Here is a 70,855-nt window from a genome sequence, read left to right as displayed (position 1 = left end):
GAAACGTTTAGAATGTGTGTCTAAAGGTTAAAGCAGTTGTCATGGCAGCGGCACTTAGTAACCAGAAGAGGGGCGGGGCCATCGTTGCTATGACGAAGATCATATAAATCGAACAGTGGTTCCGGGTAAGGGCAGACTACAATCTGACTAGGACTGAGATCACACAGAAGAGACTCTCTCCTCTCATCACGGAGAAGGGGGGGGGGGGAGGAAGGATGCCACATCATCATTAGCTTCGGCTAACACGAGGATGGTCTTGGCTAACGACCAGGCCTGACCACGATTGGACTGAATAGCAGAAGGACGATAGACTGAACGCACCGAAAGATCTTTAGAATAGATCTTACAAGGACAATACGAATTGGTTCCCATCTGATTATGAGGTCTCTGTTTATCAAATAAACAACGCTTCTCCTTGTAAGGTATTACGCTGTGTCAAAGTGTCGAATTCTTTACGAAGGTGGAGAATTATTATGGTGGCGGATCGCACTAACGGGGAGAGATAAGGATTGTACAGCCAGTATATGAGACGTCAGGATCATTAAAAGTACACAACGCAGAGGGATTGGATGGAGAGAGGATAACACAAGAAGACGTGATACTAGCCGATTGATCAGAATCGTTAGAAACAGTTAGAATAGATGCCCTCCGTTGAAACTTCACTGAGCGAGATTGATCATGGAGGACTCGCTCTCAGTGAAGTTTCAAGTCCGCTTAGTCCATTATTCTACATTCACTGGGGGTGTACTTTAAATCGTGCACGAGCACGGAGCATAGAACAAGTGGCATTTATCAACACGGAGTACTTGCAGGTGTGCATAGGACCTGTGTACGCACGTTTGATAAATCCCGATTTTTTTGTGCGTAGAGACATTCTAAATTCTGTGCTTAGGGAAAAAAATAGAACACTTTCTTTTTTTTTGATCAAATTTTTTTATTATTACTTACATGAAACAAGACAACACATTAATCACAATCACAATACACAGAACTTCACAGGAAAATAACAAAAACAATAGTTCAACCTTTTTAAATTTTATTCAAAATTCCAGGGGTACTATCTAATAGATGACCAAATAGCGAAGAACTAGCTAAATAGCTGCCCCCCAATAAAATCCCTAGTTAAATTCAAGACATCACAAAAGACAAGACAGACAAGACATTTCCTCCTCCCCCTCCCACGAGACCGCCGGTCTCCCCCGAACAAACACCCCAACCCCGCTCAGCCGCACACGGCGGTCCTGACCTTCTCAGCTGCTGCGAACCATAGGTCAATCCCAGCCTGCCCCACCCCAATCACCCGCGCCGTGGATATCTCAAGATAAATCACATCCAACAGTGTTAGGGACCAGTTAATCACTGGGAGCTTCTCAGGCTCCTTCCATCTCATTGCTATTAGCTTCTTCGCTGCTGTGACGCCCGCTAGGACAACCCTTTTCAGTTGTACGGACGCGGGTAGTGTTGTTATATCGTTCAGGAGTAGCGTAACAGCTGTGAATGGGATAGTTAAGCCACACATATCTGAAAGTTTGTCCGCTATTGACCTCCAGAAGCGGGCCACTGGTGGGCAATCCCAATACATATGCATATAAGTGCCAGTGGCCTTTTGAGAGCACAAAGTGCACCGAGAGTCGGTTATCAGTCCCATAGCAAATAGCTTCCTAGGTGTAAGATAGGTCCTATGAATATAATTAAAATAAATTTGCTGGTGATTGGGGTTGCGGGAAGACAATGCCACATTTGCCCAAACATCATCCCAGTCAAACTCGGGGTCCAACTCCGGATATCCACACGCCAGATTGTATCCAATGATACATTTTTATACGTGGACTGAATTAAGAGCGTATAAAAGTCTGAGACAAACCCTCTGGAGGTCGTCCTGTCCACTATGAGCCTGAGGAAGGGGTGTGGTTGCAAAGCTTGAGCCCACGGCACGCCATGCGCCCTCAGCGCTGACCTTAGTTGAAGGTAAAGAAAGAAGGACTCGCCGGGAAGATCATAAAATTCTCTTAAGTCCTGAAACGCACAGAGGCCGTTCTTATCATAAATATCCTCCAGAGTATGAACCCCCCTCCTTTGCCATTGAGGAATATTAACCGGCTTGTGCCCAACAAGTAATTGCTGGTTATTAAAAATTGGAGAGTCCAGGTGCCATGGGCATTTAACCCCACACGACTTCTGTACATTACGCCACGTCTGGATCACGTGAGTTATGATCGGTCCATACCTCAGTCGGCATTTCGAAATAGGGACAGTGGAGTACACCACATCCTGCAATCTTAGCGGTGAGACCGCCGCCGCTTCTAAGGAGCGCCAAGATACAGCATCTACAGGGTCTAGCCAGCACATCAGAGGTCTCAGTGAAAAGGACCAGAAATAAAGCTTAAAATCAGGGATTGCGAGGCCCCCATCTTGTTTCCTACGTTGAGTAGTAGCTCTTTTGATTCTCGGGCGTTTGTTATTCCAGATAAACTTAGATACCATCGATTGTACCTTGCGCCAGTGGTCTATTGGAGGGGGCAGGGGGAGCATTGAGCTAACAAAATGTATCCTAGGCAGGACGTTCATTTTGATTATGGAAGCTCAGGCTTGTAAGGAGTTAGGAAGGGACGACCATCTGTCTAGATCCTGGCGTATTTTATCATAAGTACCCGTGAAGTTGTACTTAGTAGTTTGACTCAGCGTGGGGAATATCTCTATACCTAAGTATTTAAAATGTTCCACAATGGGGATATCAGCTGGTAGTCGCACCGCCTTGGCCAGCTCATTAAGAGGTAGGCAGGCTGATTTGTTCCAGTTAATCTTAAAGCCTGACAATTTACCAAAGTCGTCGATTATTCCCAATAATTTTGTGGCCGACCGGGAAGGGTCATCCATAAAAATCAGTAGGTCATCCGCATAGAGAGCAATCTTGTGTGGTGTATTATTGATCATTATGGGGACGATGTCCTCCGATTGCCTAATAAATTGGGCCAATGGTTCGAGGGAAAGCGCGAATAGTTCTGGGCTCAGAGGACAACCCTGTCTAGAAGATCTGGAGACTGGGAAAAGTGTGGAACAGTTTTTGCCTGTCAGTATCATTGCCGATGGCGAGGCATACAGGACTTTAATCATATGAATAAAATTCTTTCCAAGACCCATGACCTCAAGTACCTTCCATAGGTATGACCATTCTAGTCTGTCAAACGCCTTCATGGCATCCAAAGACAGAACTGTGAACAGAGCTGTATTGTCTTTACTGTTATCGACTACATGCAACAGCCTCCTAAGATTATCTGCAGCCAGGCGCCCCGGGACAAAACCAGTTTGATCGCAGTGTACCAATACAGTCATAAAAATCTGCAGGCGGCGGGCCAGCACCTTGGCAAACACTTTTAAATCGTCCCCGAGAAGACTCAAGGGCCTATAGCTACCACAATCATTGGGATCTTTGTCCTTCTTGAAAAGTAAAGAAATCAACGCCATGTTGACATCTCTTGATAACTCCCCTTGTTCGATAGCGTAATTGATCATATCGAGCATCAATGGACCCAGTTGGTCCCAGAAAGCTAAATACACCTCGGGTCGAATACCATCCCAGCCTGGTGCCTTACCCCTCTGCATTTCAGCAATCGTCTCCCTTAGTTCCATAAGAGTGATCGGTTTCCCCAGTTCCTTGGCCTCTTCCTCAGAAATGTGGGGTATCTCAAGCCCGCCAATGAACGATTCAAATTTAGAGTCGTCGAGATTAACCTCTGAGCTATATAACTGTGAGTAAACTCTTTAAAAGTGTTGTTGATCTTTTTCGAATCAGTAGTGACTGTACCCTGTCGCGTCTTGATCGAGGGGATATCCGAGAAATGATCATTCGAGCGTATTTTCATTGCCAATAGATGGCTAGGCCTGGAGCCATGAAAGTAGTAATTTTGCCTTGTCCTATGTATCAAGAACTCAGACTGTTGTTCAAGTATGGAGTTTATTTATTTCTTGACTATCTTACGTTGTGTGTTTAGTCATTCACTATAGTTAGTTTGCAAAGATGCGTATAGGTCCGCATATAATGTTTCCAGTCCTTCTAGTTTTTTTGACCGGGATTTACGCAAATTGGAGGCGAAAAGTGTGACATGACCCCTGATAAATCCTTTCAATGCGTTCCATAGGACCCTGGGGTCATCGACCGTGCCAACATTGATCTGCAAGAATTCAGCTAGTTTACTCCTGAACTCAGAACAGAAATCATCGTTCTTTAATAAGGTTGAGTTAAAACGCCACCTGGGAGCTCTTGTGGAGAGCCTGCCAAAGGTTGCCACAAGGAAAATCCCCTTGTGGTCCGAGATAGCCAGGGGAACCAATGAGACGTCGAAACTATCAAACATATTAGGGGACGCGAATGCATAGTCTATTCGAGAGAAGGTTGTGTGTCTGGCTGACAGGTGAGAGTAATCCTTGAGGGTGGGATTGGATAAGCGCCATAGGTCTGCGAGCCCCGTGTCCTGGGCCCACATCCTGAGGGCCTTAGAGGACCGTTTTTGGTCGCTTGTTTCAGAGGACCCGGACCTATCCATCTCCGCATCCCAGCACGCATTAAAATCGCCACCCACAATGAGAGCGTATCCAGTAAGTTCCAACATATTCTTCGTGATTGTATTATAGAACGCTGAATCAAATGTGTTAGGGGCATACAATGCTATTATTGCCATCTTCCTATGAGAGAACTCAACTTTTGCTATAGTAATCCTTCCCTCCGTGTCCGACCACACATCCAGGACTTTGATATCAAGGTTACGTCTTGTAACTATGACGACTCCTTTCGTCTTATCATCGGCTGAGGATGAGGAGATAACGTGATATTGTCGATTTGCTAGCCTTGACACATCACCCACCAATAAATGCGTCTCACTAAGGAGAGCAATGTCAATATTTCTTCTCTTCAATAACCAAAGGACACTGGCACGCTTGTGTGGGGTGTTAAGACCCCCTGCGTTCCAAATTAAAATATTCAATTTAGCCATGGTCGAATTTGTCTAAATGCGTAGAGAACATACCAGTGCAGCCAGGCTGAGTACAGAGGCGCTGATCCAGGCGGGCCCACACGGTCAATCCCAGGAGTTCAGAGGAGGAACAATTACACAAATATAAGACAGTACATAAAACACAGAAAAATACCACCCCAGTTACAACCCCCCCTCCTTCTACTCTAAACCCTAATCCACCCGTCCTATTATTAACCCACCTATACCCACTCTCTAATCCCCTCCCTATGCCCCATCCACTAAGGATGGTCATCTTCCTATCATTTCCCACTGGAGTCATGGATCCAATAAGACGCTCTCCACTCGGACCCCCCCTCTAGATAAACCCCTGATTAAACCCCCACTAGTCCAATAAACAAATTAAAATTAAAATTAAATTCAATAAAGATATCGGTCGAAAACCACCGTGAGCCTTGGCCCTAACATGAGACAACTATAATGGAAAAAATAGCCATTATTATATAATAACTCAACATCAACCCTGTAACCATCTACTTCCGAGTCTGCGTATTAATGTTGCAACGTTATAGCATAAATGGATAAAGGAAAATTCAAAACAAAATTAAATTAAAGCATACCAGCAGATAGTCTAAGGCAGGATCGGATCACAGTTAAATTGCGCAAACAGATGTCATTTAAACAGCGACAATAAGAAGAAAAGGAAAAAAGGGTTATGGTCAAAGTGCAAGCATGTAACATCCCCTCTGGTCAGGCACAACGGCTGGAATGACATAACCTATGTAAGAATAGAATTAAACACCTTCATTAACCCGGGGATAGTAATAAGCTATACCTGACACAACCTGTTATCATATATTGTATATATTCAACAGACCTTCTACTACTGGAGCCCAAAGCTCAAAACAGCCTAGATATAAAAATAAAAGCATACAAGAAGTTAGTTAAGGACCCGATCACCGTTGAATTGTGCAAACCGATGTCACTTAAACAGCAACAACAACCAAAATACGTAAACATTAACGGATCTCAAATGTCTCTGCGCGGGCGATAGACACAGCCTGCTAGCTAGCCCGAGGCTAGCGCGTAAGCTAGTGATGAATCCGGCTAGCACGATAGAATCTGTTATGTACATTGTTCAGCTAGCTCGCTAGTTTTCATAGAGGCGACACACACGTACGACCATGAGGTCAGCATTAGCAAGTAACAGAAGTCATTGGGATGCCCCGCTAGTTTGGATGGGCAGTGGACAGTTAGCATGTCTGGGCATGACAACAAGCATTTGTGAGTAGTCTGCCCTATCAATGTATTCAGGCCCACATCGCCAAGTCACTCACCCGACATAAATATCAAGCCACAGTCTCGGCTATCCCCCCGAGATATTCCTTCGCTTTAGCCAATGACCAAAATTAACGCCGATCATCGTCCTTACCCAGCACAGACAATTTCACGGGAGCGAATAGCGTAGGCCTCAGGCCTAGTTTCCATAGCCTGGACATGACCACTTTGTATTCGCCTCTCTGTGCTTGAACCTCCGGCGTAAAGTCTTCGAAAATGGCCACTTTGTGATCGCCAAGGCTTAGTTTACCCCTTCTGGCACGGGCCGACCGCATGATGAGCTCCCTCTGCTGAAGCCTGTTCAGCTTGACAATGATGGGCCTCGGCTCTTTGTTCACTCCAGGACTGGTCTTGCCCGCTCTGTAGGCCGACTTACATACGGGAGGGCTGGGGAGGACATCTTTCCCCAGTATTTCCTGCAGCAATTCCGGCATGGTCTCCGAGAGACGGCCTCCCTCGTTGCCCTCCGGTACACCAACAATCCTGATGTTGTAGCGTCTCTCCCGGGACTGCATTTCCACAATTACCGACTGTAGTTTGGCAACTTCAGCCTGCCTAGCCAGCAGGGAGGTCTCCAGACCCGCCATCCTCTCGCCTTGTAGTGAGGCCTCTGTCGTTAGCGTGGCTAGTTCGTTAGCATTAGCAGAGGAGACAGCGTGCAGCGACTCCATCTTGTCTCTCAACGGGTCGACCGCCAACCTAATTTCCTCTGACATCTCTCGATGAAGGTTATCAAAAAATTCCACCTGCACTTTTCTTTGTGTTTCAGCTAAGCGTATCTCAAAGTCTGCATGGAGTTTGGTCATGACCGAGAGAACAGCTTCGCTTATCTCACTGATACCGGGCGACGGCGAGGTTAGACCCGGTGGCAGTTTGCCGGCTGGGGTGCTCATGGAACTGGTCTCCACCACCGACATCGCAGAAAGTTGAAAAAAGTCGACGACAGTAGTTGAAACTCGACGACTCAACAAGCAGACAAATAACAAATAAAAATAAAATAAAGACTAATTGGGAGAAAAGTATATTTCGCACGATAGAAGGGAGCTCACGTGAAACACGTCTCACTCCATGATCGCCTAGCTCCGCCCTCAAAAATAGAACACTTTCTACGCATTATTGATAAATGAGGGCCCACACGTTCCACACTGGGAGACCAAGCTTTCTCCGTAGCTGCCCCCAGGCTGTGGAACTCCCTCTCACCCTCCATCCGAGGCTCTGACACCATCAACCTCTTCAAAACCCACCTAAAAACACACTTGTTCACACTTGCCCACCCCCTCACCCCCTCTGACTCTTTTAAGCTACTGATCCCGTTGTTTTTGTTTGTTTACCCTTTCTTTGATCTCTCTCTCTTTGTAAAGTGTCCTTGAGTCTGATAAAGGTGCTTCTCTCTCTAAATCCAATTTATTATTATTATTATTATTATTATTATTATTATTATTATTATGTAATAACTAACAATACAAACATTTTAAAAACCATGTCTAATTCTTCCTATTGTCCATGCTTGTGTTGTGAGGTACTTGAGTTTGGCACTATGTTAGACCAACAATACCACTTAATGACTGCCAGGAGTGTATCCTTTGCTGGCTTTGTTGAAGACAATTGTAAGTCGCTCTGGAAAAAAGATTTCAGCTAAATGAGGGAAGGTAAATGTCATACAAGACTAAATGTCATACAAGACTATGTGCCTGGATAAACACTAAAATATAGTTTGCAAAACAAAATTTCCGAATAGATAATACAAAGGCCCTGCCCTTCATGATGACAGAGGCAGCCTATTTCATTTACTATTCGGTTTTCACTGTCAATATAACAGTGCCTTTACAAAACAAGACTGGTTTTGAGGGACCCCCAACCACGACACTCACGTTACATGTTTCAACACTGAGTCAGTCAGTTGGTCAGTCAGTCAGAGTTATTGTAGGCCCTCCAGATCCGTCAAACGCATGTCAGCAAGCTGTACAATCTCCAGATATGAATAATACAAAGTTCCTAACCTCCACAATTTTGATAATAAGATGATAGAGCGGTGTGCATTTTTTCAACAGTCCATCTCTGCCACTGTATCATACCTATAATGTTGCGCTGCATTAGAGTTAAACATAATTCAATAGGCTATAGGTCACATATCAAGGCTTCAGCACCCAGTGTTTTGTGTGTGTGGTTACATTAGACTAGCCTGTTATAATAGAATGTAATAATGTAGGATGACTACAACTCCACCCAGCTCAGTCTTTGTTAAGGGGCTGGAAGCATCAATGAAAAGATTTCCGCACACTTAAATCTGTGCAATAGTTAAGAGCTTTCAGTCTATTAGAGCATACACGATCCAACAACCCATCATAAATTAGATCAAGATCTATAAGAAAACACAAACATCTCAAAACAAAACTGGAAGAAAGAGCTATTGAGGGGCATCAGCGGAGAGCAGTCATAAACCATAGACTCCAGATTCTACACTAGAAAAGAAACATCCTGTATTACAGCACAACACTCGCATAAAGATCCTCCTTAAGGCCTGTAGGCTGAAGTGTGGATCCAATAGAGCTCCCTTTGGTAAATCTTTCTTTCCATTTCTCTCCCCTCTTTCATCCTTTCTACCACTACATGTGAACTGAATCCACTTCAAGGTCCTCGTGCAGCGAAGGGAACGGCTCCCTCCTACCTCCAGTCAATGGTGTCTAACTACTACACACACTCAAGACCCCTACCCTCTGGCCACCTCAGACACACTCCCATCTACCTCCAGTCAATGGTGTCTAACTACACACCTTGAAGATTTTTAACCCTAATAACTAACCTTACTGTCATGCACTAACCTACACTGTAGCACTCAACACTTTGTTGAACATTGTTACTCAGCTGATAAGAGTTGTGCCCTTCCTGATGACTTGTCGTACAGAACTTGTAAGTCGCTTTGGATAAAAGCGTCAGCTAAATGACTAAATGTAAAATGTAAATGTAAGACCCCTACCCTCTGGCCACCTCAGACCACTACCCTCTGCACCCTCTGTCCGCCTCAGACCCACTCCTATCCCAACTCCAGGGGCTCGTTGTCGGCTAAAAACATACTTCACTCAATATCCGAAATGAAATAAATAAAAGAAAACTACTAACCTTTGTACTATCTTTTACTATTGTGCACTTTGCTACTAAGGAATCTACCATGCCTATAGGAAGGATCCCCCTTCTACCATAATCCTCGGAGGGGAGGAGGTAGAGATGGTGGAGTCCTACAAGTTCCTTGGAGTTCACCTGAACAAAAAACTGGACTGGTCGGACAACACTGAGGCCCTCTACAGGAAGGGACAGAGTAGGCTGTTCTTCCTGAGGAGACTCAGGTCGTTCGATGTGTGCAACCGACTGCCGCTATCGTTCTACCAGTCGGTTGTAGCCAGTGTCCTCTTTTTTGCTGTGGTGTGCTCGGGGGGCAACATCAACTCGGGGGACTCCAGCAAGCTGAACAAGCTGGTGAAGAAGGCTAGCTCAGTAGTGGGTGGTGAGCTGGATAACCTAGAGGTGGTGGCTGAGAGGAGGATGAGGAAAAAGCTAGAAGCCATCCTGGAGAACCCCTCTCACCCGCTCTACGAGGAGATAGCCAGATTGAAGAGCACGTTCAGCCTAAGACTCATCCCTCCCCCGACACAACACAAACCGCCTGGGCAGGTCCTTTATACCGGCAGCCATCCGGCTCTACAACAAAGGGCTCGGGCGGCTGCAGCGGCCGGTTCTGCTGCCAGAGCTATGACTGTCACAACTCGGGACTTGTGAACTAGAGAGAGACTCACATCACAGTACCGACTATCTTGATTCTTTGCACTCGAGACTCATATCACTGGACTCTCACCACTGGACTATCTTGTGTTTGTACTTTTATATTACTATATTGTATTTGTACTGTGAAGCTATGCACCCTGTATCCCCCCCCCCCCCATGCTGCTTTGACACCCGAATTTCCCCCAATAAAGGATTACCTTATCTTATCCGTCACTCGTGCCTTATTTTTCTACTTTATTTCTCTTTTTTACGATTCTTTATTTTAGCATTAAACATTTTCTTAATATTTTTGGACTAGCAAAGCAAGATTATCATTGTACGGTATAACTGTGCATATGACAAATAAATATCTTGAATCTTGAATTTTGAATCCTCTTGGCAAGTTTCAAGTTCAAGTTTCTTTATTAGTTGACATGCAAAAATACAGAATACCTTCACATGGAATGCTTTTTTCTGTTATGCTCCTATGAGGATCATAGGACGCTTGGATCATACACATACAGCTCATTACAGTAATATTCCTCAATTATTACATTTTAGATAGTAATAATGGTACAGAGCCTTGAGACAAACATATGCATATTCACCACCGCAAACAATTCAATTCAGTGTGTTCAATGCCCTGGAATCATAAGAGAGGAGACGGGGTGTGAAATTTCATTAGAGATACGGCATACAGGAGAGAAAGGACAGCCCAAAGCCGTTTTGGATGGAGAATAGTCGTAGATGGCCATGCTCCATTGGGAGTGATGGGCCTAAGTACAGTAAGTAATACAGGATAGTCAACATCATTGCATCTCATGAAGCTCTTGTGCTCACTAATCCTTTGTTTCAGCATACGTGTAGATTTACTCATATCATTCTTATTGCATGGGCATTTTAATACATAAATAACATTTTCTGTGCTACATGTGATAAAACCCTTAACAGGAAAACTTTGCCCAGATCTTGGAGGTCTAAAAACAGAGTACAATTACCACATGGATAATAACCATCTTTAAAGGAGCTGAAAGAGTCACCTGCATCACCACATACACTCCTTAGGCCTACTGTATATCCTCAACACCACTGGCCTATAGACCACTGCACTTCAGCATTACATTGAGCTCATGGAGGAGAGAGTGGGGGGAGAAAATGAATGAATGTGGATGAGAGCCTTGACATTAAGTGGTTGTAGCTACGGCTGTGGGGGTGCTGGAGACATGATCCAATAGACTTGTATACGCACGAGTCTCCTGAACATGGAGAGACCAATCCCCAGTCGATCTGCACTTTCTCTGCCGAGCTAGTAACTTTTTCGCACCTACACATGCGCAGATTGGTGAACCTAGGTGTGGAAAAGTCTCTCACGCGTGAGCGCACACACACACACACACACACACACACACACACACACACCTCTATCAAAGTGGGTATCAAACAAGAGGGAAGACTGTCAGGTTTTAAACTGTGGATACCAAACAGAAGGTAAAGACGACATAATCCAGAACTACCGTAATTCCTCTAATAGTAACCGGGTCTCAAATACAAGCCGGGTCTCTATTAATGGCCGGGTGCGCTCTTGAGCTAAGCAATTATAAGCCGGCCTCCTAATACAAGCCGGGTTACTATATACTGAGCTGCATACTGAGCTAGTTACTTGATTTCACTTTGAAAACGTTGAAATGACCAGTGACCACCTGTAATTGCACTGTTTACTATTTCATACAGTACTTGGTTTCAATAAATGAACCCAGTACATTTTACTGGGTTCAAACTGACACAAAATGTTGATTTATTCATTATGATCCGTTTGAAAATTTGAAATATAGGCCTCCCTCTTATACAGGCCTCCTCCTAATACAAGCCTGGTACCCGCTACAGTTGAAACAAATACAAGCCGGGGTTACTATTAGAGGAATTACGGTATTTTATTGCACTGTAAAAAATAAACTGATTTTTATAGTATGTCTGCACTTTGTGCTCATTTCATCATTCATGTCTTTTCTATTCTACTAAAACTCAATCAAACCATAAACAAGGTGGACTGTTGAGATGTTAGATCCTAATGTGAAAAACTGTGATTTTATATGTCTGCTCATTTTACCCTTGATATTATTTTACTTATTTTGACTTTTATCTCAAGCCCCACTATCCGCTGGGTGCATACTATGACTTTTATCATGTTTTGTAACAGATTACAGAAATGCAAGAAGCCTATTGGAACGTGAGGTTCTGATATGATTTGATCCAACTTTATGCTTTGCTCTTGCCGCTTGTTTTACACTGATTTTATGTCTTATTTCTTACTGATGTAAAGCACTGAAATGCAATCCCCTGTATGAAAGGTGCTATACAAATAAAGTTATTATTATTATTATCACACACACACCCTTACATCCACATAGCTAGCCTTCGCTCATATCTCTCTCCCCCTCTGTCTCTTTTTCTATCACACACACAATTACATCCACATAGCCTTCACTCATATCTCTCTCCCCCTCTGTCTCTCTTTCTACCACACACACAATTACATCCACATAGCCTTCACTCATATCTCTCTCCCCCTCTGTCTCTCTTTCTATCACACACACAATTACATCCACATAGCCTTCACATATCACCAGTGGTGGAAAGTAACTTTTACTCAAGTACTGTAATTAAGTACAATTTCAAGCTACTTTACGTGAGTATTTTCATTTTAGGGAACTTTATACTTTTACTCCACTACATTTCAAAGGAAATATTGTACTTTTTACTCCACTACATTTATCTGAACGCATCAGTTACTAGTCACTTTTAAGAAACAAGATTTTGCATAGAACATATGGCAAAAATGTATGAAGATTATATACTTTCACATTTGAAGCCTGTCATAATCAGAGCAGCATGGACCACATACCACTTTAACATAACCTTTAATCAGAGCCACATAACTGGACCACATACCACGTTAACAGAACCTTTAATCAGAGCAGCATAACTGGACCACATATAGAACATATGGCAAAAATGTATGAAGATTATATACTTTCACATTTGAAGCCGGTCATAATCAGAGCAACATAACTGGACCACATACCACTTTAACATAACCTTTAATCAGAGCAACATAACTGGACCACATACCACTTTAACATAACCTTTAATCAGAGCAGCATAACTGGACCACATATCACTTTAACATAACATTTAATCAGAGCAACATAACTGGACCACATACCACTTTAACATAACCTTTAATCAGAGCAGCATAACTGGACCACATACCACTTTAACATAACATTTAGAGGTCAATGGTTAGAGGATTGAATGCTCCCAAGCACTGGAATACACAAACATCATGTAGAATGCATACTTTTACTTTAGATACTTAAGTACATTCAATAGCAAATACTTCTCTACTTTTACTTAAGTAGAATTTGAATGGAGGACTTTTACTTTTATCAGAGTACTCATTTATCTGGGTATTTCTACTTTTACTTAAGTAAAGGAACTGTGTACTTCTTCCACCACTGCATAACACACACTCCATCATACCATATTCACACACACACACACACTTTCTCTCTCACTCTCGTCCACACACACACACACACACACACTTCTCATAGTCTGCATATCATATCTATAACTCATGTCAAGGTACGACCTAGTTGTGTCTACTCCCCTGTATAAATACATTGTTAGCTCATTATTCTTCTAGGCTAGGGCATTGCTGCACCTAGGTCTCTCCATGTTGCAACATGTCTTGTAAATTCCGTCCTTAATCAAAGACTCTGTTGTCCACCTCTGTGAATAATCTGGTCAAATTATTCCACATCAGATGGTTTTGGGAAACTTTTTTTTTTTTTTATACTACCTTTCCCTTGTCATAAATGTTTGAATCAGTCATTATTACAAGCTATTATCTGCTGGCATCACTAGAACACCGTTAACGTTTTCATTAGTTCAAAGTAGGGATGTCCGATATTATCGGCCGACCGATATTATCGGCCGATATCGGCAGTAAAATGTGATATCGGAAAATATCGGTATCGGTAAAAAAAAAAAAAAAAATTTTTTTTTTTTTTTTTACATTTATTTAACCTTTATTTACCCAGGCAAGCAAGTAAGAACCAATTCTTATTTTATTTATTGTCAAAAGTATGCATGTTGGTTTAATTCAACAACAAGAGATATGTAATGTTAATTTTTACTTTTTTAATTATCATATTTTGCACAGATAATGCTTACATTTAGAAAGCCTTTTGAATGCATCCAGTGAAATTATTAATTACCTGAAATTATTCAGTTTTTTTGGGGGGAAACCCTGCATATATCGGTATCGGTTGATATCGGTATCGGTATCGGTATCGAAATTAAGAGTTGGACAATATCGGAATATCGGTATCGGTAAAAAAGCCAATATCGAGCATCCCTAGTTCAAAGTCTTGAACTATAAAAGTCAAGGACCAAAACACAGGATGAACTACTGTAGACCTATCAACCTTATCAACAAATATATGATTAATTTAATAGTAACCAAATTATAAGAACACCTTCACCTAGTTCAGATAAATCATTAACCAAACATCTCTAAAAGTCAACACAACATGTTCTTAGTCAAAATCACTGAATCATGCATTTGTGTACAGAATTTATTTTCAGCCCAATGCAACCATGGTGTGTTGGTATGAAGCCAAATAGTTTGGGTGCTGGACTAAAACCAACAAACCAACGATTCACAGCCAGAGCTGTTATGGTATGTTGATGTTATGCTATAGACATTATCATAGCTAACCTACCAATGCCTAAAAAGCGTTCCAGAGATCAAGTTGACTGGCATTTTCTGTTAATAGCCGTCACTGATGCTATAATCCACAAGTATGGGTGTTCTACAGAATTAGGGTGGGTGACGTCTTTGATTTTGAATTTAAATGTAATTTCCAGTAGGTCAAAGGTCAAAATGACAAAAGTGACTCTTGGTTGATGGGTGGGGGATATAGCAAAATTCAAACGGAAAATTATACTGATTCCAGTAATTACCTAATCCATTCAGCGTTGATTTATGAGGGTTGTTTTACAGAACATTTAACCACAAGGAACATACCGTATATATAGCTGGAAAATGAAGGCTCTTCTCACCTCCATGCAGGGAAAGATGCACCAAGACGTGGAAGCTTGTCCTTGGGGCAGGAAGCTCGTCCTTGGGGCAGGAAGCTTGTCCTTGGGGAAGGCAGAGGTGCAACCAAGGCAGACCGTGATACGAGGACACTCAAGTATTCATAGTATTTGATCGCTGACATCTTAGACGGCAAACACATGTGGTTGTAATCAAATAACAGGTGATTATCATTAAAGGACAACTACAGCATCGTGTCATGCTTCCTCATTTGCCGCAGGAAGAAGAACACCCTTTGATGGGCGTGCAAACAAATCCCCCTCCTCCGAAACTGCATAGTGCACCTTTAAGTAGAAAATAGGGCTAGGATTCCAAAATTCCTTTCCTTTAATATACCCTCACTCATTCCCTATGTAAAGCGACCTTGGGTCTCTTGAAAGGCGCTATGTAAAATGAAGCTATTATTATTATTATTCATGTAAATCATGTTTTTGTTTTTTATTCATTGGAAGAATAAACATAGAACTCTCAATGTCAATTTCCATGATTTCTAATCAACTATATCAAGGGAAACAAAGAAATTAACAAAAGATTTCACAACTTTAATGAAGAAAAAAATATCCATGAATGTTAAGACCACAAGGGAGTAAGATTTAGTTTTCAGAAATTCAGATGTTGTTTTTTCTCCCTCGATCATCTTTGCTGGTTTATAAATCAGAAGTCATGGTGCTATTAGATCGGACACAGCAAAATTCAGCAACAACATCACACAGTTCACCATCAAAGGGGAACATTGTCTCTTGGTTCTCGAACAGTAGTTCTAACACTCAAGTAGACATTTTGAAAAACAATGCAGTCCCAGTGATTTGACTCTAACTCAGTGAACTAGTGGAATATTCAGGCTTTTGGACAGAGGTCTGACCGGCATTCATAGTATTTTAAGGAACGCACAGATATGCTAAATAAACTATATAATAGTATTGAGAAATGTAATATTTAAAGTGGAATGCCACCCTTTCTTTTGAACAATTCACCCATATTGTTTATGTTAACCGTTATACCCAAGTGTCCATGGAGCAACCCCTGATTTTAAATCCAGGTGTTTTGATGTTTACCGTTAGGAGGGAGTGATGCATGTTCACAAACATTGAATGAATTGTATCCTGGGGCAAAGGAATAACACACGTGTGAATTATTAAAATGGGTCGCCCTTATGAAATTTTTTTTATCCACTTTTTCTCATCTTTCTATTTTTCTCCCATCCCAATTCCATTGTGCCAATTCTTCCCTCCCCTGTCTTGAACGTTGCTTGCATATGCCCCCCACAGGCCGGTTGTAGGAAGGATAGAAGCCTTGCATCACGTGTCCCCTCCGGTACACGAGGAGGCAGCCTCAGCCTGTCACATCTTTTCACCTGCCAGCGCGGACTCTCATTGGCGAGGTGTAACGTGTGGGAGGCTCACACTACCCCCGCCATTTCCTGTCTCTGCTGTGCAGGCGTCCCCAACCGACCTGTAGGCGTCGCTGTCCACAACGTCCAGATTACCACCCATCAACTTCCACCCTCTAACTCTGCCAATTGAGTTAGTATGACGGCTGGCCCAAGCCGGAGGCAGCGCCGACAGCCGGAGTCGAACCCGGTGTCTCTTGCGTTGGTGACGAGCGCAATGTCCGCTGCGCCATCCAGCCGCCCCGCCCTTATGAAACTTAAAATCCAGTGGGTGTAGTGATAGCCGCGAGTGTCTGTGTGGCCAGTGTACGCAGAGCGAAGGTGGGCACCGAGAGCGGCGTGAGAAGGTACAACTGGTGCTGGGCGGTCTGCAGACTGTAGCATTTGCACTCCTCTGTGACCAAATAGGACTGCAGAGGCTGGTGGGAGAAGGCTTGTGCAAAGTCCTCGTGCAGAGTGTCCCCTCCCTGAGCCTTGTCCCCCGAGGACAACACTATCTCCTCCTGGTTGAAGTAGCGTGTGGTGATGAAGGTGTAGAAGAGCCTGAGCAGATCCCAGCAGCGGGCCTTGGAGGGCAGAGGGGCAGGGTCACCGGCAGCAGGTGGGTTAGCGGGGGCCCGTACGCAGCAGACGGAGCGACGTGTGTCGCGGTTGATTAGGAGCAGCGCCAGCACATCAGGGCGCAGGGACACAGAGCCTGGCAGACAGCGCTCCCCGACGGTCAGACAAGCTCTCAGAGTCTCAACCAGAGGCGTCCAGAAACGCCCCACCAGCTCACTCTCGGCCCTGTGCAGGGAGGGACCGGGGCCGCAGAGCACGCAGACGTCTGCCCCCGGGAGCAGCCGGAAGCGGAGCAGGCGGTGAGCCACGGTGGGGCTGCCCTGGGGGAGGAACACCGGGTAGTCGCACGAGGCCGACCCGGACAGAGAGAGGGAGCGCATCAAGGCGGACAGCAGCACCACCTCCTGTGGTGCCAGGCGCCACCATTTGTCGGTAGCGGCAGCTATCCGGCCGTGGACCAGGAGGCAGCCGAACTCACTGTCGGCAGCCTGCGTGAAGCCCTCCACGGCCTCCTGCAGCGGGGCAGGGCTGGGGGGCAGCAGGCAGTCGGCACAGTGCGTTAGGTCCCCCATGAATCCCTCTTGCTTCCCTTCCAGCAGCTGATCGATAAGGCAGAAGCAGGAGCGCAGGTCTCGCTTCAGCCGCTCCACCTTGCTCAGGTTGGTCAGCTCGTCCTGGCCCAGCACCAGCACCATACAGTTCCACACGTTCTCCAGAAGGCGCCGTAGGTGGAGCTCCTCTTCGTGGCGGCTGCGTCCGCCTCCTCCTCCTCCTCCATGCTGCCCTCCATTCACAGCAATGAGCATCACACTGTCCTGGAAGACCCTCCACACCACTCTACCTCCGAGGTCAGTCTCACAGCTGGACAGAACCACTCCCTGGCCCCCTCCGAACATGTGAACCCCGTTTAGCGAGCCGATGACAGAGAAGGGGAGCTGTTTGGAGGCTCCCCGGGTGAACAGGGGAACCCCGCTGTTGGCTGTGAGGCACAGTAGCTGCACTGATCCATCCTGGAGCATCATCTTGGAAACAATAGTGGAAGCCAAGTGTACCACCAATCAACAGATCCTTGTTCAGATGCAGGGGCCATGATTCAGGCATGCCATCCTGCCAGCAGGAGAACTACTGTGACAACAAATGAACAATTAACAGAGATAATTGAGAAGATTGGAGGCAGCCTAACGTTAAGAACGTAACCTACTTAGCTGGCCATTGTCAAATTCTAGCTTACACTATTAGCCAACCAATAAGTTAGCAAGCTAATACGGTTGTTTTGTTAAAGGCAAGTTCGTAAACTGCACTTTCTACTTCCAATGTTGCTCCTCGTTGCAGACACGACTCGGGTTCAAACGTTAGGTACTTATGTTTGTTACTATTAGACTGTCTCTCTGGATATACACACCTTGATTTGCTATTTCACTCTTCGGTTATGTTGATATTGAAGCGGCGAAGCCTTGAAGCAGAAGCCACCGTCTCGAGAGCGAAACATCCTTCGTTTCCACAGCAACTTCGGTCACGTGATATCGTGTGTTCGCAGTACAGTTCTAGATTAAAGCTTTATTTGGCAGATCTAAGGTCAGTGGTATTCTCCAATTTACTCCGCCACAAGCCTTCAGAGGAAGTGGGAAGACCGATCTGAGTTCGCCGTCTTTACGGCGTTATTTTTTTCCGTAGCCGCATTTATCGGAGACGCTCTCTGATTGGCCACAGACATGTTTGCCCACTCGCGTAACGAGCTGTGTCTTTGCCCATTTCCGCGTCGAACAGCCTGCAAACTACCTGGCGGCCTATCGCGTGCCATGCTCTAAGACAAACTCTAACCTTAACCAACTTCGAAAGAGTGCCTAAGCTTAACCAGTGTAGAAACAGGCGTCGGCCAATCAGGGCGTCTCCGATAAATGCGGCTACGGAAAAAAATAACGCGTCTTTGCGGGCTCCTGTTCCAATCCTATTTCCGCTTGTGCAGCGTCTCTAGATCACATCGCCTGGAAGACCCATGATCATAGATATATATAGAACACTATATTCTATGTGTTCTATAGATATCTATGCCCATGATGGCTGTAATCGGTAAAGTGGGGACTCGGTATCACAAAGAGCTTTACGTCTTTGGTATCTCACGGAGGATACAACTGGGAACCAGGTTACGTCTTTGGCAACGTTAAAGGATAGGCATACGAGTTTTAAACTGAAATGTCGACGGATTAGCATTGCAGCCGCTTGGTCGAAAATAAGTTATGTCCATCCTCTTACTAGGTTCCACTTCACACATATAGACCCGTCAGACGATGGGATCTAGCGATAGACAAACTGGTGGCGGCTTGTCTCACGAGAGACACTAGGTGGCGCTTTACGACCAAGACATCGTCCACTTGACATGGTCAAGGAATCCTCAACCATTTTATTAAACCAGTGAGGGGTAAACAATAATGAACTCATGACCACAAATGAGAATATCAAGACTGGGAGTGCAGACTATCAGTTTCTATCTGGAAGACTGACGTTTAGAATGTTTAGTCATTGATTAGCCTGATATATGTAGCTTAGTGTGGGTTCACAAGGCTTTTCCTTTCCACTAATCTACGTCAAGCATTCTGGTTTTCGTGAGGTTACAATTAGGTCCTTTCATTCCACCACAATGGCCACTCTGTCCTAAGAAATGCATTTAATTCAGCGTGAGAACATACCATTGCTGTGTGACTGTCTTCATCACAGACCAAGCTTACTTTTTGATTCACACACACACAGGACTGTTAGAATAGCCTTTTTTTTTTAAACTGTGAATCCAGCATGTCGTGTGGCAGTTGAACTGATGGTGTTCTCAAGTCCCATGCTGTGCGAAATCTATTTCAGCTTTTGTTCACATGTTTATTTTAGAAATGAAATGACTGGCTGCAAGTAGTAATTTCATGCCATGATAAGTAATTCAAAGGGGAGACCGGCAAGCTGTAAAGGAATGTGAATCATTACCCACTTTCAAAAACACTCTCAAAAAACACCTACGTGAGACTGCAATTCGAAACTGGCCCCTACAAATGTCCTAACCTAGTTGTACAGTAAATGACCAAGTAAGGCTTTGTCAGTATTCCAATGTACAGTGTAAAATGTGTGTCCCCTACCCAACCCCCCCCCCCCCCCCCCACCTACAATGTACAGCCCTCACCCAACCCACCCAACCCCACCCCACCCACCCAACCTCCTCCAATGTACAGTTTCTACGCCAAATGTATATACTCTTTTTCTGGACACTTTTGTATCACAAACAGTACTGTATTTGCAAATCTGATATGTCATAAATGTATAGATGTAGCAGTACTGTCTATCTGTATGTCATGTATGTCATATATGTTATGATGAATTGAAAATGGGGGACCCTGATGTAAACAAGACGAAAGTCTTTCTCTGGTCTGCATCCCCTTAACAATTGTATGTATTGAGCTGTACTGTACTGTACCCATTCTGCAATCTGTTAATAAACTTTTCAATCAATCAATCAAAGATATAGAAAATGGCAATAAACAAAAACTTGGGAGTAGTAAAGAATGTATTTTAATCATTAAATACAAAAAGTCAAGAACAGTGATGACTAAAATAGAACCATAGAAAAGGCACAATAATTTACTTGAAAATCACACTGTGCCATGAAAAATAAAACAGTCCCCTTCCTCTTTGTGTGGCTGAAAATAGATGGCAATCTTCCTGACATGATTTTGACATGTTTTACACTCAAAGAGATCCTGTGGCAGTATAATGGCTTGGCATGAGGAGCAGTGTTGAGGTCAACTTTTCCCTGTAGCATCAAAATGAAGGCCTGTGGGACAGGAAAACACAGAGAAACAGACTATATTATAAGCTAGATACAGTTTGTGTACAGTACAAACTTGGTTTTTAAAACCATCAGACATCCAAACTGACCGGTCTACCCAACAAAATGCACAACTTGTATTAACTGTGCATAATAACGTAAAATTCCCTTGTTGATGCATGAGACTACAGGTTTTTAACAGTGCAGATGAAGACAGTGGATTTATTGGAGTGTGTGCATGCAGGTTTTTTGCATATATGACGTGGCCCCATCCAAAGTATATCAGTTAGCTGCTGAAGTTGATTACATGCGTTTCATTCCTGAAGTGTTTGAATTAGCGACGTTCCGCTGGACTAAATTAAATAGCCTTTCATTGATGACAGTTAATTTTGTTCCACAGAAAGCATTGCCAGAGTAAGTGTTGTGTAAGTGACACAGTATGGTGTTTCTTGAAGTTATAATCCACTCTAAATGCACACAAGCCCACACGCTAGGGGGATGTGAAAACTGCCCCCTTTTCTTGATCCTACCAATTACAACTGCTGCTTTCCTCACACAAACTTTGAGATAGGTCAATTATGATACCAACACAGACACTTTACATAGTAACACACAAACTCAGTAATGTAAAATAGATCAGATGGTTAAAACCCTACTCACACTGGACTAGTGTTATCTGGGGAGTAATCATTTGTTTGAAATTATTACCGCTAGTCATTTGTAATACTTGCAGAGGTCATCCTTGATCTTAATCCTGTGTGAATCTGCCATGTCTGTATTTTGGAAAGTAAAAAATTCCAGCGCCATTTACCTAGCATAATTCAGCAAACACAAAGGTCTTCTGGTAATATTAGTCCTGGGGGAATCGTCATGGCAGTAATTTGGGGTCATAATTAGTTTTTGGTAGTAGTATAATCGATACAGAAAGGTTTTTAATGCAATTTGAGTGTGTACTTCAAATGAAGCTGCTGCACCTCAGCATGAGGAATATGTTTTGCTTCAGGCAGTGCATTTGGTGTCATTATAAATTAGTTTGAGGTGCCATGTGAAATAATGATCGGTGACACAACCCAACAGTCAAATCTGTGTGTCAAGTTCAATCCGAGGACAACTCTATTACAGTGGTCCCTGTGTAATACTAGTCCAATGTAAATAGAGCTAATTAAGTCTACTCAATGTCCACCTCAGTGACACGTTCGGGGTCCTAGATGAATAATGACGCACTTCCTTATATTGTATATGTGACTAGTGCATGCCAGGCATTCCATGTCCCAAAGCTGTATCGCTTTATTCCGAAGTAGATGATGCAGTCTTACTGCCAGTTGATGTAGTGTTTATCACGTTGCATATTATTTTAATTAGACATAAAACATGTAGCCTATTATTATGATTATTACATCATGTTACCAGCCTTTGTTCTACCCCACCTTTCATTCAACGACTGATACTGTAGCTGACGAAGCAATATTCATGCAGGTTGGTGGTGTGGCGATAGTGGCATGGGGCAGCACTCCCGACTTATAAAAATAGTTGTGGTTATGATTTTACCTACAAGCTAACTCCCAAAGAATTAACCACATCACACCCCTATCCCGCAATGCCGGGCAGTCCCTTTCACACAGATGCTGTGGCAAAACCACCCTGGCAATTTCACCATACCTGAACATGGCAAACCGCCATCAACTTTGACCCCCCCCATTCCATGTTCGTACCTTTCACACAGAACGGCATGATGGGATAACAGGGTAAGATTCCCGGCTTGAACGGGCAGTGTGAAAGGGGCTAGTAGAGAGAGACACGGACAACACTACAGGTTAATCTACTCACCAATGAATGTGGTCAGTGGTTTCACAAGAAAGAGCAGACCTTCGGTGGTCTGAAGGGGTTGGTACTTGCGGACACACCCGTCAGGAGAGGGTCCTGCAGGGCATTCTGCATGCAGAACTGTGAAAGGTCTGCCGCAGCCTGGGAGACCTGGATACAATACAAGAAGGCAGAGCAGGTTGGGGAACTATGAGGTCAGTGGACGGACCAGAAGGGCCCCCCCTGCAAAAAGGATTGGTTAAGCCTTACAGACGTGTGATCGATCTCACATTGGGTGAGGTTTGAATTTTTTATTATAAACAATTAATGATGTCACAGTAGCTACTGGTCATGGAAAGCTATCGAGTTCTATGATTCTTAAGATAGAATAGTGGACATAAATGTAAAACGTAATGGTTACATCTCTAAGATGGTGGCCTTTCAGTGAATGTTTGAATGCCCATTTTTCCTCCATGTTGGAAGAGACAAGGGTTGTTGCTATGTGCCAAACAGGAAATTCCATGTGTCCATTTATGAGAAAATCAAACTAAAGGTGCATGGTGTTTTATAACTGGATCTTGTAAACAAGTCATGTGGAACAGTAATATCACGCGTTGCAGTGTTTTGCCTACTCAGCACAGAAATTTGGCATTTTATTTTTCAAGTGGGTACCACTACCAATGGTTACAGGCAGCCATGTTGGAATTACACAAACATTATCGTGCAACGCCTCTATACTGAGGAACATTTTCCAAAACTCATCTGAAAGGGTTCATTTAGAAATGTATTCATTTTCTAAGTGAATGTGTGTATGACAATAACAAATGATATCACATGTTTCACTATCCAACGTCCATCTCAGGCAATGTTCGTTAAATTACTAACAATTTGCTAAAACCGAATTATTCTCAGATGGACAAAAACATGTCAAATCAGGAGCCCATACTTGCTGGCTGACATGATATAAGCTGGAGTCAATAGATTATATACCCAAATACAACACCCTGGCTGGGTGTCAACTAGGCTTTCAAACAACCGACCCCATAGTTGTTGTGAGCAATCTATAATAGATATTTGTTAAACTGTATACCAACATTAACAGTCATTTTAAAATGGTCCCAATAGTGTCAGAGACGCGTTCATTAATGATCCAGCCTCCCCTCCCACGCCCTTCTTTGCTAGCGCTAGCCGCTGAAGCTAGTAGCGAGCGTCGTTGCCGGATCAACTTGATTGAAGAGGTTTATTATACACTTCTAGAATAGAATAACCACATACCTTCACCCTATTTATGCTAGCCTCAAAGCGGAGCTGCTGCACAACTTTCTTCATGGCTACAAGATTCGATGACATTTTCACTATATTGTTAGAAAAATAAACGCTGTGCTGCGGTGGGCTCGCTGCTGGCTGGATGCGGAGACAAAAGCAAAGATGATAACATCCGGATTCCGGTTCATTCTTTACATTTGTGCAACTTGTCTTTTACTTCACTAGGGGGCAGCAAATCAGTGAGGTGGGGGAGAAGGCAACAATTGTTTCATTAAAAATCTTTATTGCACTGTTAGACCAACGGACAATTACAATACAATAATGAGCTACGGTTAAAATATTATTCTTAAAATCTATAAATCTAGAGTGAGAATGTGTAAACATTCACATGAGTGCCCAACTAGAAACTACCATTTCATCCATTGTATCATCAAGAAGTGTTGTTGAACTACAATCCATCTAAATTAGGGCTAGACAAAAACGTCCAGGCCTATAGCTTAATATCTTCTAGAAGCTGCTTTATATTTTAAACATAATAGTAAGAGAAAAAAATATTTGAGTAAAGCAAGATCACCATATTGACTTTATTAAAGTGCTTGGATCAAGTTTTGGTGAATATTCTTTGTCCATGAAATTCCACTATAAAAAGAAACACAAGATTATGTTGCAAAAGATTAGTGTCATCCTGAGGCAGTGGTGATGGCATCGAATCATGGATTGTCCCGAGTAGCGACAATGGCAGTGTTTTCAAGTGAGGCTGTTTTCATCTTCGTCCAGCGAGAAGATCAGGTCTCCACAACGGAGTTTCTGCTTTGACTTGACCAAAGAATCTCCACCCTGGATGGTCTTGGACTCTTGCCAGCTTCCTCGCATTGAATGTCTGGAGGAACTGGGGGGGGGGGGGGGGATAAATGAATAAAACACTATGAAAAAAAGTTAGTTTACAGAGTTATCACAGTTAATAGTTATCCTCCCAAGTCTCGCTTTCAGCAAATCAGCCATAATGGAATAATAATTCTGTAAGACTAAAATCTACCAATGCAAACACAACTCACAGACCCAAAAGTAAACGGCCCTTCTAAAAAAACAGCAGAGGTGTGTGTGGATAAATATATATCATATACACCAAGAACAATAATATATATTTATTATTTATGTATTATTATTGTGTTCACGTGGGAGAGAGGGCATTTTATTTGGATGTATACTTTGATTTGAATGTTTTATAAATGTATGCAAGTTGTATGTTTTGTAAAAACTAAATCTTTATTGAAAAGAAATACAACTTTTTTTTTTAAATAAAAAGACCCCTCCAAGATCATTTTAGTGATGGCTAGGCCAGGCCTGTGAATGTACTGTACCTGAATAGAATTCAACATTACAGATTGCTCACATTGAACAACAATAAACATTTAGGTAGTCAATAGGACTAAAATAAGAATAATATTAAAAAATAAGAATAAAGAATCATACCTGCTGTCGGGTATGAGGCGGAGAGAGCGGTAGAGGTCTGCTGTGGATGGCATGCCAGAGGGCTGTGCCGTGCTAGGAGTGCAGAACGTAGTGGAGGACATCCTCCTCTCTGGCTCACTTCCTACAATCAAACAGAGATACAAGGAAAAAATCATTGACGTAGTGAAATTACATTGAAATCAAGTAGTATTTCAGACCAGATTTACAAACAGGTGCTGCAGTAGAGTGTTGTGGTGGTGGAAAAGCAGCCTTGCTACAATGTGCATGTTGGATGCATGTGTATTTTGGGGCGTTCTGGTGTATGTGGGAGGTGTAAATGGAGATGTATGCATTATATCGTATATCATGGGAGGCCTGCTGCGGCACCTTTAATTCAGTCTGTTGGTAACTTCATTTCGGGTGTTAAAAGCACAGGCGGCTAAGTGGCGCAGTGGGCAAGGCGCTCGCCAATAGTGCAGGAGATGCTGGGTTCGAGCCCAGCTCTCGGCATTGCTACCAGCTTGGCTGGTCGTTCATACTAACACAATTGGCAGTGTTAGGGGTGGGAAAGCTGGTGGGTGGGTCCTGGTCGTTGTAAACAGAGACTCCTGCAGTTCGGTCCGGGCGCCTGCTCAGCGAGGAAAGGATCTAAGGGGGGGGGTAGTGTGATCCTTCCGCACGTTACACCCTCTCAGTGAGAGTCCGCGCTGCCAGGTGAAAACAAGCGGTTGATTGGCTACACATGTGTCGGAGGAAGCATGTGATAGCCTCCACTCTCCCAGACCGACCGTAGGGGGTAGGTGCGCAGCGACCAGGAAGGGGATTGGGAATTGGCATAACGACTAACATTGGGATGGGAGAAAAACGGAGGGGGAAAAAGATCCAAAAAATAAAATAAAAAGCAGAAATAGTGTCAGTCGTTGTCAACATATAGGTATAAATAAAAAAAAACACAGCCTCCCAAGTCATGCAACTAACCCATCTCAAATCAGTCCCTCTTTTCTTGATCCTCCAAATCACAACTGTTGCGATTAGAGGATCAATAAAAGAGGGGGGGGCTTTAGATAGGACAATTATCCTGTTATTGTTTATAGTCTCAAATATGACATAAACCTGACCTGTATAATATAATAATAATTAATTACATTTATATAGCGCTTTTCTCAGACTCAAAGCACACTCCTCCATGGTGACATCACAGAGAGGTGAGCAGACTCTAGTGAACTACAGACAGTATTTCCTCAACCATTTCTTCAACTTTCCTTGAGTTGGATCTACTACTACAGTTGATCATCATTATCACTTACTGATTGATAAGGCACTCGGAGAGTCTGACAAGGAATGTCTCTTTCGGTCGATAAATGGAGTCATATTCAAAAACTGATTCTTGAGCCAGTTGGCCCGGTCTTCCTCAAATGCCTTTTTCTGTGGAACACAAGAAAAAAATATAGTCCATGTGAAATAAATGCAATGCAAGGGCAAGGCAAGTTTAGCAAATCTGCACGTAAAGAATCCAAATCCATTCTAGACTATAATGTAGGAAGGAGGCAACATGAGAGTGAAAACATTGGGCCAATGTTAGCTGGGGACCTCTGAAACCACCCAGGACAACCAAGGTTCCCCAGCCCCCGACTTCAGACTCTACCTCACGACCCAGGCGGATAGCAGCGTCTGTGAAGTTCTTCCTCTCCCTCTCAAAGTTTCTCTTCTGATCCTCAAACAGCCTCCACTCCTCCTTCAGTCGCTCCTTCTCCTCCAGGGTGTAGCAGTCATTCAGCAGAGCTGCCGTCTCATCATCAAAGGAGGAGTTGAGTTGCTGCTGCTCAGACAAAGACACACACACAAATCATCAACCAGCCATCTCAAACCCTGCCCTCTTGTCTTGATCCTCCAACCACAACTGTTGCTTACCTCGGACAAACAGTTGTAATTAGGCATTTTCTTTCAAAAGTGGTTACAGGCAGCCATGTTTGAAGAACTCCACACATTCCATGCAAGGCCTCTATTATGTCTATTATTAGTAGAAGAGGCCTAGCCTGAAGCAGCTGTTGCAGGGTCTAGTCTGAATGAAGTGTTTGCATTAGTTGAAAGCCCAACCTGAAGCAGTTGTTGCAGAGTCTTTACATTAGTTGAAGGCCTAACCTGAAGCAGTTGTTACAGAGTCTTTACATAGTTGAAGGCCTAACCTGAAGCAGTTGTTGCAGAGTCTTTACATTAGTTGAAGGCCTAACCTGAAGCAGTTGTTGCAGAGTCTTTACATTAGTTGAAGGCCTAACCTGAAGCAGTTGTTGCTGAGTCTTTACATTAGTTGAAGGCCTAACCTGAAGCAGTTGTTGCAGAGTCTTTACATTAGTTGAAGGCCTAACCTGAAGCAGTTGTTGCCGAGTCTAGTCTGAATGAAGTGTTTACATTAGTTGAAGGCCTAACCTGAAGCAGTTGTTGCTGAGTCTGAAGATTAGTTGAAGGCCTAACCTGAAGCAGCTGTTGCTGAGTCTGAATGAAGTCTTTACACTGCAGCACCTCCAGTCTCATTCTCTCCATCTCTTCCTCATGGATCTCTCTGGAAACCACCTGTTTACCAGTCTGCACCAGTGATGCTGGGGAAACAAATACATCTAGGGTTAAAACAAAATGAGATATTGTCCTGGGTTCCAAGATCATGGGGACAAAAAAGACAAGTGCAAATTCACAATAGCTGCAACCTTTTAGGCATGAACACACACACACACGGTACCCTATCCCCCCCCCCCCCTCACAGTAAGCTGTGGTGTTCCACAAGGAAGCATACTAGGTCCGCTACTGTTCCTAATTTATGCAAATGACATGTCGTCAGCTTGTGACTGCAACTTGTTCCTGTTTGCGGACGACTCAGCCCTGCTGGTCTCTGACAAGAACAAGTTACAGGTTGAAAAAACCCTCAGCTCAGAACTAGGCAAAATCTGCATATGGCTCGCTGATAACAAACTATCATTACACATGGGCAAAACAGAGTCCATTCTCTTCGGTTCAAATAACAAACTCAGCAAGACCGATGGCTTCTCAGTTACAGTGGGTGACAATATTGTCACAAGGAAAGAAGATATTACCTACCTGGGTTCCATCCTAGAGGCAAATCTTTCCTGTGACAAAATGGCATCCAATGTAATAAAAAAAGTCAACCAACGAACTCGATTCTTGTACCGGATCTCCTCACTGGTAAACAAGAATACCCTGAAGACTCTAGCAGGAGCACTCATTCAAGGGTACTACGACTATGCTTGCACCTCATGGTACCAAAGCACCTCAAAGGCGCTAAAAACAAAATTACAAACATCTCAAAACAAACTGGTCAGACTACTGCTTGACCTTACTCCTAGAACCCACCTCACCCCTGCCCACTTTGTCGTCTACTCTAAGCCATCCTAGGTTGTCAGAGTACAGCAACTTGCAATGGGCCTGGTCTACAAGATACACTACACGACCAAGGTACCCATGTACATGTCAAAATACTTCCCAAAGGTCAGTGAATACCACGATCACAACACCAGAGGGAGCTCCACAAATCATGTTGTAGGAGCCATTTCATTTGATTTAATAGTTTTGACTAAATAGCGCCGCCACTGGTCGCCTCGTAAAATGGCACCATGGTGCTCCTATTAATTATGGCCCAGCTGTGTGTAAACGCACGCCAGACGAGAAACAGTTTTTCAACCGCTCGCTTGCTACACACACACACACAGTGCAGATTGAATGAATGAAAGACTGAAAAGAAAGACTTTGCTTAGAATCATTGTGAGTTTATTTGAAACCCTTTTGCTGCGCCTGTTTGTTTTGAAACCTTTTTAGTACAAGTCTGGAGCCTGTTTTGTTTCATTGTTTTCTCCGTTATTATTTGAAACTTTACGCAACTCCTTCCATAAAACTCAACCGGTTCGAACCCATCGGATGCAACTATCAACAACATCAAACAGTGAGTAACAAGACAGCCCAAGTCAATGTGGTGTGAGCGCGTTGAAGACGTATCCTGGCTTAGATAGGCAAATTGAGCCTACACATGTTAAACCCAGATTCGGCTCAAACAAGGGACTAAACACGTTTCGCAATTTGCCACATCAATGTGGAACGCCCTACCCAAAGCTGTAAAGGAATGTGAATCACTACCCACTTTCAAAAACTCAAAAAACACCTAAGGGAGACTGCAACTTGAAACTGGCCCCTGTAAATGTCCGAACACAACCCCCTCCAATGTACAGTAAATGACCAAGTATGGTCTTGTCAATAATCCAATGTACAGTTTTGTTTGTATAGTTATACAGTGTCCCCCACCCACCCCTCCTACCCAAACTCCCCCCCCCCACTCCTACCCAACCCCCCCGCCCCCCCCCCCCCACCCACCTCCAATGTACAGTCCCCCCCCACCCCCACCTACCCAATCCAATGTACAGTTTCTACGTCAAATGTATATACTCTTTTTTCTGGACTCTTTTGTATCACAAACAGTACTGTAATTGCAAATCTGGTATGTCATAAATGTATAGATGTAGCAGTACTGTCTATCTGTATGTCATGTATGTCATATATGTTACGATGAATTGAAAATGGGGGACCCTGATGTAAACAAGACGAAAGTCTCTCTCTGGTCTGCATCCCCTTAACAATTGTATGTATTGAGCTGTACTGTACTGTACCCATTCTGCAATACGTTAATACAGTTTTCAATCAATTCAATCTATCACACACTTGCACAATGTTGTTTTATTGGATTCTATTATATGTTGTTACTACTGTATTGCACATCGTTGCGGGCAAGACCACCCGCATTTCATTGTATACTTGTATGCCGTGACAAATAAAACTCTTTGACTTGACTTGATCTCCATGCCAAATGTCAGCCTCCTAGAGCAAAATCTGTGTCAGCTAGAGTAACACCTTTGTGGACAGACTGCCTGTTGCAGCTAAGAAACTTTTTCCTGGCCCTATAAGATTCAAGATCATCCTCAGTTGATAAAAATCAATTTTTTTCCTTATTTGAAACCCCTTTACCTCCATCCCTCAACAGGGTTCTACCCTCTTGAGAGGCTGACTGTTGCCTGGTTAAATTAGGTAAAAAGAAATGCAGAACATTGAACTTTGATACATTTATAGTATAGTATGAACTAGTACAACTGTACCTTGGCTACAGTTCTAGTATAGTAGAGTATGAACCAGTATTATTCTACCTTGGATACATTTATAGAATAATAGAGTATGAACCAGTACTAAGAAAACTACCATGGATATATTTACAGAATAGTAGAGTATGAACCAGTACTACTCCACCTTGACTGTCCAATCTCTCCATGTGGCTCTTGAGTCTCCTCCATTGCTGTCGGATGCTGTTGGTGAGCTGTTCTCTAGCATGTTCACAGGACTGATCCAGGGTCTCCACCTCCTCCTCCCTGTCCGAGGCAGCCTGGGAACAGCAGTAGGAAAACAGAGATGAGGCTTTCAAATAACAAGATACAACGTGGTCAAATAAAACACAAAATGGAGTTCATGCCAGTCATCAAATGTCAAACTGACATATTCACTGGCAATATTTCTCTTGCATCTGAACGTACTATTAGACGTACATGATGTTGTGCATTTGTCACTTTCAGTGTCACACACACAGATACTGTTATAATAACAGATACTGTTGGGACTATAACCTTATGTAGAAAAGAAAAGCTTAATTATGAACCAACACTGAACCAATTCACTTTCCATTTGAAATCAAATGTGATCATGGAGTGATTTAAAATATTAGATATATTATTAGATATATTTTTTATAAACGGAGCATAACAAAATAACGTTACCATGTGCATTACAATGTTGCCCAGTGTGGGGAAATAACACTTTCATTTAGTTAATCTACACCAATTGGACAAACATGTACCAATGTCATTTTTAAATTCAATACACAACAGAATATTTTCAGCAACAGAGTCTCTGGAATGGAAAGTGGAGAAGATGAGATGGAGCCTGAACAACAACGCTTGGATGAGTTTGTGAGCATTAGCTCCAGCTTCCTGGCTAGCTTACAATTATGGTGGAAAAACAGTGGTTACAACAGAAACACAAACACCTTCAGTTCAGGTGAACGTTTTTCAATATCATTTTCAAATGTTGGATAATTTGCACTCACAACAACTTGGCACGAGGGTGTCACATGTGTAGTTTTTTTTTTTTTTTTAGTTTATTTAAACGTTACATGCCTTAAGGGGCACATGCTTCTGAAACAAATAAGTTATTAAAATCATTCTAGAATAGGACAATGACAAACACTAACCTGTCACACCAGTTACTGATGAGACATACTGTACACTACCTGCTCAAGGCTGTCGTCAGCATGGGCTCCTCTAGAGCAAGGCTTCCTAGGGCTCAGGATAGAGATCATCTCTTTCTTCATCTGCTGCAAGACTTTCTTCAGTTCAGCGTTCTCAATCATCAGAGAACTCTGACGAGCCTCGTAGTCATTCAGCAGCGATTTGTACATCTCACCTTCATGTCTGCAGTAAGGAATGTATACAAATGAGAGAAAAAAAATAAAACATTCTGAATGAATATTGTTAAGACAGACATACCGGTATATAAATCATAATATACTGAATTGATGACGACTTATGACCTATTTTACCTGGCTTCCCCTTTCACAGTCTTCCACTGGCTCCTCCTGCCATCCGACCGTCCAATGTAGTTCAACACATCAATTGCTGGTTGGGAAAGATAGGGAGGCAGAAATATCTTTTTATGAGTTTATAAAAAAATATATATATATTTTTTTTTTTATAATCTTTTCCCCCCTCCTTTTTTCCGATTTTTCTCCCATCCCACTGTTAGTCATTATGCCAATTCCCAACCCCCTTCCTTCGCTGTCCACAACGCCCAGGACCCACCCACGGCTCCCCTCCCCCTAACTCAGCCAAACGAGTTAGTATAGCGATCAGCCCGAGCCAAGGCAATGCCGACTCTCCGGGAGTCGAGACCGCAGCCTCTTGCATTGGTGACGAGCACAATCTCCGCTACGCCACCTGACCGCCCATAAAAAAAATAAAAAGATTTAAATAGACATGGGAGGAACAGTAGTCTATACCAAAATATGAAGGTATACATGCAAAGATATGGATTTTTACAATACCATCGTCCATGATATATACATGGTAAATGTACTGCAATACTACAGCACTTATTTAGAGTCTGCAAACCACATCGCTTTTGAGTGACTTATGAGTCACATTGACCCATTCTCTCACAGTGAAGGCAGCCCTGCAAGGCGCCAACCTGCTCGGTGGGAACAGTTAGGGGTTACGTTTCTTGCTCAAGCTGCAATTGAAACAGAGAACCTTCAGATTACCAGACAACCGCTCTACCTCCTGAGCCACTACTGCACCTAGTGTAAAAAAATATATATACAGCATATACTGTAGTTAATAAAAATAAATCCTTGCAACAATATAAAAAAAAAGTTAAAGAAAAGAGTATTTTGAATGAAATGGCACCATGACAAATTGTATTACCAATCATATCACATTGAAATTTGCACTGGAAAAACAAAATACCATCCAATACAGTTATATAGTATTTTGGCCTTGGCCATATATCACTAAGCCCTACATAAAAAGAAGGAAAAGCCGGGTGCACTGCAGTGGGTACGTTATAATATTTCTTGTGTTCTGGACTAGCATGCTTACCTAGTTTCTTATCCCTTTTATCTACCAGTAACTGGCTGAGACGCTCTTTGAGCTTCATGCACTCCCTCTCTTTCCTCTTGGCATCATGGCTGTACTGAGAGGCACGGCTGGAGATGATGCTCTGGAGCTTTTGGACCTGTGTGGAATCATGGATCAGATGCCGCTCGTCAGGTTCACAACATACACAAATCGCCGGTCTTCCTGAAGTCCGAGGGAAGCAACAGTTGTGATTGGAGGATCAAGAAAAAGAAGGCAGGGCTCAAGATAGGTCAATTGGTCAATTTAAATTCACCTCATCCTTTTCGGTTTTTAGACAATTCTGCAGAGTCTTGATTTTGAGCTGTAGCTGTCGTTCAGCTTCATGCAGACCCGAATTCTCCCTTTTACACAGTTCCAACTGATCCTGGAAAGAAAACACACAAAGCCCCATCATCAGCAGATAATTACACACACAATATAGGCCTCCAGCATTAATGTATTCACCTTGAGTGAGATGGGTAAGGTAGCCACCCGCGGACGACTGACCAAGCCGGTCAGATATTTGTCTTCTCTATATTTATTGTCATTTCTATTACCCTGCCTGTAGCTCCTCTTCCCTGGGGCTGCTATGACACGTGAATTTCCCCAATGGGATTAATAAAGGAGCATTTTATCTTATCAATGTAATCTATTCTAGACACCCAAGGTTATGGTCCAAGAGAAACATAGTATAGCTGCGTTTGCACTGAAACTACCAGGAACTGTAAAATGCCAGGAACTGCATTGCACAGAACTTTTTTCGGCCCATTGTTCTCTGCATTTGCACCGCGGTGAAAAGATCCATGAATATTAGGGAAATGAGTCCGGTAGACTAATAATAGGTCTCTAGACGTTCCAGCATCTCAAACGCAGCTTATGATCCATCGGAGATGAAAAGGAGAGTAACTGAAATGAGGAGGGCTTCAGCTGTGCTGAAAACACACCCCGTGGGGAGACAGACCTTGAGCCTGGAGTTGCCGATCTGCAGGTGATCCAGGGTGCTCGACACCTTCAGCTTCTCCATCTCCAGCTCCTGCAGAGAGCGCTGGCTGCGGCGGTGGACCTGTAGCAGCTCGTACATGGCGTTCAGAGCCGGCACCGTGTTCAGAGCGGCTGCCTCTGCTGAGGTGGCCTCGATACATGTCGATGAGAGACCCAGGGAGGCGAGCTCCTATGAAATACAGAAAAGGAATCAGGCCAGTGTTTTGATGTAAAAAAAAAAAAAAAAACAGTCATCGTTTCAATGGGGGAGGGGGGTGGAGTGTCAAATACTCCTTACGGTGGTAACAGACTAAGCTACGCTGCGCATTTATGCTTATAACACAAGACATAGGGAATGGGGATACATACGTACAAATGTATGATTGAGCATGTTTAATGTGAATTAACGCCATCAATCTACACAAATGTATAAAAAATAAAATAAAAAAGGGGGGAACTTCACCGAAAAACTGATTTATTTTTGCACATAATCTCACACATATCCCAAGGCTATAAACTGTTTGCACACATACATTTAGTTCGACAGTTATTGAGAGTTGATTAGTTTAAATATCTCCTCCTGTGATGTCATCAGAGGACACTGAATCCTTGTGTTGTCTCAATTACAGCTCAACGAAATAATGTAGATGAAAAAACAGATATGAATTGCAATAAGGATTGCTATTTTTTCATCTACATCATTTTATTGAGCTGTAATTGAGCTGTAATTAACACAACAAAAGGATTCTGTGTCCTTTGACGACATCACAGGAGGAGATATTCAAACTAATCAACCCTCAATAACTGTCAAACTAAATGAGTGTGTGCAAACAGTTCAGAGCTTTGGGATATGCGTGAGATTATGTGCAAAATAAATCTGCATTTTATTTTTGGTGAAGTGCTCCTTTAAATTTCTTAACTAAATCCATGGATTATTATCATACCAGATTGATGTATGACATGCAGTGAGGAATATTCTCCTCTGTGCAAAAGGCACTTAGGACATTGTAGGAGCTGAAGGAGCTGATGGACAGCGGCAGAGGGGAGGGCGTCGACGCAACGTTGTTCGGCCTGGAGGGCGACATTGTCACTCTGGATATCTCATATCTGGAGATCCCATTGTTTCCTAATACACAAGAGAGAAAAAGGAGGAGCAGTGAAACATACAGCATTTATAAACTACCATTACAGCTCTTCTGTCCAGAGACTTCAAATATAGGCTACTGCTGCGAAAATTAGAACACAAATGTAGGCCACCTCAAGCAAATCCTAAAAAAAATAAACAGTGCCCATGGGTCTTTCTATTCTTAAACTGTTCTGACTGGCAACAGTATGCCCCACTGGCAATGGCTTCTAATTACCCAAAGATGTCTCTATTGGTGCAGTCCTCCACCAGTCTCCCATATCCCCGGGAGACGTCAGGCCAGCAGCGAGGTCATTAGTCAGCGTTGATGGGTGGATTAATACTCTGGCAGATCGGAGGATCTCACTGGAACACCGGCCTGAAACGAAGCAGCAGGCCATGATGACATGGACCAGCGCTGGATAATCTGGGTCGACTCCACACCAACACAGGATTACGTGTCAGCTGTGTGCCAGTAGGGGGTTGGATGTGGGTGAGGTAGAGCTTCTGGCAGTTAAATTGCAGTGCAGTAAAGTGATCTTCTTGGCTTCAGGCAAGAGGTTTTGTGAAGGGGAAATAACTGGCTTGCCATGATAGACTATACAAAAGGGGGGATCCTTAACAGGACAGCATAACATAATCCGTATTGTCTGGTGAAACAAGCCTAACCAGATTCTATCCATGCCACCTCCCACCAAACCAGCACTTACATAATTATCATGATCTTGTTTAGACATTGTGCCGCTGCTGCAGCTGCACAGTGTTACCTGGCTATGTATGACTCATTCAGATTGATTGAAAATTGTATTAACAGATGCAGAATGGGTGTACAATACAGTACAACCCAATACACGATGCAGACCAGAGAAATACTTTAGTCTTGTTTACATCAGGGTCCCTGAGCACTACATTAGTAGCAAGTAGCCATAACAATTCTCAGTGTCAAACAACCATGTCACATAAAACGATAACATGTTACAGAAGGTAGCTACCCCCAGTCTCTCTCACTCCCTCTCTATCTACTAATCCAGAACCTTCAGAGCTTATCTGAAGTGACACGCAACAACTTCGTTCCAAGTGTTGAGAGACTGGCTTGGCTGTGAAAAGTAAAGTTATGACGTACAGTAACGTTAGCTGAGAACAATTGCTGCTGACATACTAGGTTATTAATGTAATTGGACATGTGTACATTAAGTTGAATGAATGAAAACTTTATTTAACAGATTGCAGAATGGGTACAATACAGTACGGCTCAATACACACAATTGTTAAGGGGATGAAGACCAGATTAACACTTTAGTCTTGTTTACATCAGGGTCCCCCATTTTCAATTCATAGTGACATTTATGGCATAGGGACATACTTGACATACAGGTATTTAGTACTGTTAACGTCGTTAGAGAATGTACGACGTTAACGTTAATGTTAACAAACCTGATAATTGTCACTGCCTGGTTGGGTCAGTGTTAACGTTAACACTGAAGTTATTTTTGGGGGAAAACAAGAGTGACGGTTAGCTAGCTAATGTTAGCGTTAACGTTTAAAACATACCCAGTACTCTCTCGCGAATGAATCCGACGGAGTTGAAAAGGGTAAATTCTAGTCCACATGAAGACAGTCCAGTACAAGAAGCGATTATTCTCAGAAAAGGACAAACCGTATCAGCTTCACTGTGGTCTCCATCTCCAGTCGTTCATATCATCATAATCTCAAAGCGGCCCAGATAATAATGGAATTCCCAACGCGGGCAGGTGATTGTTTTGAAGTGTTTTCCTAGCGGCTGCGAACCAAACACCGCGGTCATTGGAGACTAGGTTGTGAAGCAACCAGTATCTGCTGCGTGCATTGGATGTGATGAAGGTGCGGTGAAGGATTTATGTAAATGAGACGTGCGGTCAGGTGGCCTGCTGGTGACTGCCGCGATGTTGTCCACTCGCAGGTAGCTTACAGTTGAATTCAGGGCCATCGTTTTGGTATGGCAAGGTATGGCACTCGCCATACCTTGCCAAATTAAAAGTAAAAAAAAAAAAAAAAAATGTATGGTGATTTAGAATTCGAAGGTCAACATTATGAACGAAGCTTCGAACTATTCGGTACAGCCCTAGCATGTTTTGATATTGTCAATTATCTCACTTTTACTGGGTGACTTTTACTGTGACTAACTGAAATATGCCACAAAAAAAGGAAAATGGACATACAGACGTTTTTTAATCAAAGGGCAGCAGAGACAAGTGAACGTGTTTTTGATTCTGTTGAACACACACCTCAAAACCGTACCTAAGGAAAATTGGCTCAATTGCAAGAAAAACAGTTATGATATTACATTCTGCATAATTTGTATGCAAAATATTGTGGTTCCCTGCTTTAGTCTGTTGACACATTTCTATACTAAAAATGCTTGCGTAGTCCTGCCTAAATGTCATATAAGTGAATTGTATAGAAACAACTCACCAAAAGTGACTATTGCACAACTGATTTGACAAAAAAAATCCACCCCAGCCTCCCTCCTCGCCATAATAATAATAATAATAATAATAATAATAATAATAATAATAATAATAATAATAATAATAATAATAATAATAATAATAATAATAATAATAATAATAATAAAATCATCATCATCATCACTGAACTAGAGCATAATTTCGCATAATAATACAAGTAATATTTATGATATAAATAGCAAACGAAACTCTCCTATCATATCAACTCTGGCCCTTCTTCAATCTCATGACTCATTCACGTGCTACAAGGTAGATCTGAGTCGCACCCCTTGGAATAGTGCATCAAAAATGTTCTTCAAAAGCAGCAAAAAGAAGAGGAGCAGCAGCAGGAAGAGGGCTCTTCATCAACCTGGTATCTTCCTGACTCGGGTTGGTCCTGGCACTCATCTATAAAGGCCCGGAGCTGGGATACTGGCACCTTGTCCTGCTGGTGTTGCTATAAATGGCATATAGCAGTTAAATTAAACACATGAAAGTGCAATCATGGAGACCACAGACTTTTCCCATATGAAGTTATTGTGGTGGAAAATCTACAATGGTCTTACATATTATTCATAATGATATGTATTGCATATATATTTCATGATATCTGTATAATGATTCATCATTATTGTGACTGCTTGTCAGAAAAATGCACACGTTATCTATGTGTGATTCAGCTTAGTATGACCACTTGCTAGAAAATACAACAACTTGACCTCATCTCAGCACTAAGATGTCAAACACCTTGCTGGAAATGAAATAAAACCATGAGGACATGGTCCACCACAAGTAGACACAGTCGATGACACCAGCCAATGACACCAGCCAATGATACCAGCCAGTGATACCAGACAATGACACCAGCCAATGACACCAGCCAGTGATACCAGACAATGACACCAGCCAATGGGATATCAGTGTATACAAGATGATGTGTGATTCATGTTATTCAGTTTTGATCTGCAGATGAACTCTGGTTTTGTTATCTTAATAAAACTGTGTTCCTCTGAAAGTCATTTGCTTCCGATTGCTTAAATTCAACCACATTATCTATAATCAAAGGCAAAAACATATACATCACAAATCCAAATTGGTGGCTGCTTTTAAATATGTGATTGGATGATTATTCAAGTCTTTAAACTGACCTTTATGGTCTCATAGGTGTCGGTGATGACAGCGATGAAGAGGCTGAGGACCATGTAGATGAAGAGGGAAATGAAGGAGTAGAGGTAGAGTCTACTGAACAGCCACACCATGTAGCTGCTCTTCTCCCTCATCTTCTGAAAGGTGGAGAACATGTCGTCCCCGTTGATGAGAGAGAAGAGGCACTCTGTCACCTTGTCCAAAGTTCGGAACTGGAATAAATATATAATAACAATACATTTAAAATTTGGGGGGGGGGGGGGGTGAAGGAATTCCAGTACACTACACTGCTCTTGTAATAAAGACAATTAAATAATAATACTAATAATAAAAAAAAAAGTGTACAGGGATTTGTTTTTTTTGTTTTGTTTTTATCTACTTTTTCTCCCCCTTTTTTCTGTATTTTTCTCCCATCCCAATTTTTTTTCATTATGCCAATTCCCTTCCCTCCCTTCCTGGTCGTTGCGTGCATTTGCCCCCCACTTGCTGGTCTAGGGAGGGTTGATAGATACTATCACATGTCCCCTCCGATACATGTGGAGTCAGCCAGCAGCTTCTTTTTACCTGACAGCGAGGACTCTCACTGGGGGAGCATAACGCGTGGGAGGCTCACACTACTTCCCTCAGTTCCCTTCCTCGCTGAGCAGGCGCCCCGACCGACCTGTAGGAGTCGCTGTTTACAACGACCAGGATACACACCCCGCCGGCTTCCCACCCGCTATGGACGGCCGACCAAGCCGGAGGTACCGCAGCTGGATTCAATCCCACTGTCTCTGCGGTGGTAGACAGTCGCTTAGTCCGCTGCGCTACCCGGCCGCCCGTACATTTGACAGAATGTACATATTTTTAAATATACTTTGACTGTGTATTCTTATTTTTGACTACCTAAATGTTTATTGTGAGCGATCTGTGGTGCTGAATTTCCCTCGGGATTAATAAAGTACTTCTATTCTATTTATTATTTATACATTTTTATACATTTCTTAACAAGAATACTTTTAACGTATCCCTCCTAGATAAACAAAAACATAATCCTCTTCATATGCATTTAATCAAGAGAGGTCAGAGTGCATGGTCACCCGAAATGCAGTGCTCCTGGAGCAGTTTTGGGTTTAGTGCTTTGCTCAAGGGCACTATAAGATAAGATAAGATAAGATATTCCTTTATTGATCCCCTTGGGGAAATTCAGGCATCATAGCAGCATGGGGGGGAGGGGGGGAGGGGTACAGGTAGTAAAACAACACAGTATACAGGTAGTAAAAGACAACACAGGCAGTGTAAACAATTTGATCAATATGGTCAATATAATTTACTATCTGACTAGCTGAGGAATATTCACATTATTCACAGGGCAGATGATGGTGGGCAGAGATGGTGGGCACTGTGTCTACTACCAGTTGCCACCTGACCGTGTTTGTGCTGGGGTGCGAACCAGCAACCTTTAGACTAGTACCGGTCGGCCACTCTACCTAGGTCATCCCGTCACCCTGAGTAAGAACAGTTTGGTGACTTGTGAAATTGTTCTATTGATTGATTGATTGATTGATTGATTGAAAACTTTATTAACAGATTGCAGAATGGGTACAGTACAGTACAGCTCAATACATACAATTGTTAAGGGGATGCAGACCAGAGAAAGACTTTCGTCTTGTTTACATCAGGGTCCCCCATTTTCAATTCATCATAACATATATGACATACATGACATACAGATAGACAGTACTGCTACATCTATACATTTATGACATACCAGATTTGCAAATACAGTACTGTTTGTGATACGAAAAGAGTCCAGAAAAGAGAGTATATACATTTGAAGTAGAAACTGTACATTGGAGGAGGTTGGGTAGGTGGGGTGGGGTTGGGGGGTGGGGGGGGGACTGTACATTGGAGGTGGTTGGGTGGGTGGGGGGGAGGTTGGGTAGGAGGGGTGGGTGGGGGACACTGTACAACTGTACAAGCAAAACTGTACATTGGAATATTGACAACCATACTTGGTCATTTACTGTACATTGGAGGGGGTTGTGTTAGGACATTTACAGGGGCCAGTTTCGAATTACAGTCCCCCGTAGGTGTTCTTTGAGAGTATTTTTGAAAGTGGGTAGTGATTCACATTCCTTTACAGCTTTGGGTAGGGCGTCAACATTTTAGGCAACCAACTTGTGTTCAGCGTTTCTCTGATTGGCCACGACGCCCATGTGACCGCGGCAGCGCGAGACAGCGGCAGTGCGGAAATAGGCTGCATTCTATTGCCATGCTCTGCGACAAACTCTAACCTTAACCAACTCCGAAACAATGCCTAAACTTAACCCTAACCTTAACCAACTCCGAAACAATGCCTAAACTTAACCCTAACCTTAACCAACTCCGAAACAATGCCTAAACTTAACCATAACCTTAACCAACTCCGAAAGAATATTGCCATGCTCTAAGACAAACTCTAACCTTAACCAACTCCGAAACAATGCCTAAACTTAACCCTAACCTTAACCAACTCCGAAACAATGCCTAAACGTAACCCTAACCTTAACCAACTCCGAAACAATGCCTAAACTTAACCGGCGAAAGAATGCATGTTAAAAAAAAATTAAAAAAAATTGAAGGGATTTGAACTTGTCACCAACGCACCACAGGATCCACAGCAAGGCGGCGAACCAGTTGAGCTAACCATCAATGTTAAAAGAGGGGGGATTACGGCTGCATAATGCCGCGGCAGAGCTGGCGCGTCGCCGCGGGGGCGTGGCTAGGCGCAAGCTGGTTGCCTAAAATGATTAAGCGGGGGGCGTAGGGTACCGTTTACCTCCACCATCTGTTCTCTCCCCTCCAGGTAGGATTGCATCCAGCTCACAAGGCCTTTTGTAGGTCCAGCATGACCATGCCGCAGTATTTGCCTGCGTCCACCTCTTGTTTGATGTGGTCGTTTAAATAGAGAAGGCATGTGTCAGTGGAGTGGGATGTTCTGAAGCCAGATTGGAATTCGTAGATTCGATTTTTTTCCGCGAGGTATTTTTCGACCTGTTCGTATACAATTTTTTCCATGACTTTCGAGATGGAGGTAAGGATAGAAACAGGGCGGTAGTTGCCTGGGTCTAATTTACTGCCTTTTTGTGCAGGGGTGTTACTCTCGCAATTTTGATGTCCTTGGGGACGTGTCCCTGTTTTATGGAGAGGTTTATTATGTGTGTGATGACTGGGGTGATGGCGGCTGCTGAGTCTCTGAGGAATTTGGAGGGGATGTTGTCATGGCCAGTGGCCTTGTTAGGTTGGAGGGCGCTCAGTTTTTTGAGTACCTCATCTGTTGTTACCATTTCCAGTTTGAAGTCGTCTTTGTGGACCCCTAGGTTCTTGTAGTATGCTACTATGTGTTCTACCCCATAATGCCCTGAGTGGGAGGGTAGTTTGTTTACCAGTGTTGTGGCTATGTTTGTGAAGAAAATGTTTAAGTAATTGGCTACATCCAGCTTGTCTGTGATGAGCGTGTTGTCCGTCTTTATGTTTATGTTTGAGAATCTGGTTTTAAGTTTTTTACTGCAGCCTAGTTGATTATTGAGTAATTTCCAAAGTTCACATGGTTTGTTTTTGTTTTCCTCAGTTTTGTCATTGATGATTTTTTTTTGCCGTTTTGATCATGGAGTTTACGTAATTTCTTAGTCTGTTTCTTTCCAGTTTGAGTTCAGTCACGTGGGCTTGGAGAGTTGGAGTTCACTGCTCGTGCTTTTGGTAAGCTTTGACTGACTTTTACGAAACTCAGAGCATTTTTTGTCTCTTGTTTTCATAGCGGTCAGTATTTCAGTGTGCATCCATGGCTATTCAATCTTTCTCTTCAAAAGAAAGGATCCGTAGTTGAATCTACTAGGCTACTTTAACAGGTGTATTAGCATGGGCACGAGATATGAATAATAATATCACATCAGATCACGGTTGTCTTACGTACTTTCTCATGGTAAGGCCCCAGCACAATCCAGCCACAGAAGCAGTATCCCAAGTACATCATGGCAGCACAGCAGGAGAAGCGGATCACATTTGGGAACGCTGCCCTTAAGGTGAGGATTAAGATCTAGGGTGGAACAAGGTACATTTTAAGTAACATGACTGACAACACTGGACTGTTCTTACTTGAACAGAGTCAGACATGTCCCATGTATTATGCAATTGGAGGGACATTTATTTTTTTGTAAAAGTACCTACATTGTATTTCTTGAAGAAACCAAGATAGCGAATCACCCCAATCCAGACAAGCATTGTGGCCGTGCCCAGCAAAATACTACAAACATCATAGTTTGTCAGGTACTGCAAAGGAAAAAAGACACAACTGGATAATCTAGATATGAAGTAAGTACAAATATTTCACCATGTATTGTATTGTACCACACAGATAATGGTCTACATTTATCAAGCATCTCAGAGACAGGAGTGTTGACCAGACAACTAAGCAGACGTCTCTTTCATTAAGGTCACACGTCTCTTGTGCCAATAATATTGTTAAATATGTATGTGCTAAGTGTATCTAGTAAAGATTAATGCCAAACCTTTGTTTGAATTCCTATTTTGAGAGCAGACCCAGTAATGGTAAGTGTATCGCTGACAATGATAAGAATATACCAGCCATTCACGAACTCCAAGCGGTCTGACCGGGATACATTTTTATTGTAGTAGGTGTGGAAGAATTTATTGTACTCCTGCATGAGAGAAATGCACATAAACAATGCAACACAACATCAATATCAAGAAATATGATAGCAGCCAAATGCCCTTTTACATGATAGCACCAAAACCCTTCGATTACATCCCTTTAGAAAATAACTATCATACAACTTTCTTAAAAACGTACAAACTGGAGTGTGATTCCATTGACGACAGATCGTGTGCACAGGATAAGAGATGTGAAGCAGGCAAGGATGACCAGAGAATCAAACAGCAAGAGGAGGTGGTTGTTTTTCTCAGCTGAATAAGAGAGCAATGAATGTCAGGTTTCATTGTGGCATTAATGCTGATTAAATCTGAGGGACACTCTCTTGGAATTATCACATTAGAAGATTATACAATGCATAATCTAGGATCACGTTCCGGGGTTACAGAATATTAGAAGTGTGCCTCTTCTGGCTTTGAGGAGGATTTAGTAATTGTGATCTTTATTAAATAAAGATGAAATTTTTTTTTTAATGTATTTCTATACTGAATACATTTGCCACAAACTGTGATGATACTTACATGTGCCTGCAATGCTCCAGTCTTTGCATTCATTCATTCCAACATCATTTTCCAAGTTAATCTTTATCCTTCCACTATGTGCACAATTGTCGAACGTTATCTATATGAAAACAAAGGAGCATTCCATGAGCCAGAGGGCTTAAATGGGAACATAAGAGACATGTGTGTGTGTTTAATGACACAAGTTAATCCTTTAACATTCAGAGCTAGAAACTCATATGTATCATGTTCACTGAATAAGTACAAGCTGGTAAAATACAATATATATATATTGTATAATATTCTGTTAGGCCTCAAAGGAGGGATGTGGCTTTGTGAATCATACTATTACCATTATACTGAAGTGATAACAGTCTGGTAGCTCGTGGTTGCGAACAGTTTGCAGATTGATGGCCTTCAGAGTGAGGTAGATTTTCACTGATAGCAGGCTGGAGAAAAAAAACATTAACAACAAAACATTTATTAGTAGTAGGCTACTTATATGCCAGGGGAAGAGACCAGTATTCTTAAGTCGGTCACCTTTTAAAATCTAGAGAGAAGTTCAACTGTCTTGCCCAGCTGTCATTGTCATATGACTGCATGGGATATATGGAAATGCAAGCTGTAAAAGAGAAAGAATGAAAGAAAATGTTTTAAAAGCAGATAAATTAAATGTCATAGTTCTACACAAACATGTTTCATCTGTAATATGTGTGTGAGTACAAGAAGTAGAAATATTCTGTTACAAGCTTCTTCATTCTGTGCAGTCACAAGTAAATCCACATTGTGATTATTTTTCTCATTTTCCACATGAATCAATCTCCATAAATACCACAGATACCGTGGATGCAGACAGCTGTGGGTATTTAAACAGGAGTATTGTGTATTTTAGGGCAAACAAGTCTGCAGGCCATCCATCCACGGTGGCATGAGAAACATCTGTCATGACTCATGGATTACATTACGGTAGACCACAACTTACTGTTTGCAGAACATGGGCTCAGTAGTGAAACAGAAAACAAAACAGGACTGTATGCACTATACAGTATATGTCAGAGGAGAAAAAAAATTATGATGAAATTCCATTTTATTGAATAGCTGAGTGGCATAATTGACCTATCTCAAACCATGCCCTCTTTCTTCCCAGAGGGAAGCGACACTTGTGATTGAAGGATCAAGAAAAGAGGGTGGGGCTTGAGATAGACGTGATCGTAACTGTGTGCTCTAGTACCCATGTCAATATGTGGATCAATGTCAAATGTCTCTTTGTCGGGGGAGATACTGGCGTTCCTGTAGAACTCTTGACAGAGAGACAGAGGGGTGTACACTCCGTCAGTCATCTCATATGCATGGTTCCCCACGGTCAGATTTTGGAGGTTGACATACTGAAAACATTAAATTAATTAATTAATAGTTTATTTCAAACAATATAGAAAATAATATCAATATCAAGAACGATGAAAATATAAAATAATTAAGAAATAACAATAAAAAAATATATACAACGATAATTAGCTGTGAAAGAAAAATAATAAAGTAAGATAAAATTATAAACAAACAAAAGAGTCTCTCCAAAAAGGAATAGGAAGAAGCAAGCCCTTATCAGGTACTACCCCTTACTGCACTTCATCATTAGTCCTACATAACCAATTACAACTTCAAACAGTGTTCAAATGTCTTCCAACTAAATCATTTGCAAACAAAATCAGTCAAAGTATTTCATTGATCCAAAGATAAATATACCTTACTGTATCGATTATGTGGTGGATTTTGTCATAGACAGTTGCTTTTGTGTACACTGCATATTTTCCAACCCTCTGATCCTTGTATTCTTTGAGAAATAGATGCTTGAATGTCAGCAGGTTTTCCTCTTTGAACGTGACCATCATCTCATTGCTCAGGCCAAAAGAGACCAGCTGAGGGAAACAGAAAGAAAAGAAAATGAGATATTTCAGCTCTAGGTAACTTACAGCATTTTCTTGCATCATCCAAGATCAAATTAGCGAGTGAACTGCATTCTACCTGGACTGTGATGATTGCAATTTTCAGAATCTGTAGCATTAGTTTCCACGGCTTGCGTCCCCTGGCTATGTATTTCTCACAGGGGTTCATGAAGAAGTACTTGAGCCTCCTTCTGAAGTCCTCCACTACCTTATCTGGGCTCTTCTTAACCGAGGTCCATCCACAGTGGCCGTTCAGGGGCCTTTCATCTGGCCTTGGACCCATAAGGGGCTCGATATCCTCCATCTGTTCTTCGAAGGATGTTTTAAAAGCGAAAGGAATGGACACTGGAATAGGGAATAGAATATGAAATCATGAATGGTTTCAGTAATTATAGTCAGGAAGTAAGGTAAGGGAAGTATGAGTCAGAACTTTTGAGCGTTACATCACTGCAGCATATGCTTCTTCACAGGAAATTCACTTTTGTATTTACTCCAAATCTCTGTTATTTTAAGGTTATTGATGATTAATTCTGTGACTGAGACATTTTTGGTGTGTGTGTGTGTGTACACTATAATATACTTCACAAGTGCTGACTTAACTAAGGGTAAGAGTTCAGCCATACTAGTCATTCTGATGTTTATCAAACCGGTTCTCCTGCATGCATTGACTTCTGTCACTTTCTCTTGTAAAGATGCAGTTCATTCCTGAATTAAATTTCACAAAGGGAAATGCTTCTGAAAAACTTTCTGAAAGCCACTCTTGAATGTCTTCCAACAATATGCCATTGTAATTGATCCACTATTCTAACTGAATTGCCATATTACTTCTTCACAGAACTGGCAATGCAAACAATATAACTTTAGATTAGTCCAAATCAAAGTGGTAGAAATAAAAATATTTAGCTTAATAAATCACACAAATTTTAACTAAAGCACTGGACATACATACGGTAACACCATGGAGGTATTACTTTTTGTTGATTAAAACCTTATGTATTACATTGTACAAAACCATAATACAGTAATGAGACCTGGAAAATTCACGAAAGTTAGTGAAACAAAAAGACAATGAAATATATTAAAATGTAATTTACCCACCAACACCTGTCTTGTACCAGCGACACACTTGCAGGGAAGAACTTGTTGTCTTATGTTTGAGGAGCTTCTCTGCTGTCTGTGAACAAGTCACCACACCAGTCTTCACCACGATGACTATCATTCCGGCACGTCATTCTCAGCTTTTCCAAAACAAAAATAGAATTCCAAAGATACAGTAAACCGACAGCAGAATGGTATGAAGAGATCTCCATATGCAGAGGCTTCTGAAGTATTTTGTCAATACCGTTTCCTACTAATTAAATCAAATTAAATTCGGAAAATTACAAGGACAATTTATAATCAGATGTTAAGGAATATCTTGTATCATTAATGAAATGTCTGTAAAATGTTAAGTTCTGTGGTTTATAATGATTATATTCCAGATCACATTAGATATAAAAGTACAAGGTGAAGAAAACCATGTTAGTTTAGTAGTAAAGGAAACAACACCACCTCCCTTGAGCCACATTATATTCATGTCCATTCACAAAAACAACAAGTTAAAAACCACTCTTACAAAAAAATAAAATAAAAAAACATGATTTGGTCTGGTTTACATTTTGGTACAGCAATAAAGGAACGAAAAACATGACATGGTTTGTATCTCGTCATATACATTTTTAGATGTCTCTAGTGAGGAAGGGTAAATTGAAGGAGCAATAGAGCAGGAAATACAGGTCTAGACTCTACTATCAAGGTCAAAGACAATGTAGGACAGAGGTTGATTCAATAAATGTGTACCGTATGTTTTCTTTTTTTTTATATTTAGAATTCTACCTTTAGGTTTCAATGACCTATAGATTATATATAAGAAAGTTGTGTTTGAATGTTGAGTTCTCAGCATTCTAATCACACCGGTTTCAATGTACACTCTAAAGGGTTAAAGGAACACGCCAACATTTTGGGAAATTAGCTTACCGTCTTCTCCAGAGAGACAAGAAGATAGATACCAGTTTCCTCTCTGTGCGTTCAGTAGAAAGCTATCTGGCTGAACGTTAGGTTAGCTTAACACAATGAATGGAAGTGGACATGACCGGTTAGCCTTCGGGAGAGGTGGGACAACAATGCCTAGGCTAACTGGTCATGTCCACTTCCATTCATTGTGCTAAGCTAGGCTAACATGCAGCCAGATAGCTTTCTACTGAACGCAGAGGAAACTGGAGTGTTCTTCTCTCTCTCTGGAGAAGACGGTAAGCTAATTTCCCCAAATGTTGGCGTGTTCCATTAAGCATTGCTTCAAGTGTTTATATACATTTTCTTTTTTTTTCTTGCTTACTCACTGTATCCAATCTGCATCTGCCATGTTGTCGCCGTGTTGTTACACATTAAAAAAAGGAGTCACACATTCAAAAGACAGGAGACGAGCAGCAAATGTGAGATACAAAATAAGCCCTCTCTAAAACAAAATGATTTTGACAAACAAGAGGAGTAGTATACGCCTAATATACAATAGTCTCTTACTGAATAGAAAACAACATGTATGATATTGTTAAAAGGGCCCTTTCTCAGCACTGGGCTCCTCCTTAGCTAGCCACAAGTAATGGAGCCACCATACTGTATAAAGCACTTACACCCAAAGTAAGCTGCTTTGCTTTGAATGTACTATGGAGTAGTTTTGAGGGTTTTTGTATAGACTGTTTATTATCATCATCATCATCATCATTATTATTAGACTGAAGAGTGGCCCATTACTTGGAATTAGTTTTGTGACAAACTAGCCAGAGCTGTCCGCATGGATTGTGCTGAGAAAGGACTCTACCGATCAACAACATCATAAGCAAGTAGGAACTAGGGCTAGGAGCCCAACATTCTGAACTTGGCCTTTAATATTTCTCTTGCATTGAAGATGCAACATGTATCCGTACCCAGAGAGAATGAGTAAGTAAGTGTGTGATATATGTGTGATGTGTGTGTCAGGGTTATTATAGTTTTGTATTTTTCATTTTTTATTTATAATTCGTTTTAAAATGTTTGTTTTCAATTCAGTTTAGTTTCAAGAGTGGGTTTTCTAGTTTCACTTAAAAAAATGTGTTTCAGTATTCGTTTGAATTCAGGATAGGTCTTGTGTATTAAATCCATTTGTGATGTTGACTCACAGTCATGTAACCGTTAGACATCCCAGTCTCAATGAACATTAAGCACCAATGCCTCCTCATGCTTGTCTCGTTGACAAATTTGACCAAATCGACAAAGACTAAAAGACATTTCCTGTAAATATCTATTTTATTTCTGTTAGTTTTGTAAGTACACAACATGGTTTGAGTTAGTTCTTTTTAAAAAGAAATTATTTCAGTTAACTAAAATGATTTTTTCACACCTAGTTTTAGTTTTTCGTTTAGTTTTAGTTAACTATAATAACCTTGGTGTGTGTGTGTGTGTGTGTGTGTGTGTGTGTGTGTGTGTGTGTGTGTGTGTGTGTGTGTGTGTGTGTGTGTACGTGTGTGTGTGTGTGTGCATGTGTTTCTGTCCCTGTTTTTGTGTGACAGGGTCTCAGTGGAACTTGGAAAGCGGCTGTGAGTAGACGTCCCTCAGTGGCGCTGGGGTGAGAGAGCGTGACCGGAGGGGCTGGATGTTAGTGTCTCCTCCGCCGTGTGCTCCGGCATCCATGCCGGAGGAGGTCGCCTCCACAAGTAGCTCCTCGGGCAGAGGAGGAGCTCCGGGGTCTCCCGGTCTGGGAAGGGCAGATGAGGAGGTGGAGGAGGAGGAGGACACGGCCATGCTGCTGCTGCTGCCCTCCGACCAAACCTCCTTCCCTTTACTGGGTCCTGAGGGCAGACTGAATGACCCCGCTATGTCTGAATTGGAGGGACTGTCTTCCCCGTCCGGGTGGAAGAGCATGGTAGATGCGTTTGAAAACGATGCGGGGAGGTCGTTGAACGCTCCCGGAGGGCTTGGGTTGTGGTCGGATGATGAACTGGAAACCCCTGCTGTGAGGAGTCAACCAGAGGAGATGAGGAGAGAAAGGATGTAAATCAGATGTCTATACTGAACACTGTGACCTCATTTTCTACTTCTAATTTACATGCTATACTATGTTATTTGATACTATCTTGTCTAGCACAGTCTCTGGAGCGTAACAGTAAGAAGCATTTTGTATGAAAGTATTCTGTACTTCTGTATGACAACTATTAAAGAAACTTGAACTTGAAACTCAGAGTTTCTCCCACGCTCCTTTCTTTCTGTAGGGGACCTGACCCCTATAGGTTTAGGTTAGATAGTGAACATGATGCATCTTGGGATATTAAAGGAATACGGCAACATTATGGGAAATGCGCTTACTGTCTTCTACAGAGTCACACAAGAAGATACCAATTTCCTCTCTGTGCGTTCAGTATGAACCTATCCGGCTGCAAGATAGCCTAGCTTAGCCCAAATGAATAGTCAAGTCAAGTCAAGAGTTTTATTTGTCACGGCATACAAGTATACAGTGAAATGCGGGGGGTCTTGCCCGCAACGATTGTGCATAATACAATAATAATAATATAATAATAAGAATCCAATAGAACGACATTGTGCAATAATACAAGTACCGGTAATCAAAGTAGGGCATATTGGTATATGTATATGTACATGAGTTTTTACAGAGCATGGTAAGACATGCTAGGTCCTGTGATAGTGCAATACACTGTTAGCTACGGATGAGGCACTGCGTCATTATGTACACTGCTATACAATGGAAGCGGATATGGACCGGCTAGCCTAGCTGTTGGCCAAAAACACCTCTCCCGGAGTTATAAGCTAGGCTAGCCTAGGGGTCCATATTCACTTAGATTCATTTGTGCTAAACTAGACTAGACTAGACTAGACTAGCTTTCTACTGAACGCAGAGAGAGGACATTTGTATCCATCTTCTTGTCTGACTCTGGAGAAGATAAGGTAAGAAAATAAGCACATTCCCAATAATGTTAGTGTGTTTTATTTTTTTGATCCACTTTTTCTCCCATTTTTCTATATTTTCTCCCATCCCAATTTCGTATCATCCAATTCAACCCTCCCCTGTCACGGACGCTGTTTCTTGCCTCCCACAAGCCGGCTGCAATGTGGACTAAGTCATACATAGCACAAGTCCCCTCCGGTACTTGAGGTAACAGCAGTCGCATCTTTTCACCTGCGCAGCTCGATCTCTCAGTAGCGAGGAGTAACGCGTGGGAGGCTCACGCTGCCCCCAACACTTTCTGATTCTACTGCGCAGGCCCACCAACCGACCTGTAGGAGTCGCTGTCCACAACGCCCGATCCCCACCCATCAGTTTCCCACCCCCTAATACGGCCAATGTGTATTAGTACGGACGACCAGCTAAACTGAAAGCAAATGTGGAGCGCTGGGCTCTAACTGACGAGCCCAGCGTCTCCAGCATTTCGTGGCGAGCGCTGTAGTGATATGCAGTAGGTACCATATAATGCCGGTGTGCAACCCGGACGAGATATAAGAGTGCACCAGTATGTATGAGCGTCGCTATGTCAACCAAGTAAACTTGAGTCCAGTCTGCAACTCGGTGTCTTCATTGTCTCGATAACACTTCAAGCGCCTTGCCCACTACGCCACGTAGCCGCCCCCCAATAATGTTAGTGTGTTATGTTAAAATCATTCTTGACAAAATCACATTTCGTAATTCGGGGGGTCTCAGAAATTGAGCTGCTCTGTCATTTTAGTTTGATTGATCCAATTTTGCTATCAGATTACCCCACTTGGGAGTCCCCACCTAAATGTTGGGGAAGCGTGGTCTCAATCATCAAATGATAACAGCTAGGAAGTACTGTACAACAGTAGAAAAACATTTGTTTTGTCTTAATTCAATGTTACTCTCTTTCTGGCTCCATTTACTAGATATGGTCGTGATTTGGCCTACTCACCCCTGAGAGCAATAATCTTCTCGTTCTTGGCCTTCTGCACTTCGTCTGTGATCCTGGTGATGATGAAGTTTTGGGCACGGGACTGCTGGATGGACTCAATAAGGGCATCCAGACCACAGGGATTCTCTGCCAGGATGTCCAGCAGCATGCCCGCCCTCATTGTCTGCGTGATCCGACAGCTGATCTCCTCCGCATCATCCCTCGTCAGGATCCTGCGCGAACGCAGGTAGTCAAAGTGGCGTTCGGCTCTGATCTTGTCGCAGAGGTATTTCCGTAACTTGATCAGCACCTGAAGAGACAGGGTTGGTGGAGGGGGGAAGGTGAGAAGTCTCATGTCAGGTCCACAAACATAAGTGATGTTTTTTTGTTCTGTGGTAATAGGGGTGAATTCATATGTTGGCATTCATATCAATAAAGAACAGAATGTTGACAATAGAATAGAGAATCATGCTGCTATCAAAATAAAATATGAGAAAGAACATAAACAATGGCTTGTGGGTACATGATGGGTACTATTATGATGAATTGAAAATGGGCGACCCTGATGTAAACAAGACGAAAGTCTTTCTCTGGTCTGCATCCCCTTCACAATTGTATAGAGCTGTACTGTACTGTACCCATTCTGCAATCTGTTAATAAAGTGTTCAATCAATCAATCAATCAATCAATCAATCAATCAATCAGGGAGGGTGGTGGGGGTATTTCCTGCCACGGTAGGCAATAGGCCTATACAAACTAGGCCATAACAGGTAAAAGTATCAGGCATTTTGTGGCCTATATTATCGCTATTTCACTCTTAATTTGTTCGTAGGCCTATGCTAATACTAGATCTTATAAACTTGAAGCTGGTGTCTTAAATCTCTGTTGTTGATAGAAGTCAGATACTCACATCTTTTTTAATCTCTGCCATTTCATCTTCTGTTAAGTGAGGTACATCCATTCTACTCACCCTTAGGTGGAAACTAAGGTGTTCCGGGTATCAGCGTAGTCCTACTTAGTAGACTAGACTACTGTTCGGATTTAAGAGGAGAAGTTGTACTGTTCGCGTTAATAATAATTAGGCGTTATTTGTCGATGAATAAAAACGGCGAATCCACTGTCCACATAAGTTTTTGCGCTTCAAGACCCGCAAAAAAAAGCACTCTAGCTTACTTCCTGATTCTATGAACGTTTACGTAGACGAGAGGAAAAGGGCGCTCTCTCTGGTTCCACCGTGCCACCTTCCTTCTGGAGTGAGATATCTATCATAAGCAATCATCTTTGACTCAAGTCGAAAATATGTCCGCAAAAGTACTCCCTCTACCTGTCTCAAATGAATTCTTGAGATCAAGTATAAACTATAAATGTGCCGTGGTTTTTGACATAGCCTACAACTACATCCTACATAATTTATTCCAGGGAGCTCCATTGGATGGGGCTACAGAGAAATTCATAACCGAAATGTTACTCACTAATTTGGCAATAGTTCATGTAAATAACATCGCGGATGTTGAAATGTTTCAATCAATTCAATCAATCAATTCAATGAAGACGGCGCCGTATGTTATGATTAATTGAAAATGGGGGGACCCTGATGTAAACGAGACGAAAGTCTTTCTCTGGTCTGCATCCTCTTAACAATTGTGTGTATTGAGCCGTACTGTACTGTACCCATTCTGCAATCTGTAATAAAGTTTTCAATCAATCAATCAACCGTCCACTATTATTAATTTATTTTAAATTTAGCTGACGCTTATTTTTATCCAAATTGCGACTCACAAATTGTGTACAGCATGTCAACAGGACTTCTGGCAGCGTCTATATGAATCCCAGCCGAAGAGTGCGTCGCGTTTCTCTGATTGGCCATGCCGCCCATGTGACCGCGGAAGCACTCGGCAGCACTCTTCGGCTGGGATTAAAGAATAGGCCTTCTGGCAGCTGAGGGTTTTGATTGATTGATTGATTGAAAAGTTTATTAACAGATTGCAGAATGGGTACAGTACAGGACAGCTCAATACATACACTTGTTAAGGGGATGCAGACCAGAGAAAGACTTTCGTCTTGTTTACATCAGGGTCCCCCATTTTCAATTCATCATAACATATATGACATACATGACATACAGATAGACAGTACTGCTACATCTATACATTTATGACATATCAGATTTGCAAATACAGTACTGTTTGTGATACAAAAGTGTCCAGAAAAGGAGTGTATATACATTTGTGTTCGTCAAACACAAACAGTATCGATCTTGAGTGCTACTCTCTGAGTGCATACTAGTAGAGACATAGCATAGTAGATACTAGTATGACATGTAGCACATAATAGTAAAAGACAGTACGAAGGTTAGTGTTTTTTTTAAACGTTTTTTGAATAGTTGTGCTTTAGCTTAGTATTTAGTCTTTCACCAATACTATTACAATATTGGTGAAATATTATCTAATTTACGATAAATGACACGATAGTTATTATAGTGTAAGTTATTATAATGTTATTAGCCTACACCCAGTGGTGGAAAGTAACTAAGTATTTTTAACTTTACTGCACATAAGTACAATTTCGAGGTACTTGTACCTTACTTAAGTATTTTCATTTTAGGGCATTTCTTTTTTTATCCACTTTTTCTCCTTATTTTTTTCTATTTTTCTCCCATCCCAACCTCGTGTTTCAAATTCTCCCCTCCCCTGTCTTGAACGCCGCTCGCACATGCCCCCCACCGGTCGGTCGCAGGGAGGATAGAAGCCTTGCATCACGTGTCCCCTCCGGTACACGAGGAGGCAGCCTGTCACATCTTTTCACCTGCCAGACTCTCATTGGCGACTCTCATTGGCGAGGTGTAACGTGTGGGAGGCTCACACTACCCCCGCCATTTCCTGTCTCTGCTGTGCAGGCGTCCCCCAACCGACCTTTAGGAGTCGCTGTCCACAACGTCCAGATTACCACCCATCGACTTCCACCCGCTGACTCTGCCAATTGAGCCAGTATGACGGCCGGCCCAAGCCGGAGGCAACGCCGACAGCCGGATTCGAACCCGGTGTCTCTTGCGTTGGTGACGAGTGCAATGTCCGCTGCGCCACCCAGCCGCCATTTTAGGGCATTTTGTACTTTTACTCCACTAAATCTCAAAGGAAATGTTGTCCTTTTTACTCCTTTTCTGAACCCATCAGTTATTAGATTGAAGAAAAATACTTAGATATATAGAAAAGCATAGAAAACATGGGGACATTTTGAAGCCTGAGAACTTCAAGAGGACGTAATCAGAGCAGCATAACTGAACGACATACCACTTTAACATAACCTTTAGAGATCAATGGTTCAAGCATTTAACACTACTGAGCACTGGAATACACAAACATCATATAGAATGCATACTTTTACTTTTACTTATGTACATTCAATATCAAATACTTCTCTACTTTTACTGAAGTAGAATTCTGAATGGAGGACCAGAGTAGCCTACTATCTTATCTGGGTATTTATACTTTTAGTTAAAGGGACACTTCACCAAAAACAATACTGATTTATTTTGCACATAATCTCACATACATCCCGAAACTCTAAACCGTTTTGCACATATTCCTTTAGTTTGACTGTTATTGAGTAAATTACTGTGAATATGACCAACAGTGATGTCAACAGGGACATTGATGACATCACTGGTGGCCATATTCAAACTAATTTACTTTCAATAACTGCCAAACTAAATTAACGTGTGTAAAACTGTTGTGACATTATGTGCAAAATAAATCTGCATTGTTTTTTGGTGAAGTGCTCCTTTAAAGGGGAGATGAAGCAGTGAACAATGTGATCCTAGTTTGTTTGTTGTGTACCTTGTGTAAGACAGGGTCCTAAGGTCCTATAATAAAATGTGAAATCCTGCTTATTTGTCTGAAAAATATAATATAATTTCCCTGTTTTCGCCATGGGCGGCGCCATTTTGTTGCTGACGTCACAGTGTTGGTTTGGTGTATACACTGCTAGTTAGCTCCCGGGAGCGATGGCTAGCTAGTTAGCACCAGCCGGGTACCGGCGTTAGCTCCCGGGAGCGATGGCTAGCTAGTACCTCCGTTAGCTAGCACCAGCCGGGAGCTAACGGCGGTACCCGGCTGGTGCTAACTAGCTAGCCATCGCTCCCGGGAGCTAACGCCGGTACCCGGCTGGTGCTAATTAGCTAGCCATCGCTCCCGGGAGCTAACGCCGGTACCCGGCTGGTGCTAACTAGCTAGCCATCGCTCCCGGGAGCTAACGCCGGTATCCGGCTGGTGCTAACTAGATAGCTATTGCTCCCGGGAGCTAACGCCGGTACCCGGCTGGTGCTAACTAGCTAGCCATTGCTCCCGGGAGCTAACGCTGGTACCTGGAGCTAGGTAGCCAGCAGGTTAAATGCTCCCGACGCTGAACTCAGTGAACTGCCTGCGCCGGTCTGTCTGTCGAAGACCGAGGGAACCGCATCAGGCTTCAGCTGATTAGTGGTCTTCTGGACAAACCTCCCACCCCCAACAACATAATCCGAGGCAATGAAGTGTTCGCTGGAGATCTTCATTCCCTGTCCAACAGGCTGATCGCGCCGCCTGAGTGCAGCCAGCCTGAGCCAACGTGCCAACAACACTGTTTTTTTCACTGGTAGTTTGTGGAAATTAACCAACTTTCCTCTCTCTTTCACACGGTAAAATTAGTTTCTTTCACACGGTAAAATTAGTTTGAACAGCCAGGAGCAATGCAAGTTCAAGTTTCAAGTTTCTTTAATAGTTGTCATACAGAAGTTGTTATGGTTTGTAACCGACCCCAATCGCACAACACAAGACAGGTATGGTGGTTTGCCAAGAAACAGATATTTATTGTGAACAGGGAAAAAGGGCACTGTCCCTTTAAGGGAGAAAACACAAAACACTGGAATAACACAAGAGGGGAAGGTAAAGTGCCTTTAAGAGGCGGGCAGGAAAAGGGAACACTATGGGAAAGTAAGGGAACGCCTAAGGGAAGGTTAAGGGAACGCCTTGGGACAGAGGAACTAGAGACTAGGTAAACCAGGGACAAGGAGAACTAGGGAGAGAGGACTAGGGACTAGGAGAGCTAGGGATAGAGGACTGAGGCCCGCGGAGGCGGGCTGGGGAACAGGGAGGAACTGGGGACAGAGAACCGCGGAGGCGGGCTGGGGACAGGGAGGAACTGGGGACTGGAGGGAAAACATCTGGGCCGCTCTGCAGAACAGAGGAGAGGGTTAATATTCAAAGGGAACAAACAGAGCAGATGCAGAACAGTCCAAATAACAAAGTAACAAAGTAAATACTATCTTCGTGTGAACAAACACACAGTGGGAGATGAAATGTCCAAAATAATATCCACGAGAGAACAAAACAGAGTGGGAGATGAAATGTCCAAACTAATAACTAAGAGAGAACTAACGGAGGCAATACGCTGGGAGAGTGACATCACAATCAAAACTCACCCAGGCGTATGCGTAATGGTACAGGAACAGCAGCGGGAATGGGGGCAAGAGGCATTACGCTGAGTGAGTGACATCACAATCAAAACTCACCCAGGCGTATGCGTAAAGGTACAGGGACAGCAGCGGGAACGGGGGCAAGGGCACTACGCTGAGTGAGTGACATCACAATCAAAACTCACCCAGGCGTATGCGTAAAGGTACAGGGACAGCAGCGGGAACGGGGGCAAGGGCACTACGCTGAGTGAGTGACATCACAATCAAAACTCACCCAGGCGTATGCGTAAAGGTACAGGGACAGCAGCGGGAACGGGGGCAAGGGCACTACGCTGAGTGAGTGACATCACAATCAAAACTCACCCAGGCGTATGCGTAAAGGTAAGGGACAGCAGCGGGGCGAGGGCATCGCCACCGGGTGGCTGGCTGTCCGAGCCGAGGAACAGAGTGCTGGAACAGTGGCGGTGACGAGGGAGTCGTCCACCGGGTAGCCGACTGTCGGAGCCGAGGAACAGAGTGCTGGAACAGTGGCGGTGACGAGGGTGTCGTCCACCGGGTAGCCGCTGTCGGAGCCGAGGAACAGAGTGCGCGCCACACCTTGGTGTGCGCGTCGGAACAGTGGCGGTGGCGAGGGCGTCGTCCACCGGGTAGCCGCTGTCGGAGCCGAGGAACAGAGTGCGCGCCACACCTTGGTGTGCGCGTCGGAACAGTGGCGGTGGCGAGGGCGTCGTCCACCGGGTAGCCGCTGTCGGAGCCGAGGAACAGAGTGCGCGCCACACCTTGGTGTGCGCGTCGGAACAGTGGCGGTGGCGAGGGCGTCGTCCACCGGGTAGCCGCTGTCGGAGCCGAGGAACAGAGTGCGCGCCACACCTTGGTGTGCGCGTCGGAACAGAGAGACGCCTCGGGGTGCGTCTGCGAGGAGGAGTGTGCCAAGCACGAAGGTCTGGAAGATGCGCGTCGGCGCGCTGAGGTCTGGAGAGCGTGCCAAGCTCGAAGGTCTGGAAGATGCGCGTCTGTGCGCTGGTACGGAGGAGCGTGCCAAGCTCGAAGGTCTGGAAGATGCGCGTCAGTGCGCTGGTACGGAGGAGCGTGCCAAGCTCGAAGGTCTGGAAGATGCGCGTCTGTGCGCTGGTACGGAGGAGCGTGCCAAGCTCGAAGGTCTGAAGTGGAACACTGGAATACCTCCCGTAGAGGATTAGAGAGCGCAGTACAGTGTCTCCCTCCAGGCAAACGGCGGCAGGTGGCGAAGGCTTGAGCGCATCTGGCGCGCTGGTCTGGAGTGGAACACTGGAATACCTCCCGTAGAGAATTAGAGAGCGCAGTACAATGTCTCCCTCCAGGCAAACGGCGACAGGTGGCCAAGGCCCTTGAAGATGCGCGTTGCGCGCTGGTGACTAGAGAGCGTGCCAAGCTCGAGGGTCCGGGAGATGCGCGTTGGTCTAGATGTGCGTCAGGACGAACAGCTGCGCTGGGGTCTGCAGTGGAGCGCTGGGGTGCCTCCCGTGGAAGTTACAGGGAGCGCAGAACAGTCTCCTCCACAGGCTACGGCGACAGCAGACGAAGGCTGGAGCAAACATCTCAAGGCTGGAGAGATCCATCTTACAGCATTGGTAGACCAGAGGATCTCCCGAAAAAGTCTAGATGTTAGAGAATATGACTCGGCAAGTATACAACACGACCCCACGCCGAAACGAGGGGAAGAGCCCTGGTATTTAAGCCCACAGGGGAACTAATTAGCCTGCCATCACAGGTGCGAGAGATAATAGAATATCAAACAGGTGTGGCCACTAAGGGTAAGGAACGAGAGGGTGGGGGCTAGAGAGAGTGAGTAGGGAATTCCTAACAGTAGGCTTAAAGAAGACAGAGAAAAGGTAGTGAGCAGCGGGCAAAACCTCACAGTACCCCCCCCTCAACGGGAGCCACCCGGCGACCCAAAACAAATACAGACAGAGTGGCAGGGGGCAAAACAAGAGGTACTGGCCAAGCCAGCAGGGGAAGCCACCACAAGAGTGGGGCTAGCAAAAGAAACAGGGTCGCCGAGGGGTAACTAGGGTAGCAGAGGGGCAACTGGTCTAGAGGAACTGGGTCTAGAGAACTAGTCTAGCGAACTGGGCAAGAGAACTGGTCTAGAGAACTGGTTTAGGGAACTGGTCTAGAGAACTGGTCTAGAGCAACTGGTCTAGAGGAACTGAGGGGCAAGCAGGGTAGCTAAGGGGTAACCATGGAAGCACCGGGAAAGGGCTAGCAGAGGGAAGGTTAGCTGCCAGGGCACTGATAGCTACAGGGCCTATGCTAGCTGTACTGCTACATCAACATAGAGGCTGCGCAAGCTGCCGGAGCCAGGCTAGCAGAGGGAAAGGGTAGCTGCCAGGGCACTGATAGCTACAGGGCCTATGCTAGCTGTACTGCTACATCAACATAGAGGCTGCGCTAGCTGCCGGAGCTAGGCTGGCAGACAGGGCTGGACCAGCATGAGAGCACAAGCTAGCTGGAAGGACAGTCCTAGCTGTGTGAGAAAAACTGACCTTGCTAGCTGAAAGGGCAGTCCTAGCAGTGGGATAAACTACACAAAAAAAGTGGAGGCCATGCAGAGGGACCGGGTTAGCTGCTTGGGCCTGGCTAGCTACAGGGCCTATGCCAGCTGCAAGGCTGCATTAACATAGAGGCTGTGCTAACAGCCGGGGCCAAGCTAGCAGACCGGGGCCATGCAGAGGGAAACTGGGTTAGCCGCCAGGGCATGGCTAGCTACAGGGCCTATGCCAGCAGCAAGGGCTGCATAAACATAGAGGCTGTGCTAGCAGCCGGGGCTAAGCTAGCAGACAGGGCTCTGCTGAGGGACTGGGTTAGCTGCCAGGGCATAGCTAGCTACAGGGGGGTCAAACAGGGCAAAACGGGAAGCAAACAGGGGAGCTAACCGGGGAGACTAACAAGCTAAACAGGGGAGTAACAGGCTAACAAGGGAGCTAAACAGGACTAACAGGGAAGCTAAACTGGGCAAACAGGGAAGCTAACAGGGCTAACAGGGGAGCTAGAGGGGAGACTAACAAGCTAACAGGGGAGCTAACAGGGCTAACAGGGGAGCTAGAGGGAACAGGAAAAAAAAAAGGCAAACTCAACATACACCGTCTGTGCTGGCTGGGGTCGTCGATTTGGTGGGGTCGTACTGTTATGGTTTGTAACCGACCCCAATCGCACAACACAAGACAGGTATGGTGGTTTGCCAAGAAACAGATATTTATTGTGAACAGGGAAAAAGGGCACTGTCCCTTTAAGGGAGAAAACACAAAACACTGGAATAACACAAGAGGGGAAGGTAAAGTGCCTTTAAGAGGCGGGCAGGAAAAGGGAACACTATGGGAAAGTAAGGGAACGCCTAAGGGAAGGTTAAGGGAACGCCTTGGGACAGAGGAACTAGAGACTAGGTAAACCAGGGACAAGGAGAACTAGGGAGAGAGGACTAGGGACTAGGAGAGCTAGGGATAGAGGACTGAGGCCCGCGGAGGCGGGCTGGGGAACAGGGAGGAACTGGGGACAGAGAACCGCGGAGGCGGGCTGGGGACAGGGAGGAACTGGGGACTGGAGGGAAAACATCTGGGCCGCTCTGCAGAACAGAGGAGAGGGTTAATATTCAAAGGGAACAAACAGAGCAGATGCAGAACAGTCCAAATAACAAAGTAACAAAGTAAATACTATCTTCGTGTGAACAAACACACAGTGGGAGATGAAATGTCCAAAATAATATCCACGAGAGAACAAAACAGAGTGGGAGATGAAATGTCCAAACTAATAACTAAGAGAGAACTAACGGAGGCAATACGCTGGGAGAGTGACATCACAATCAAAACTCACCCAGGCGTATGCGTAATGGTACAGGAACAGCAGCGGGAACGGGGGCAAGAGGCATTACGCTGAGTGAGTGACATCACAATCAAAACTCACCCAGGCGTATGCGTAAAGGTACAGGGACAGCAGCGGGAACGGGGGCAAGGGCACTACGCTGAGTGAGTGACATCACAATCAAAACTCACCCAGGCGTATGCGTAAAGGTACAGGGACAGCAGCGGGAACGGGGGCAAGGGCACTACGCTGAGTGAGTGACATCACAATCAAAACTCACCCAGGCGTATGCGTAAAGGTACAGGGACAGCAGCGGGAACGGGGGCAAGGGCACTACGCTGAGTGAGTGACATCACAATCAAAACTCACCCAGGCGTATGCGTAAAGGTAAGGGACAGCAGCGGGGCGAGGGCATCGCCACCGGGTGGCTGGCTGTCCGAGCCGAGGAACAGAGTGCTGGAACAGTGGCGGTGACGAGGGAGTCGTCCACCGGGTAGCCGACTGTCGGAGCCGAGGAACAGAGTGCTGGAACAGTGGCGGTGACGAGGGTGTCGTCCACCGGGTAGCCGCTGTCGGAGCCGAGGAACAGAGTGCGCGCCACACCTTGGTGTGCGCGTCGGAACAGTGGCGGTGGCGAGGGCGTCGTCCACCGGGTAGCCGCTGTCGGAGCCGAGGAACAGAGTGCGCGCCACACCTTGGTGTGCGCGTCGGAACAGTGGCGGTGGCGAGGGCGTCGTCCACCGGGTAGCCGCTGTCGGAGCCGAGGAACAGAGTGCGCGCCACACCTTGGTGTGCGCGTCGGAACAGTGGCGGTGGCGAGGGCGTCGTCCACCGGGTAGCCGCTGTCGGAGCCGAGGAACAGAGTGCGCGCCACACCTTGGTGTGCGCGTCGGAACAGAGAGACGCCTCGGGGTGCGTCTGCGAGGAGGAGTGTGCCAAGCACGAAGGTCTGGAAGATGCGCGTCGGCGCGCTGAGGTCTGGAGAGCGTGCCAAGCTCGAAGGTCTGGAAGATGCGCGTCTGTGCGCTGGTACGGAGGAGCGTGCCAAGCTCGAAGGTCTGGAAGATGCGCGTCAGTGCGCTGGTACGGAGGAGCGTGCCAAGCTCGAAGGTCTGGAAGATGCGCGTCTGTGCGCTGGTACGGAGGAGCGTGCCAAGCTCGAAGGTCTGAAGTGGAACACTGGAATACCTCCCGTAGAGGATTAGAGAGCGCAGTACAGTGTCTCCCTCCAGGCAAACGGCGGCAGGTGGCGAAGGCTTGAGCGCATCTGGCGCGCTGGTCTGGAGTGGAACACTGGAATACCTCCCGTAGAGAATTAGAGAGCGCAGTACAATGTCTCCCTCCAGGCAAACGGCGACAGGTGGCCAAGGCCCTTGAAGATGCGCGTTGCGCGCTGGTGACTAGAGAGCGTGCCAAGCTCGAGGGTCCGGGAGATGCGCGTTGGTCTAGATGTGCGTCAGGACGAACAGCTGCGCTGGGGTCTGCAGTGGAGCGCTGGGGTGCCTCCCGTGGAAGTTACAGGGAGCGCAGAACAGTCTCCTCCACAGGCTACGGCGACAGCAGACGAAGGCTGGAGCAAACATCTCAAGGCTGGAGAGATCCATCTTACAGCATTGGTAGACCAGAGGATCTCCCGAAAAAGTCTAGATGTTAGAGAATATGACTCGGCAAGTATACAACACGACCCCACGCCGAAACGAGGGGAAGAGCCCTGGTATTTAAGCCCACAGGGGAACTAATTAGCCTGCCATCACAGGTGCGAGAGATAATAGAATATCAAACAGGTGTGGCCACTAAGGGTAAGGAACGAGAGGGTGGGGGCTAGAGAGAGTGAGTAGGGAATTCCTAACAGTAGGCTTAAAGAAGACAGAGAAAAGGTAGTGAGCAGCGGGCAAAACCTCACAGAAGTACAGAATACTTTTATACAAAATGCTTCTTACTGTTACGCTCCAGAGACTGTGCAAGAAGAACCACCGCGGTCCCATTGTTTGGTATAGGCAACATTTGACTGACCCGACAGTCCATGTTTACTATGCAGCTAACTAGCAGTGTATACACCAAACCAACACTGTGACGTCAGCAACAAAATGGCGGCGCACATGTTCATAAATGCTACATAAATGGACATTACAAATAGTTTTTTCTTAGAAACGTCTTATTTTTATAACGTGATTTTTTCTGTTTTTTTTCTAAATACTAATTTGATGCTATGACTATGTGTTTATCGCTATGCTTCATCTCCCCTTTAAGTAATATGGTCTGTTACTGTGACTTAAGGTTCTCAGTTAAGTCAAATCAAATATGGTCAGTTACTCTGACTTACAGTTCTCAAGTGGAGTCAACTCAAATATGTTCAGTTACTGTGACTTACAGTTCTCAGTTAAGGCAGTTCAAATATGTTCAGTTACTGTGACTTAAGGTTCTCAAGTGGAGTCAACTCAAATATGTTCAGTTACTGTGACTTACAGTTCTCAAGTGGAGGCAACTCAAATATATTCAGTTACTGTGACTTACAGTTCTCAGTTAAGGCAGTTCAAATATGTTCAGTTACTGTGACTTAAGGTTCTCAAGTGGTGTCAACTCAAATATGTTCAGTTACTGTGACTTACAGTTCTCAGTTAAGGCAATTCAAATATCTTCAGTTACTGTGACTTAAGGTTCTAAAGTGGAGGCAACTCAAATATATTCAAGTTTCAAGTTTCTTTAATAGTTGTCATACAGAAGTACAGAATACTTTCATACAAAATGCTTCTTACTGTTACGCTCCAGAGACTGTGCTAGACAAGATAGTATCAAACATAGTATACGTGTAATTTAGAAGAAGAATTCTTCTTCGGCAACATCACCTCCTGGTTTGGGAATAGCACTGCAAAAGACCGAAGCAGACTACAAAGAGTGACACGTGCAGCCGAACGCACAATTGGAGGGGGGCTCCCCACCCTCCAGAACATTTACTACAAGCGTTGCAAGGGCAAGGCTAAGAGAATCATTAAAGACTCCAGTCACCCGAACAACTGCCTCTTTGAACTGCTGCGGTCAGGCAAGCGATACCGGAGTCTCAAGGCGAGCACAGAAAGACTCAGAAGTAGCTTCTATCCCCAGGCCATCAGGCTGCTAAACGAACAATGAATGAACACTACACAACAACAACCACCAAACGCACATAGCACACACATCCACACGCACACACTCACTTTAAACAAACACACTGTAGCACCCACTCCACACACTTTATAGCACACACCCACTTTAAACAAACACACTGTAGCACCCACTCCCCACACTTTATATTTATGGATGAAGGATTGCACTACAACTCGTACACCTTACTGTAAATTGTACCTAAAATTGTACCTCATCCCATTTCTGCTTTGCACTAGATAGTACTGTACATTAGTACACTGCATAGTATTGTGTATTGTATATTATATGGTAACTCAGAACATTGTACATATGTCTATACCGAACACTATGACCTCATTTTCTTCTTCTAAATTCATGCTATATTATGTTATTATGTTATTTGATACTATCTTGTCTAGCACAGTCTCTGGAGCGTAACAGTAAGAAGCATTTTGTATGAAAGTATTCTGTACTTCTGTATGACAACTATTAAAGAACTTGAACTTGAAGAAAAGAGGTCACAGTGTTCGGTATAGACATATGTACAATGTTCTGAGTTACCATATAATATACAATACTATGCAGTGTACTAATGTACAGTACTATCTAGTGCAAAGCAGAAATGGGATGAGGTACAATTTAGGTACAATTTACAGTAAGGTGTACGAGTTGTAGTGCAATCCTTCATCAATAAATATAAAGTGTGGGGAGTGGGTGCTACAGTGTGTTTGTTTAAAGTGGGTGTGTGCTATAAAGTGTGTGGAGTGGGTGCTACAGTGTGTTTGTTTAAGTGAGTGTGTGCGTGTGGATGTGTGTGCTATGTGCGTTTGGTGGTTGTTGTTGTGTAGGGTTCATTCATTGTTCGTTTAGCAGCCTGATGGCCTGGGGATAGAAGCTTCTTCTGAGTCTTTCTGTGCTCGCCTTGAGACTCCGGTATCGCTTGCCTGACCGCAGCAGTTCAAAGAGGCAGTTGTTCGGGTGACTGGAGTCTTTAATGATTCTCTTAGCCTTGCCCTTGCAACGCTTGTTGTAAATGTTCTGGAGGGTGGGGAGCCCCCCTCCAATTGTGCGTTCGGCTGAACGTGTCACTCTTTGTAGTCTGCTTCGGTCTTGTGCAGTGCTATTCACAAACCAGGAGGTGATGTTGCCGGTCAAGATGCTCTCTATTGTACATGAGTAGAAGTTCTTAAGGATCTTCTGACTGACTTGGAACTTCCTTAGGCGCCTGAGGAAGTAGAGGCGTTGTCGTGCCTTCTTCACAACACTGTCAATGTGTGTGGTCCATGTCAAGTCCTCGGATATGTAGGCTCCGAGGTACTTAAAGCTGTTGACTCTCTCAACCGGTGCCCCGTCGATGCTGAGGGGGCTGTAGTCCTTGACCCCCGACCTCCTGAAGTCCACAATCATCTCCTTTGTTTTGCTGACGTTCAGGGAGAGGCTGTTTTCCTGGCACCATCCCGCCAGGACCTTGACCTCTTCCAGGTAGGCCCTCTCGTCGTTGGCAGAGATCAGGCCCACAACCACTGTGTCGTCAGCAAATTTGATGATTGTATTGCTACTCCGCTGAGCCACACAGTCGTGTGTGTACAGGGAGTAGATGAGGGGACTCAGAACACAGCCCTGGGGGGCCCCTATGTTGAGGGTGATGGATGAGGAGGTGCAGTTGCCTGCTCTCACCACCTGGGGTCTGCCAGTCAGGAAGTCCAAGACCCACTGGCAGAGGTCATAGTTCAAGCCCAGGTCCCTGAGCTTGGCTATGAGTATGGAGGGGACTATGGTATTGAATGCCGAGCTGTAGTCGATGAATAGCATTCTCACATAGTTCCCCTGCCTCTTGTCCAGGTGTGATGCTGCTGTGTGCAGCACATGGGCTATGGCGTCCTCCGTGGACCTGTTGGGGCGGTATGCAAATGGCAGGGGGTCCATGTTGATGGGGAGGGAGGAGCAGATGTAGCCCTTTACTAGCTTCTCAAAGCACTTCATGGCTATGGAGGTGAGAGCTACAGGGCGGTAGTCGTTGAGGCAAGCAGGCTTGGATTTTTTGGGTACAGGGATAATAGTGGACTTCTTCAGGCAGGTGGGGATGACAGCCTGTTCTAAGGACAGGTTAAATATGTCAGTGAATACTGGGGCCAGTTACTGTGACTTACAGTTCTCAGTTAAGGCAGTTCAAATATGTTCAGTTACTGTGACTTAAGGTTCTCTAGTGGAGTCACCTCAAATATGTTCAGTTACTGTGACTTACAGTTCTCAGTTAAGGCAATTCAAATATGTTCAGCTACTGTGACTTAAGGTTCTCAAGTGCTGTCAACTCAAATATGTTCAGTTACTGTGACTTACAGTTCTCAGTTAAGGCAGTTCAAATATGTTCAGTTACTGTGACTTAAAGTTCTCTAGTGGAGGCAACTCAAATATATTCAGTTACTGTGACTTAAGGTTCAACCTTAAATCCATGTGATTAAGTTAACAGAACTCAAAGACATTGAGGCAATCTAATGCCTCATTTCTTTTAAGTTAATCACCTCAAATTTTTAAGTTAATCAACTCAAATATTTGCAGTTACTATAACTTAAGGTTCAGTTTTAAAATCCATGTGAATAAGTTAACAGAAAAATAACTACACAAGCACATTATATCAACTTCAAACTCTTTATTTTTTTCTATTCAAAGAGTATACATATATAATATATAAACTATGTTAGCAATGTACAATAACACTGTAAACACTGTATACACTGTTTTTTGACTATATTACACGTATGTTAACAATACCGACCAGGTATTAGTGCCTCGCAAAGTGCAGATATGAAGTTTTCCCCTTTTTTTGTATGCATTTAGGAGGTTTTGTTCTTCATCGAAACTATTTATCTTACAAAAACATTGTGTTACAACTTCAAACTCTTTATATTTATTTCTATTCAAAGAGTATACATCTATTTATCTTACAAAAACACTGTGTTGCCCTCTCCAACATTATGGCAATGTTAAAATTGAAAATATATATATAGAAAATAAATACATGCATGTTATAACATGTACATAAAATGTAATGTATATTACACATTTAATCCCACTGGTCACAATAGTGTAATAATGTTTGTTATAAGGCTCTGAAAATGTTACTGAATGATGTATCAATGTATTTCCAGCAAATATTGAAATAATAAAGGGTCTCAATATGTGCAGTGCACATGACCAGAGCTGTTTACATCCTGGCTGAATTACTCAAATTTGTATAGTGTGGTCATAGAATGAGCAAACATGTTGACGGCAACTATTGTGACCGTTGGGATAACACAGTGTATCTATGTACAGTACAGAATAAAATGTATAGATTATTTGAAAATATATATAGAAAATAAATACATGCATGTTATAACATGTACATAAAATGTAATGTATATTACACATTTAATCCCACTGGTCACAATAGTGTAATAATGTTTGTTATAAGGCTCTGAAAATGTTACTGAATGATGTATCAATGTATTTCCAGCAAATATTGAAATAATAAAGGGTCTCAATATGTGCAGTGCACATGACCAGAGCTGTTTACATCCTGGCTGAATTACTCAAATTTGTATAGTGTGGTCATAGAATGAGCAAACATGTTGACGGCAACTATTGTGACCGTTGGGATAACACAGTGTATCTATGTACAGTACAGAATAAAATGTATAGATTATCTGAAAATATATATAGAAAATAAATACATGCATGTTATAACATGTACATAAAATGTAATGTATATTACACATTTAATCCCACTGGTCACAATAGTGTAATAATGTTTGTTATAAGGCTCTGAAAATGTTACTGAATGATGTATCAATGTATTTCCAGCAAATATCGAAATAATAAAGGGTCTCAATATGTGCAGTGCACATGACCAGAGCTGTTTACATCCTGGCTGAATTACTCAAATTTGTATAGTGTGGTCATAGAATGAGCAAACATGTTGACGGCAACTATTGTGACCGTTGGGATAACACAGTGTATCTATGTACAGTACAGAATAAAATGTATAGATTATCTGAAAATATATATAGAAAATAAATACATGCATGTTATAACATGTACATAAAATGTAATGTATATTACACATTTAATCCCACTGGTCACAATAGTGTAATAATGTTTGTTATAAGGCTCTGAAAATGTTACTGAATGATGTATCAATGTATTTCCAGCAAATATTGAAATAATAAAGGGTCTCAATATGTGCAGTGCACATGACCAGAGCTGTTTACATCCTGGCTGAATTACTCAAATTTGTATAGTGTGGTCATAGAATGAGCAAACATGTTGACGGCAACTATTGTGACCGTTGGGATAACACAGTGTATCTATGTACAGTACAGAATAAAATGTATAGATTATCTGAAAATATATATAGAAAATAAATACATGCATGTTATAACATGTACATAAAATGTAATGTATATTACACATTTAATCCCACTGGTCACAATAGTGTAATAATGTTTGTTATAAGGCTCTGAAAATGTTACTGAATGATGTATCAATGTATTTCCAGCAAATATTGAAATAATAAAGGGTCTCAATATGTGCAGTGCACATGACCAGAGCTGTTTACATCCTGGCTGAATTACTAAAATTTGTATAGTGTGGTCATAGAATGAGCAAACATGTTGACGGCAACTATTGTGACCGTTGGGATAACACAGTGTATCTATGTACAGTACAGAATAAAATGTATAGATTATCTGAAAATTGTCAATCCGCTTGGCACATGTAAAATTCACAAACGTTGTGCTGTATATTGGGTCCTGCCAATGTGGAACCAAAATACCAATCCACATTACACGCTATACAGTTGGCAATACTGTTAATAGTGCACATACCTACATATGGAAATGCAGCTGTATTTGCTCCATGATGTATCATGGAACAAGATGGTGTTTTCATTGAAAGAGTTAGTCAGAATGTCAGAGGCACCATCCGTCATTTAGAGCAGGCTATGTTTGCAGAATGATAACTATAGAACACTACAGTACTCTGTACTGAGAACACTATACAGTACACTAACTACTACTGCCTACAAGGTCTCAACGATACAGTCCCACTCTCAGCATACAAGATCGATGGTCTGCTGCTGCTGACTCCCAAGCGATTCATTAAAGTGAAACGGAACTGAGTCCAGCTAATGGTGAATAGTTATTTTATTAATCAATTATTGTGTCTTTATTCACTCGTTGTGTAATTGACCAGTTCATATTCTGTATAAGTTCATATTCTGTATATGTTAATAATGACGCTTCTGTGTTGTGTTTATGACTCCTGGTATATCGCCTTGTACTCTGTACTGAGAACACTAACTCTACCACTGCCTACAAGAAATGGAAGCAGTCAGAGCAGAGTGGTATTTATGCCCATTGCCTCCTATTGTTCCTCGAGAAACAAGGAATTGAGATTCTGATAAACTCTTTCAACTCTAAAACTTACTTGGATGAAATTACAATAATGCTATAGACGGTTAAGAAAATTCTAACTGTAAAACTCTCAAATGTAAACATATTACATAAAAAATAAAGAACAAGGTACATTGAGTAGTTTGGACCTATTGGCTGAACATCTGCAAAGTAGTACAGCAACTTTTGAAGGTATTATTTTGACATGACAAGACATTTCAGATGAGTTTCTATAGACACACTTTTGAGGTGTTGGTAAGTGCTTTGGGGTAGTGCATAGATTAGTCCAAACATTACAGGAAGGAATCACCAAATCTGGGGAGGCTGATCATGATATGACTTTCAATGACAATAGAGATTGTCACAGGCTGGTAGTGAACTGGACTTGTGTCATGATCACTGATGACAGTAAGGAATAGAAACTCATCTGAAAGAAGGATGTGGGGTGAGGTATTCATTTCCTTGTCATGTCAAAATAATACCTTCAAAAGTTTAATGCAAGAGCGGTCAGGTGGCGTAGCGGAGAATGCGTTCGTCACCAACGCTGGAGACACTGGATTCGCGTGTTCGAATCCAACTCCCTGCGTTGTCACCAGCTTGGCTGGCCGTTCACACTAATACAATTTGGCAGTATTAGGGGGTGGGGAAGCTGGCGGGTGGGAATCTGGCGTTGTGGACAGCGACGCCTACAGGTCAGGTCTCGGCGCTTGCTAAGCGGGGCAGGACTTGGTGGAGATAGCGTGCCCTCCCACGCGTTACACTTCACCACTGAGAGCCCTCGCTGCCAAGTGAAAAGACGTCACTGGCTGTCGGCGCACGTCTCGGGGGAAGCGTGCGATCGACTCGGGACGCCCTTATACTGACTCGTAGGAGAACATGCATACAGCACCAGGTAGGGGAGGGGGTGGGGGGGGGGGGGGAATTGGCACAACGACTAATTGGGACGGGGAGAAAATCCATTGAAAAATCAGAAAAAAATAAATATATATTGCATC

General features: G+C 43.5%; 5 protein-coding genes across 10 annotated transcripts; all 5 read right to left on the bottom strand.

Annotated features, from left to right (window-relative positions):
* Nucleotides 1-15,752: 15,752 nt before the first annotated feature.
* fuz (fuzzy planar cell polarity protein) lies at nucleotides 15,753-18,719 on the bottom strand. The gene is made up of 2 exons (XM_084327243.1): nucleotides 18,585-18,719; nucleotides 15,753-18,307 (listed from the first exon to the last, which is right to left on the bottom strand). The coding sequence occupies exon 2, from the start codon at nucleotides 18,202-18,204 to the stop codon at nucleotides 16,879-16,881; it is 1,326 nt and encodes a 441-aa protein (XP_084183369.1). The 5' UTR covers nucleotides 18,205-18,307; nucleotides 18,585-18,719; the 3' UTR covers nucleotides 15,753-16,878.
* Nucleotides 18,720-20,713: 1,994 nt separating this feature from the next.
* Nucleotides 20,714-24,202, bottom strand: LOC311239632 (guanine nucleotide-binding protein G(I)/G(S)/G(O) subunit gamma-5-like). Its single transcript, XM_084328010.1, has 3 exons — nucleotides 24,066-24,202; nucleotides 22,815-22,961; nucleotides 20,714-20,993 (listed from the first exon to the last, which is right to left on the bottom strand). Exons 1-2 carry the CDS (start codon nucleotides 24,138-24,140, stop codon nucleotides 22,836-22,838), a joined length of 201 nt encoding a protein of 66 aa, XP_084184136.1. The 5' UTR covers nucleotides 24,141-24,202; the 3' UTR covers nucleotides 20,714-20,993; nucleotides 22,815-22,835.
* Nucleotides 24,203-24,325: 123 nt separating this feature from the next.
* Nucleotides 24,326-37,199, bottom strand: ssx2ipa (synovial sarcoma, X breakpoint 2 interacting protein a). 4 transcript variants are annotated; one of them, XM_084326823.1, is made up of 14 exons: nucleotides 36,876-37,199; nucleotides 35,563-35,703; nucleotides 35,146-35,327; nucleotides 34,182-34,391; nucleotides 33,495-33,605; nucleotides 33,203-33,338; nucleotides 32,149-32,224; nucleotides 31,840-32,020; nucleotides 30,807-30,939; nucleotides 27,981-28,105; nucleotides 27,154-27,327; nucleotides 26,816-26,933; nucleotides 25,530-25,650; nucleotides 24,326-24,945 (listed from the first exon to the last, which is right to left on the bottom strand). In XM_084326823.1, the coding sequence occupies exons 2-14, from the start codon at nucleotides 35,603-35,605 to the stop codon at nucleotides 24,804-24,806; spliced, it is 1,752 nt and encodes a 583-aa protein (XP_084182949.1). In that variant the 5' UTR covers nucleotides 35,606-35,703; nucleotides 36,876-37,199; the 3' UTR covers nucleotides 24,326-24,803. The 4 variants fall into 4 exon arrangements, with proteins under 4 accessions (XP_084182949.1, XP_084182950.1, XP_084182951.1 ...); XM_084326824.1 differs by having other exon boundaries at nucleotides 36,982-37,199; XM_084326825.1 differs by lacking the exon at nucleotides 35,563-35,703 and having other exon boundaries at nucleotides 36,876-37,198.
* A 321-nt stretch (nucleotides 37,200-37,520) lies between these two features.
* Nucleotides 37,521-48,552, bottom strand: mcoln3a (mucolipin TRP cation channel 3a). Of its 2 annotated transcripts, XM_084326821.1 has the most exons (14): nucleotides 48,468-48,552; nucleotides 47,188-47,327; nucleotides 46,169-46,434; nucleotides 45,895-46,062; nucleotides 45,378-45,531; nucleotides 44,687-44,768; nucleotides 44,499-44,595; nucleotides 44,168-44,267; nucleotides 43,788-43,900; nucleotides 43,486-43,635; nucleotides 43,145-43,246; nucleotides 42,891-43,013; nucleotides 38,959-39,168; nucleotides 37,521-38,267 (listed from the first exon to the last, which is right to left on the bottom strand). In XM_084326821.1, exons 2-14 carry the CDS (start codon nucleotides 47,306-47,308, stop codon nucleotides 38,127-38,129), a joined length of 1,827 nt encoding a protein of 608 aa, XP_084182947.1. In that variant the 5' UTR covers nucleotides 47,309-47,327; nucleotides 48,468-48,552; the 3' UTR covers nucleotides 37,521-38,126. The 2 variants fall into 2 exon arrangements, with proteins under 2 accessions (XP_084182947.1, XP_084182948.1); XM_084326822.1 differs by lacking the exon at nucleotides 48,468-48,552 and having other exon boundaries at nucleotides 47,184-47,260.
* bcl10 (BCL10 immune signaling adaptor) lies at nucleotides 47,642-53,290 on the bottom strand. Of its 2 annotated transcripts, none has more exons than XM_084326828.1 (3): nucleotides 52,930-53,290; nucleotides 52,041-52,329; nucleotides 47,642-50,111 (listed from the first exon to the last, which is right to left on the bottom strand). In XM_084326828.1, the coding sequence occupies exons 1-3, from the start codon at nucleotides 52,978-52,980 to the stop codon at nucleotides 49,678-49,680; spliced, it is 774 nt and encodes a 257-aa protein (XP_084182954.1). In that variant the 5' UTR covers nucleotides 52,981-53,290; the 3' UTR covers nucleotides 47,642-49,677. The 2 variants fall into 2 exon arrangements, with proteins under 2 accessions (XP_084182954.1, XP_084182953.1); XM_084326827.1 differs by having other exon boundaries at nucleotides 47,642-50,114; nucleotides 52,930-53,287.
* Between the last annotated feature and the right edge of the window lie 17,565 nt (nucleotides 53,291-70,855).

This window comes from Notolepis coatsorum (assembly GCF_963971535.1).
Source record: "Notolepis coatsorum genome assembly, chromosome: 13".
NCBI lineage: Eukaryota > Metazoa > Chordata > Actinopteri > Aulopiformes > Paralepididae > Notolepis > Notolepis coatsorum.
Note: the sequence above shows the minus strand (reverse complement) of the source record. Positions and strands in the feature narration are given on the sequence as shown.

Bases quoted from the DNA above. Each gene is read 5' to 3' on its own strand.
- LOC311239632 (XM_084328010.1), bottom strand. From the start codon at position 24,140: ATGTCATCGAATCTTGTAGCCATGAAGAAAGTTGTGCAGCAGCTCCGC. The intron at 22,962-24,065 runs GTATGTGGTTAT...TATTGTATCCAG, and splicing joins CTAGCATAAATAGGGTGAAG to GTCTCCCAGGCTGCGGCAGA.
- bcl10 (XM_084326827.1), bottom strand. From the start codon at position 52,980: ATGGATGTACCTCACTTAACAGAAGATGAAATGGCAGAGATTAAAAAA. The intron at 52,330-52,929 runs GTGAGTATCTGA...CTGTCTCTTCAG, and splicing joins TGGCAGAGATTAAAAAAGAT to GTGCTGATCAAGTTACGGAA. The intron at 50,115-52,040 runs GTGAGTAGGCCA...GACTCCTCACAG, and splicing joins GAAGATTATTGCTCTCAGGG to CAGGGGTTTCCAGTTCATCA.
- ssx2ipa (XM_084326823.1), bottom strand. From the start codon at position 35,605: ATGGGAGACTGGTGGAGGACTGCACCAATAGAGACATCTTTGG. The intron at 30,940-31,839 runs GTAGTGTACAGT...TGCTGTTCCCAG, and splicing joins CTGACGACAGCCTTGAGCAG to GCTGCCTCGGACAGGGAGGA. The intron at 26,934-27,153 runs GTAGAGTCTGAA...TGTGTTCCACAG, and splicing joins CTATCCGCCTGGGTCGTGAG to AAAAAGGCATTTGAGGAAGA.
- mcoln3a (XM_084326821.1), bottom strand. From the start codon at position 47,308: ATGATAGTCATCGTGGTGAAGACTGGTGTGGTGACTTGTTCACAGACA. The intron at 45,532-45,894 runs GTAAGGTATATT...TAATGTTTTCAG, and splicing joins TCCACCACATAATCGATACA to TATGTCAACCTCCAAAATCT. The intron at 43,014-43,144 runs GTAGGTACTTTT...GTTCCACCCTAG, and splicing joins GTTTCTTCAAGAAATACAAT to ATCTTAATCCTCACCTTAAG.
- fuz (XM_084327243.1), bottom strand. From the start codon at position 18,204: ATGATGCTCCAGGATGGATCAGTGCAGCTACTGTGCCTCACAGCCAAC.